The sequence below is a fragment of the Aegilops tauschii genome, chromosome 7 (assembly GCF_002575655.3).
Source record: "Aegilops tauschii subsp. strangulata cultivar AL8/78 chromosome 7, Aet v6.0, whole genome shotgun sequence".
In the NCBI taxonomy this organism is placed as follows: Eukaryota; Viridiplantae; Streptophyta; class Magnoliopsida; order Poales; family Poaceae; genus Aegilops; species Aegilops tauschii.
Genome location: NC_053041.3, coordinates 455,140,264 through 455,212,352, shown reverse-complemented (window position 1 = coordinate 455,212,352; position 72,089 = coordinate 455,140,264).

Sequence of the window (72,089 nt, the reverse complement as noted above, 5' to 3'; positions counted from 1 at the left end):
AGACCGAATCCAGAAAATGACCATCCAGGAGGACTAGCCGCCTGCCCACAATCATCAACCCTTTGAAGCGTAGCACAGGGAATTTTATGTCCCATCCACCACCCACTTGGTAGCCACTATCGATGATTTAACCGATACGCTAGATTATAATTCAGAAAACTCCGAATACATGGATGAGGATGGCGAAGCCATGACTAATGTCGATGTCGCCCCCCCTCCCCTCCCCACCGTCCGCTGGACGGCCACATCAACCTATGATATTTACATGGTGGAAACCCCCAAAGACGGCGACGACACTCCCAACCAGGACCTAGACAAGCCCGAAGATGATCCGCCCAAGCGCTGAAGACAGCGCCGTCGGTCAAAGCCACACAAGCAACATGAACTCAGCGGAGAACGGCACCACAAATAACACGGATGACCTCGCCGGAGCCGCAGCCAATGACCATCATTAGGATGATCCCGCGGACAGGAGGACCCATTCAACCCAGAAAACCCCGATGACTCCAAAGATAGCAACTACCTCCCGCTCTCTAAAGAGGAGGCCAGTCTTGGGGAGGACAATTTCATCATCCCCGAAGACCCGCTGGAGCTGGAACGGTTCAAGCGGAGGCTTCTAGCCACTGCCCGCAGCTTGAAGAAACAAAAGCGCAAAATCAAGGCCGAACAGGACACCCTCAATGATCGATGGACCAAAGTCCTAGCCGCTGAAGAAGGGTACGGCCACGAACAGCCAGTCAAAAGCTATCCCAAGCGAAAATTGCTGCCGCAGTTCGACGACGAGGCCGTAGAGCCAATACGTCCGACATACACATGTGCCGAACAGCCAGACTGCCCCCCCAGAGGGCAGGACACAGAAGTTCACAAGGTAGAACACCCTGCCGCACCACCTCACCGTCAGGGCAAGGATCAAGTGCGGCCGGCCTATGAATACAACCTCCGCCATGACCTAGACGTTCGAGGAGGCCGTACCAGGTCCATCTACGGACCCAGAGAAGATCCGCCCACTTACCGGGGAGGATATTACGACCGGCTAAACCGAAACGATAGAATCCAGGAGCAAGACCGGATTCGAAGGGCCGAAGACCTCCCACGTGATGTAGCCCAAGTTCGGGGTGCCAGACACCCCCTGTGCTTCACAGAGAGGGTAATGCAACACCAATTCCTGAAATGCTTAAAGCCTGTGAACATTGAATCATACGACGGAACCGCGGACCCGGCCATATGGATAAAGGATTTCCTCCTCCACATCCACATGGCACGTGGAGACGACCTCCACGCCATTAAATATTTGCCACTAAAGCTTAAAGGTCCAGCTCGACACTGGTTGAACAGCCTTCCCGAAGACTTCATAGGCTGCTAGGAAGAGCTTGAGGTCACTTTTCGAGCGAATTTTCAGGGCACCTATGTCCGGCCTTCAGACGCTGACTACCTAAATCGCATCACACAATAGCCCGGAGAATCTGCGCGACAGTTTTGGAACCGATTCCTGACCAAGAAGAACTAGATAGTCGATTGTCTAGATGTCGAAGCCTTGGCCGCCTTTAAGCATAGCGTCAGGGACAAATGGCTCATAAGGCAGCCAGGCCAGGACAAACCAAGAACCATGGCAGCCCTTACTTCTCTCATGACCCGCTTTTGCATGGGCAAAGACAGCTGTCCCGCTTGTAAAAACACCAACCCCGACATGCCCGGTACCTCTGAGGTTCAGGACGAAAATGGAAAGCCGCGACACAGCAAGAGTAAACATTGCCACAACGATGGCGAAGGTGAGGATACGACTGTAAATGCCAGATTCCGAAATCTGAAGTCCGAACCACGACAGAAGGCCCCTAAAGGCAATGGCGACGGCACATCCAGACTAGGCACAATCCTGGACAGGCCTTGCCAGATCCACGGCACGTCAGAGAAGCCCGCCAACCATTCCAACCATAACTGCTGGGTGATCAAGCAAGTCGACAAGCTCACATCTGAAGACTCGGGCAAAAGCCCACGCGGTGAGGACGACGACGAGCCCCGCGGGCCGAATGGTTGAGGCTACAAACCCTTCCCTTCTGAAGTCAAGATGGTTAACATGATCTATGCAAACCACATACCGAAGAAGGAGAGGAGGCGAGCGCTGTGAGACGTGTATTCTGTCGAGCAAGTAGCACCGAAGTTCAATCCATGGTCAGCCTGCCCAATCACTTTCGATCGCAGGGATCACCCGACAAGCATACGCCATGGAGGGTCTGCAGCCTTAGTACTCGACCCCATCATCGATGGATTCCACCTCACCAGAGTCCTAATGGACAGGGGTAGTAGCCTCAATCTGATATACGAAGACACGGTGAGGAAGATGGGGATCGATCCGTCAAGGATCAAACCCAGTAACACTACCTTCAAGGGAGTCATTCCGGGAGTGGAGGCCCACTGCACAGGCACTGTGATGCTTGAAGTAGTGTTCGGCTCTCCGGATAACTTCCGAAGTGAGAACTTGATCTTCGACATGGCACCTTTTCACAGCCGCTATCACGCCCTCCTCAGACGAACAATGTTCGCTAAATTTAATGATGTCCCACATTACGCGTACCTTAAGTTGAAGATGCCCGGTCCTTCGGGCGTCATAACTATCAATGGCAACAAAGAGCTCTCACTTTGAACCGAAGAGCACACTGCGGCCTTAGGGGCCGAAGACCAATTCGGCCCATACAGGTCCCGATGCCGACCCGCCGTAAAGGCCGGCGACAACAGTAAACGGGTTCGAACCCGCTCCCCATCATGGGAACCTGCATGCATTCGCCGCAAATAGGGACACACGCCCCATGGCACGCCCACATTCCTCGCGCTCCATGTGCCTCGTTAGCATAATTTCGCACTCAAAATACCATGGGCAGCCGTGAGGCATATATCAATACATCTGAGGCATATGTTCGGCTAACCCGAACCTCGGAGTTACTTTGTCTTCAATCGACCTGGGGATCAATTTCCCCCCCTCCCAAGCATAAAGCTTCATCAGCGGCATCCCCGCCCCTCAATGTTCAATGGAAGGTCCCAACCCACAGCTCTCAGAAGCAAAGGCGCAGATGTGCAGCAGAGCATAGTGAAGGCTTTGACTCATGCATCAAGGCCCTGCGTAAACCTTTACTCTGTAAAACTCTTTTTCTTTTAATAATGCCTTGGCAGTTTGAATTGTACGGTTAGACGTCCTGAGCTCACGAGAAATAATAAAAACACCCTTTATGGTGTTCGGATATCCACATCTTGCGATTTTCTATCTCCTTTCTGATTCTCCACTCGCTCTTCGAACACCCCGGCATGAAATTTATTCGTTTAACTAACTAAGAGTTCGATTTACACATCAGCTCCATATCATAAAGTCCGGCACCGCCTTCCGCTGGGTGTTCGGCGTCTCGGATATTGCACTATATGCATCAGTTCCGAACTATGTCTTGGGTCAATAGTTGGGTTGCCCGGCTCCTGTGCTTGCCCCTTATGTTCCGCACGTTCGGCTAAGAAGGCAAAGGGAGAACTCTTGCGATTGTACTTCTGGCTTGCTCGATCAACTACCTTAGGAGGAGAAAGCCGAAAACTGACCGTCATAGTAAGTGCGAACTGGTCAGCGACCCGACGACGAGGTTTGACTCCAAAAATCATTGGTGATTTCGTCGTGTCACACGAAGGGTTCGTGCCGTGGTTCAACACGATCACCTGTGGGGCCATCGGCCGGTTGTGGTTCGGCGAGGGGGATGGACACGTTGCACAAAGAGTGGAGGCCATAGAGCAGCACGACAGTGGTGACACAGGTGCTTTTTACCTAGGTTCGGGCCGCCGCGAGGCGTAAAACCCTACTCCTTCTTTGGTGGATTGGATGGAGGACCGCGTCGAACGCGCAACGCTCAAGCCCGGCAAGGTCGCCTCCGGGAGAGCGGCTACACGCATACGAGTGTACACGGGTCCGAATCCTTTGTAAGGTTGCCTCGACCATCCTTTTATAGGTCAAGGAGTTACCAACAGTCATTATCTAGTGATTAGGTAGCCACAGTGCTATCATATCTAACTCTACGGACATGACAAGGTGCATTAAATGCACCGCTTAGTGTCATGTCGCGGATGTAGCCCGGCAAGCCTTGCCGTGCCATTCAATCACCTTTTCGTCTGCCTACATGACATATCCCTAGGCTGGTGTCAATTAGGGGTGATCTTCTTCAGAAATGGCTGCCACGTGCCAAATGACAGCCATTTAATCACCTAGGGGCTCGACACCGCACCGATAAGTGACTTGCGTCGCGATGAGGTGGAGCACTGGAGTCTTGGCGGGGACATGGGTGGCCAGTGGCCCTGACAAACCTTGCCGGGGGAGTTTCGGCTTTGTCTTCGGGGAGGCCTTGTCCTGACCAGGCTCACCTGCCCAGCAAGGGAGGTTTTCCCTTAGTGAAATCTTGTTGTCTTGGCCTGTCTTGATTCGACCTTTGATCTCTCGAAGAGCTGTCTCTCCAATTTGGTCTTGTCTTGTCACTGTAACCTTGCCTTGGAGCATGTCACTACTAGGGAAAAGCCTACTAGTAGCATGGGTATTAGGTGTATCAGTAGCGCGGGATCCCGCGCTACTGATACGGCGCTACAGCTAACTTGTAGTAGTAGCGCGTGTTTACCCGCGCTACTGCTATACATGGGTAGCAGTAGCGAGTTTTACAGGAATGTGCTACTGCTAATAGCTATGAGAAGGGGGCAATAGTCCTCTTCCTTTATGAAGAATTGATCGATCTCAACCGGACTTAAGGTGAAGCAAGAAGGGGGCAATAATCCTCTTACTTTACTTTTTTTGCCCTTCTTCTCCCACGCCTCTGTCTCCGTCTCTGTCTCCTCTGACTTTTTATGGGGTGACATGTGCAGATCTGCCCTGATATCCAAATCTTGCAAGTCTTTTCTTGCCTTCGGGCCATCCTTGGTCTTATCTGGCATGTTCATCAGTGTCGCAAGCAAGCTCTCAAGGACATTCTTATAGATATGCATTTGATCAAGGCAATGAGGCATGTTGAGTTTGTGCCAGTACTCCAAGTCCCATAAAATAGACCACGTCTTCCATACCTTCAGCAGCGGCTCCGGCACCTATTTCATCATCTTTCCCGGTGCAGGGCACTATTCCCAGTTTTTCAACAGCTCATCGATTTTGGCGCCGCTCCGCTTACGTGGAGGTCCTCGATGCTCAGCCTCACCATTGAATAGATCTCCATGGTTTCTCCACGGGTCGTCCTTCTCGAGCCATCTTTGATGCCCCATGTACACGATTTCCCAGACCCGCCATATTTCATTGACGTTAGCTGCTGAGATGTTGTATCATCCATGCACCGCATGCATCCGCAATATCCATGGCACACCTGGCCTGCAACATATTCGTAACCGAGATAGTCGTGCACCATCGTGATCAGCACGACTCTCATATAGAAATACTCGCCTTTGCTGGCGTCCCATGTCTTGGCTGGTGTTTTCCATAATGTTTCCAACTCCTCTTGAAGTAGCCCCAGATACAGATTAATATTATTTCCCTGTTGTTTCGGCCCTTGAATCAGCATGCTCATGTGTATGTACTTTGACTTCATGCACAACCAGGGGGATGTTGTACATCCATACAAACATGGGCCATGTGATATGGTTGGTGTTCTAGTTGCCAAATGGATTCATGCCATCGATACACGCACCAAGCACGATGTTCCTTGCATCACATGCGAAATACCAATATTCGCCATTGAACGCTCTCCACTGGCTTCCATCCATGAAGTGTCTCAGCTTCAGATCATCTCCATCGTCGGGCCTTTTCCTCTCCGTGTGCCAACACATGAGCTTTGCTTCCTTGGGATCTACAAAATAACGTTGCAGACGGGGAGTGATCGGTAAGTACCATACAACTTTCTGGGGAGAATTTTTCCCGGCCTTCTTGTATCGAGAAGCATTGCACACTAGACAGTTGGTTTTTTCCGCGTGATCCTTTCGATAAATTATGCAATCGTTGATGCATGCATGGTATCTAATGTGCGGCAGAACAAGAGGGCACACGATCTTCTTGGCCTCGTCCACACTAGTAGGACATAGATTCCCCGCGAGAAGAACATCCTTTAGGTACTTGAGAAGCTCATCGAGGCTAGTGTCGGTCCATTTGGTTTTAGCCTTCGTCTTCAGAAGTTCGAGCGTGAAACTCAAGCTGCTCACCTCGGGATCAAAACCATCATACAATGGACTATTCGAGTCTACCACCAGTTGCTGCAGCTTGGCCTCCTCTCTGGAAGCAGCTCTGTCAGTACTCGTCTCCTTACGAAGCAGTTCTTGAACATGAGGGTCAAGCCTGATTGAACTTAGTACCGACGAAGTCTACAGCGTGGAGTCCATGTTTCCTCCGCCCGCCATGTCCGACCCCTTCTCCGCCACCATGTCCGGCCTCTTCTCCGCCGCCATGTCCGACCTCTTCCCCACCACCATGTCTGTCCCCTTCTCCGCCACCATTATCGGTCATCTCTTCTTCTTGCCCCATGTCATCATTGCCTACCCCGTCGGCGTCCTCATCATCATCATCCTCATCTTCAATTATCCATCGAGTATAGCCATCCATGAAACCAGTCATGAGCAGGTGTGCCATCACATGACCATCCTCATAGGGGTCAAGCCAAACTCCTCCTTTGCATCTTCGACACAGACATAAAATCTTTTTCCGGTTATTTTCTTTCATGTCCTGCACCGCCGACCATAACCACCTTTCCACCATCGTTCCACTGACCATCATGAACACCTTCATAGTAATAATAAACAAATTCATTATAAAAATGCATGCATGCATCAAAGTCATACAAAAATTTGGCATGACCTTCTCTAAAAATAGGACATATAGAGTTTGCCCGAAATTCGCCGAAACGGAAATAAATCGACATTTTGACAAAACATAGGCAACTCACAAGCACAATTCGGTGGCAACTCATGCCACACACACAATTTCCATCATATCGCCCGATTATGTCATATCGCACATATACACATATTTCCATTCTTGCAAAAGCACAATTTTTTAATCACCTATCTCAAGATCGAGCATGGTGTCGGTGTCGCCACACACCTATGGAATGATCAAAGTGGACAAAGCTTAATTACTTCTTGACAAGGCTAGATCTAGTTAGGAAGGTACATAGGTCACTTCACTAAATGCTAGATCTACCTAGCTAGTTTGGGAGGGAGATAAGTTCAACTAGTGGAGGGGGAAAGAAAAAGAGAAAGGAGATGCATTAATGGAGGTGGTGTGCTTAGCTAGGAGTAATAAAGAGAGAGAAAGAGAGGTAGAGAAGGAGAGTAATGTGGGGAGACGTAGTGAGGAAGAAGCAAAGTGAGGGAGAGAGGAGGTGGGAGTTAGGGGAAAGTGAAGGAAGAGAGGATGGGGGAGGGGCGGGGGAAGAAAAAGGTGGTGGTTCCGGTTTAGCAGTAGTGCTGGGTGTAAAATGCAATGCGGCTAAGAAGATAGCAGTAGCGCGCCCCTAGGGGAGGCGCTACTACTAAGTGGGGCCTGTCATGTGGCCAGGTTCAAACTTAGCAGTAGCGCCCTACACAAAAAATGCGCTACTACTATTACATTAGACTGGTGCGCGTCGGTCCTAAACAAACGGTTTTTAACCCCTTTCCGCGACGGCATTTGGAACCGTCGCCAAGTGAGTATGTGCGATAGGGTGTCCTTCCCACACGACCCAGAAATCGTCGGGGATAGGCCCTCCTGGGACCCAGCTTGGGGTTGTGTGCGATCGGGCGAGGCATCGAAATCCAATCATTTCCGTACGTATGTACATCCCACACGGTAATCCGAGAAAATCATTTCCGTAGGTATGTACACCCCACGCGGTAATCCGAGAAAATCATTTCCATAGGTATGTACATCCCACACGGTGAATCCCAGAAAAACATTTCCGTTCGTATGTATATCACACACAGTCAATCCAAGGAATACGTTTCCATTCTTATGTACATCCCACACAATCATTCCAGGGAAAACGTTTCCGTTCGGACGTACATCCCACACAGTTTTATGTGTATGCTCGTGTCTGAAAGGTGTAACTATCACACACAGTCTACCTTGGTTAACTGTTTGCTTTTATCAACTATATCACACAGGATTTGATGAAGAAAACTGTGTGGCATTGGGCTATCCATCGCAAGCGCTTTTACTGCTAGAACCGTTTGCAAAGATCCATGACACATTTAGCAGGTTTATTAGTTTACAATTAATAATTCCAGTATTACGCAAATTCACATTTCATATCGAACAGCTGTTTGCCAATTTCATACCAGGCACATAAATATATTATAACATCACAGTACGGTAGCTACATGAAAACAACACAGTACAACATATAGCTAGTTCAACTTCGTAAGAACAATATATTCATTTCCCTAATCGAGATCATACAGGCTCATCTTATCCACCTCTGCTTTCAGTTCATTAAGAACCCGTTTTGCACGGGCCAACTGGGAAAGTGCCTCCTCCTTCGCCAACACCATCTTAGCAAACTCTGATTTAAAAAAATTGAGCTCATTCTCCACCTTCAACTTTTTATCCCGCATCTTGAAATATGTTTCAGTGTTGACAAGACTTTCTCTAAGCCTACGCGTGTTCTCTTCCTCATACATGCTCTAGAGCTTCGTTAGGCACATCTTCAAAGACTGTGGCCACTCTTGATCAACCCACTCCAAGTAAGAACACGTCCGTTCATCATATAATTTTTAAAACTAGATCAGTAACAATTGTAGAGGAAATGGGTTTATAGCAACATAGAAAATCATCAATGCTTATTTTGAAAAACTGAAGAAACATGTTAATTATGACATATCTTCTCAAAAAGATCAATGTGCAAATGAAATAATTGGTACTGAGACAACAACCAAATTCTGGAACATCAGAAGCTATAATTAACTACAACGACGCTACAAGTTCTTACTCATGTACAATAAATAACAAATTGAACATTTTATGAGAAAGGTAAATATAACTGCAACAGCATAGCGACAGTGTTTGGATGACAACAAATTGATACTAATAGGTGTGTACATGCACAAATTTAGTAACATAGAACTAATAGCACTAAGGCCGTCCACTATCTATGCCAAAACTGGGGTAAAGACAACTGTTGCTACATCTCGCACAGGTGCCCTGCACTGGCGAGCCGATGCAGCGAAAAAAATCAGGGACCCAGACTCCAGAGCACGTAGTTGCTCCGATGCCCAGTTCCTTCGTGCCATAAAGATTTAGTATTTTACTGCTTGGCTGCTCGGATGTGTGGACCAAAGTTGGCTGCAAAAACTGCTAAAGCGGTGCCAAATAATTTTCTAATGGCACCGCTGATGAGATGGCAACAATTTAAGATACTAGGTACAAACTGTGACACTGTATTAGGATGCGTTTGGTTGAAGGTGTGGTATGAATGGGCTGGGACCATGACAGTGTCTGAATCACATCTAACAAATGATTTGTAACAATGAAAGAGGGTCTAACATTCTCTGCACATGCCAGAAACTTCCTCCCACTGTCCACAGAATCAAATGCAACTAGCTTCACGCATGGAGATTGATGGTGACAACGAGCAGATAGATCTTCAGCCACCCCGCTCCATTCGTTGCCACTGATGGTCTTAGGGATCTACAAGAGGAAGAAACGACTCAAATCGACCTCCGGGTAAAAATCCTTCATTCCAAGTCATAGCCCGAGAGACAGAAGAGAGGCATACCCGGGTGGTGAAGGAGTAGTCACCAGAGGAGGAACCGCTGGAGATGTCTTTGAAGAATACCATGGCGACCCCGGTGGTAGGATGAGAGACAGCGAGAGCGAGGAAGCGGCTATAGCTTAGCAAGGAAGGAAGGAAGGAGGAAACAGGGGAAATGTGACTTGTGGTCGGGGAGAAAATGGGGTGGGGAAGGGGGCGGGGGTAGATAGGCGGTAGGCCAAAATTTTGGAAATGTGGAGGGAAACTTTGCGTGCGGTGCCGCCGGACATTCACTTTGAACGATTGTGTGCATCGCAAACGATTCTTCTGCTTTACGCGCATGGGATGAGTTTGATAATACAAATTTTGATCTCAAGGCATGGGCACATTCACTTTGAACATGCGCGGTGTCGCCGGACCATTCACTTTGAACGATTGTGTGCATCGCAAATGATTCTTCTGCTTTACGCGCATGGGATGAGTTTGATAATTCAAATTTTGGTGGAAATTTCCTCGGGTACGTCATTGCATAATTTAACATTGCTTGCTAATTTGGGCACACAAAAGAGCGTACAGCAGACAAACCACATTTACTAAATCGACCAATTTTAATAATTACACAGAGCAAGGTGACCTAAACATTGCTCTAACAAAAGACTAGCATTAAAAACAAAGCGTAAGTACGCATAATTAAAAATCCGCCGCCGCGCCGGCCTATGCATCACCGGTGTGAGATGAGATTTTGATGACTTGTCCTGGTGACATGCCGCCGCTGGTGGACTCCGTGTCCCCCCTGCTGAAGTCCACCGCGTCCTTGTCCTCGTCCTCGGCGCTGCCCTCAAGGTTGTAGTACTCGTAGTAGTGGCTGCGCCAGAGCTCGCGTTGGTACTCCACCGCTGATTCCTCGACGGACAGACTCTTCTCTACCTCGACCTCGGCCACACGCAACTCCTCCTCCCGGCGCTCCTCGATCTCCGCCGCCTCCTGCATCTCCAGCTCCCGCTTAGTAACCTCATGAGGAAGCAGGTGCTCCATGGCCACCACCACCTTTTCAGACGTGGGTTGCATGCTGGAGTCTGAGGTGGCCTGGAATATCTTGGCGTGTGCATCCTCGATCTTGCCGTGGATGGCCTCGACTCGGGCCAGGGCGACATCAGTGGCACGGACGGCAGCTCGAGCGCTCTCGGCGTTTGCAGCTGCCCTGTCGGCTGCCGCAGACGCCCTCTCAGCGGAAGCGGCCGCGCTCAATGCGGATGCAGCGGCACTCTCGGCGTAGGCGGCCGCGCTCGGGGGGGACGCGGCCATCGTACGGGCCTTCACGAAGCATTTCCACGGCGTCATCTTTGCAAGAAGGGGGTGCGGGAATGGGGATCGGGATTCGTGGATTCGGGGGTTGCCGGCACTAGAGCAGACGAGCCGGCGAAGCTTAAGGAGGGAGACTTAAATAGACCCAGATATTTTCATCGCAAATAGTTCCTAGAAAACAACTGTGTGTGATGTTGTAGATATTTTTTATTAGCTGTGAAAGACGAATTTGGAATAAAGTGCCAACGGATGGTGTTTTAAATGAACGAGAAATTTTGTAGTACTAATACAACTGTCATGTCAAATTTTGGAAAGGGGTCATTTGACCTTCTAAGACATTTAAGTGATTTTCTAGCCATTTAATGACCGTAATTGAAATTTGAACTACATGTACATGCAACATCTAACCATAATGGTTTGAAAACTCATATTTCATGTACTTGTGTGCGATTTAATTCCATGTGCAGTAAATTGTAAGGAATTTTCAAACATATTGGTCTAACGGCTATGACACAATTAAGCATGGAGTGACATGGCATTTTAATTCAAAAAATAGAAAAATGATCAGAAACACATGAAACCTTGGTTGATGTAATGTCATGCCACCAAGATGATGTGGTAAAGAAATTGGCATGTTTGACGAACGTTTGGACACACACCCCTCACAAACCGGAGCAACTCGCTAGAAGGTTCGGGGTTCTGAGAGGGAACAATGCATGTTTGATGACGAACGGGAGATAGCTTCCTCTTACGGCCTTCAAAAATTTTCCTACGTTTAACGTGCACTAATACAATTGTCATGTGAAATTTTGGTAAATTTCAGGGGTCATTTGACCTTTTAAAGACATTTAAGTGATTTTCTAACCATTTAATGACTGTAATTCAAATTTGAACTACATCTACATGCAACAACTAACCATAACGGTTTGAAAAATCATATTTTTGTGTACTTGTGCGCGAGTTAATTCCATGTGCAGTAAATTAGAAGGAATTTTCAAACATATTGGTGTCAAGGCATGGGCACATGCATGGAGTGCATGCCATGGCATTTTAATTCCAAAAAATTAAAAAATTATCAGAAAAACATGAAACCTTGCTTGATTTAATGTCATGCCACCAAGATGATGTGGTAAAGAAATTGGCATGTTTGACGAAAGTTTGGACACACACCCCTCACAAACCGGAGCAACTCGCTTGAAGGTTCGTGGTTCCGAGAGGGAACAATGCATGTTTGATGACGAACGGGAGATAGCTTCCTCTTAGGCTTTCAAAAATTTTCTACGTCTAACGTGCACTACTACAACTATAATGTGAAATTTTGGAAAATTCTAGGGGTCATTTGACCTTTTAAAGACATTTAAGTGATCTTCTAACCATTTAATGACCGTAATTCAAATTTGAACTACATCTACATGCAACGCCTGACCAAATCGGTTGAAAAATCATATCTGTGTACTTGTGTGTGAGTTAATTCCATGTGCAATAAATTAGAAGGAATTTTCAAACATATTGGTCTCGCGACATGGACACATGCATACGTATGCATGGAGTGACATGGCATTTTAATTCAAAAAAATAGAAAAATGTTCAGAAACACATGAAACCTTTGTTGATGTAATGTCATGCCACCAAGATGATGTGGTAAAGAAATTGGCATGTTTGACGAACGTTTGGACACACGCCCCTCACAAACCGGAGCAACTCGCTAGAAGGTTCATTGTTTCGAGAGGGAACAATGCATGTTTGATGAAAAACGGGAGATAGCTTCCTCTTACGGCCTTCAAATTTTTTCCTACGTTTAACGTGCAACTGTCATGTGAAAATTTGGTAAATTTCAGGGGTCAATTGACCTTCTAAAGACATTTAAGTGATTTTCTAACCATTTAATGACCATAATTCAAATTTGAAACTACATCTACATGCAACGCCTAACCAAAACGGTTTGAAAAATCATATTTTTGTGTACTTGTGTGCGAATTAATTCCATGTGCAGTAAATTATAAGGAAATTTCAAACATATTGGTGTGAAGGCATGGGCACATGCATGGAGTGCATGCCATGGCATTTTAATTCCAAAAAATAAAAAAATGATCAAAAAACATGAAACATTGCTTGATTTAATGTCATGCCACCAAGATGACATGGTAAAAAATTGGCCTGTTTGACGAAAGTTTGGACACACACCCCTCACAAACCGGAGCAACTCACTAGAAGGTTCGTGGTTCCGAGAGGGAACGATGCATGTTTGCTGACGGACAGGAGATAGCTTCCTCTTACGACCTTCAATTTTTTTCCTATGTTTAACGTGCACTAATACAACTGTCACTTGAAAATTTGGAAATTTTCAGGGGTCATTTGACCTTTTAAATATATTTAAGTGATTTTCTAACCATTTAATGACTGTAATTCAAATTTGCACTACATCTACATGCAACGCCTAACAAAACGGTTTGAAAAATCATATTTTTTTTGTACTTGTGTGCGATTAAAAAATCATCGATTAAAAAATCATCAGACGATGTAAATATCTGGTGTTCAAAAAAGAAAATGTAAAGATCTAACAAGACAACCGGCCCCCACACGATTGGCACTCTATCTCGCGGCTCGAGGTTTGGTAGGTGATTGGAGGGGATCATTAATCAGACACGGTTCTGTATTGGAAACCGTCACCTATTATGTTCACACACAGATTTGTTGCGGGAATTGTGTGTAATTCAAACTACAGTACTCGTAAATTCTGGCAACCGGCGTGAGTACTGTCCCCATCGATCTAGATTCCGGCCGCCAATAAATACTACCTTGCTCATGTCATCCCACCTGCATTCTCATCTACATCCTCCCCTCGCTTGCTCTCTCTCTCTCTCTCTCAAATCTCTGCCATGGCGCCGCCGGTCTGCCCACGCGCCGACGAGGAGTCGCCGCCCCTCGAGGACGCTCACTCAATTAGCAGCGACGAGGACCCCTACGCGCCGCCTGACGAGGTTGCGCTGGACCCCCCAACTTTGGATTGGTTTTGGGGCCAGTACAATCTTTGTCTGTGGAAGTCGCTGCTGTCGGCTGAGAAAGCCAGGCAAGTGGCGTTCAAGAAGGAGATGGCGGAGGAGGAAGCCAGGTACCAGGCGGCCTGTGAAGCCCGTGATGCCGCCTGGAAAAACCAGGCGGCGGAGCTTTGGGGGCGGGCGCGTCGTCATGCCGAGGAGGTGTACGAACACGGGTACTTCGCGAGGAAGGTCATAGGCGCTGGGCGCCTTGTCGCTGCGTGGAGGTGGGCCGATAAGCTCCAGCGTGCCACCGACAAGGAGCTCCAGTGGGCGCCCAACGAAATGGCAAGATCGGCCGCGCGCGTCCGCCAGCAAGAGGCAGATCGGTACGTCAAGCGCTGCGAGGCGGAGGAGTCGGAGTACTGCCTCCGCATTGGGAAGAGGTCGCGCACCAGGGAGCTGCTGGCAAGGGGCTGCCAGAATACTGGCCCCAGGATGGATTATTAGTTTTAGTATTGCTCGTTTTCAATTTTATGCATTGTACCTAGTAGTTAAGTATCATCACGTATATGTGATGATATTACATATATATATTCTGTGATGATCTAATGAACAATTAATATATATATATATATTATGAATTCCATTTTCTATCTGTTTTTGTATACTAATTTGAATCTAGCTGTTATCATCCACATAAACAGAATGGAAAGCGTATATACACACATCGAAACAGAACATATAAGAATGGAAAACATAGTACACACATTGAAACAGAGCAATAAAGAGAGCAATACTATGATTCTTGTGAATACATAGCTACCCACATCGAAACAACTTTTCAAAATAAAACGAGTCCATGATACCATGACCAGCAGCCCTTGCCTAGGGTAGCTCTTGGCTCTGCCTGAACTCGTGCAGGCGTTCGTCCAAGCGGTCGACACACTCGCGGTACATCTGGAGCGCGATCTCAAGCTCCAGGTTGTCTATTTCATCGGAGATCACCAGCTCGAGGATGCGACGGCCATGTTCCTCTACTGCGCCCAGGTGGACACCTGGGCCAAGGAGGCGGTCGAGCCTACGGACCGGCGTGTTGGCATCCAGCGCGCCGCAGACAAGGCGAACAGTGGCACCCATGCGAACGGCGCGGCGGTTGTCCGGTGCAAGTACGGCGTGGCCGGCCTCTGGTGCAAGTACGACACTGAGGGCCTCTGCCCACTCCTGGCGAGGAATGGGGGTACTGACAGGATGTGTACCCAGCTGTAACGCCATGTCAACAGCAGGCAAGCGCCGCTTGATCCGCTCTTCCTGTGCGGTGCGCCGTGCCTCTCGCTCTACGGCGCTCCAACGGTCTCACCGTGCGATGAGCAGCAGCCTATCGGCGCGGACGCGCCTAGCTTGCTCTGCGGCACGCCATCGATCATGTTGTGTGGCGAGCTGCAGCCTGTCGGCGCTGACATGCCTATCTTGATCCGCGGCACTCGAGCGCCATGCGCCAAAGGTCTGCTCAACCCTCGCGATGACGCGCATCACGGCGTCGTCCATCGTGTTGCCGAGGAGCGCCTTGGCCTTGACGGGCCGTGGTGCCTTCTCATTTTCCTCGTCGGCGAGGTTGATGGCAGAGGCGACGCTTTGGTGGGTTGGCATGCTTGGAAAAGGCGGATGTGCTACAGGCTGCACTTGTCACCTCCATGCGTCGCGCGCCCCCTATACGCAATATAGTAGGGTGGCGGGAAACATGTGAGGAAATGGCGGGAAACGGTGGCGTGTTCATAAAACGCCATCAATTAATGGAAACTTACCATCGAGCAAGCACAAGAAGTAGATGATGATCAGATTAACACGGACCACACTAGGGAACCCGTTGGTGATGAATTCATCAATCCCAAACGGTTGAATAGTAGCAAGCATTTGCCCACAACACACACGGCCTATTCCATCACAAATCGGTCGGATGGATCAACTGTATGCCACGTATCGCACATTGTCAAAAAGTAATGCGGTAGACCTTCTTTAACATGTGTTAAAAAATAAAAAAATAAAAAACAAGGACCTCGAGGTTAAATTAGCTGAGAGAATGGGGCATTTCGGTCATTTGACCGAAATGACCCATCCCATCACCTAATTTAACATCGACACAACTTCCCATCCAGTCACCCATCTGATGGCTGCTCCAGCCTAAGCACACTTAACTTGATAGTTTTCTTACATGAGCTACTGGTGGAACAGCTAGTCCTTGCTGATAGGAATGCCTCTTCACATCCTTATGGTGTATCCGGATGACCGCCCGTCCCACAATGGCCAATAGATGTTGTGTAAACAGAGCATATCACATACGTCTTATTAGAAGCAATCGTCTGCGTTATTATCGGTCTTCGCACACATTTATGATTACAGACCTGTTTGCCGCGTATCACACACATCTTGTTATATTGAACCTTTTTGTTCTCTTGCCTAATCACAAACAGTTCATCCGAGTGAAACATATGTTGTACATCACACAGACCTTGATCGGGCTGACCGTTTCTTTTGTGTTGCCTAATCACACACAGTTCATCCCAGTGAACCATATGATGTATATCGCACACGCCTTCATCTGGCTGCCTGTTTCTTTTGTTCCTCCTCATTACAGACAGTTAATTGAGCTGAACCGTATGCCCTGCATCGCACACGCAACTAAAATCTGAACCGTGTTTGATGCACCCTCCATCGCAAACGTTTGCACCTTTTTTTACGGTTATTTTACACCACCGTTTGCGATTATGGCATCGCACACAGTTTCGTCGAAGGTTCTCTGATCGTAGTGTCGCGTTAGTAGCATCCTGCAGTAGTGTTAGCAGTAGCATGGTTATATGAGGCGCGCTACTGCTAAACCTAGCGTAGCGGGAATGGTGGGGCAATTTTAGTAGTAGCGTTGTTTTATCGCGCCGTGCTACTGCTAAGTCGATAGCAGTAGCGCCTTGTTATGACATGCGTTATGGCTAATTAGTAGTAGCGCCTCTTTTTATCCAGCACTACTGCTAAGGTTCTGTGTATAAGGTTTTCCCTAGTAGTGTGTGTACAGTCCGGGCAACATACACTAGGGTTTGTTGCACCGACAGGAGCCCCCGGGCCTGGCCCGAACATGCTGTCGGGCGTTGTCGGGGTGGGCCCTATCAGGTACACAGGCAGAGAGGTTGAGGTAGCTTATTCCTTGGGATTTTCCTTTTTTCTTCATTAACCTGTGTTGGAGTCAGTTTCCAGTTTTTCCGCACGTCGTGCGAGATGTTATGGGGGAGTTTGAAGCCACGATCTGCGAGCTACCCACGTCAATGTTCGCGGGGCCATAATTGCCATTCCACTACCTTCTCCGCTTCTTGCGTTTCTGCCACGTGTGCTGCATGCATTGCACATGGTTGGTGGCGGATGCGGAGCACGCGGGAATGAGTGCCCTGGCAGAAAGCCAGGCGCCGCGGATAGGCGTAGGAAGGCGGCCTTGATTCCGTGCACCATTGGTGACGCAGAGGGGACAGGTTGGCGAAGCGGGGCGGTTGCTCTCCGGTTGGGGAGCTAGCCCCCCAGTCGTGTTTTCCTATAAAAGGAAACGCGGGTGAGAGGCCTACTCCCACATCTTTCCTTCTTCTTCTTTCTTCTGGTATTCCCTCTCCATGATGGTGAGGGGGAGAGGGCGTAGTGGCACCCCAGTGGTGGCGACGAGGGCTTCTGCTCGACAGTGCCTCCCTCCTCCTGTTGGGGATGCGGTGGAGGAGCCCGTCGTGATAGGAGGCGGGAGAGGATGCGGACGTGGTCGATGTGGCGCTCGGGGTCGAGGAAGACGGGGCGGTGTTCTGATCGCACCTCCTCCAGCTGCTCAGGACCCGAACAAAGGACATGTCGGGGACTAGAGCCACTGGAGTTCATCGTCAAGTTGCGCGGGCCTCCACGCATTCGTCTTCGACTTCCCACTCCGTTCGCAAGAGTGATGGAGATCGAACAGCTGCCGGGGTTGAGGCTGCACATGAGGGGTTGCTGTAATGGCAACATGCGGGCGAACGTGGAGTTCCCTACACCTCACGTCATGCTTCTCCGGCGTGGCTGGAAGACCTTCACCCATGCCCACAGTTTGGCAGCAGGGCACGTCCTTCACTTCAAGTTAATGGACACCACCCTGCTCTCCATCAAGGTCTTCGGGAGCTCGGGTGCTCGCTTAGGGTGCTGCACGGAGAGCTCGACCGCTGATGAAAGCTCCTCCTCGAGCGATAGCGATGAGGAGGATAGTGACGGCAATGGCGACGACACCAGAGGGGAGGACGACGGCTCCGATTCCGGTTGAATGCCAGCCGCACCATCGCGGTCAGCGGGAGGCTGGTGGCACCACCATCTGCACCTGCATCTCCTCCCCGACAAGGCGAGTTGCCGAGGTTTTGGGTGTGTATAGTGTCTCCGGCTCCTCCAGCAGGACCCCGACAGGCTACCTCGTGGACTCCGACTTCGTTCGCACTGCCGCGTCCTGCTGGCCCTCGTGGCGGTGGCCAGGGCATCGCCTAGCCGCTCTCCCCGCCCATCACCTTCGTCTGCACCCACCCGATCTTGTAAGGCTGCTCCCGGCAGGTCCTGACGGGGTCAGGCTGGGCTTCTGCCCAGGCACTCCTTTTGTCCTCTTGGCCTCCCGTTGTAGTTCCTAGGAGGAGAGGGACAAGAAAGGGTTTACGGGGCACTTATCCTTTTTTCAATCAAAAATATGTAGGCACTTGGCAAACTTTAGTTTCAAGTATGTAATCTCTTCTATCCATGTTTGTACTCTATAAGCTTTGTACTCGTTTATCCGCATATTAATGAAAAAAGACGGTCTTGCCGAGTGTACTTGTGCATGTACTATATCCATGTAGAGGAGGAGTGCCTCTATACTTTTAAGTAAACAAGTTTTCTCCGGCAAGCTATCCTGCCGGCACCTTCTGTTTGTTGCCGCGGGGCTTGGCCTGCCAGGCTCAAAACTATGGAAAGGGACTAGCCCCTTGTCGGACCATCTCCGTCAAATGCCACTACAACCATCTCGACCAAAATCTGAATCGAGGGATGGGAGCACAAATGCTTCGAAGGTGATAAGGTTTTTCCATACACAAGCTTTCTTCTTACAGAGACATGTATGGATGAAAAGGAACTTATCTGTTTGGCTTGTCTCTGTTTCTTCTCTTCGGGACCGAGTCTGCGGCAAGAGCCCTGCAGTTTAGTGCAGAGGAAAACAAAGCTACATATGACCTTATCTACATGATCATGCTATGCTCATGTTATGCTATGCGTCTCCAAACGGACTGCGCCGGGTCTGGAGACTCGTACTACCCGGTAAGGGCCTTCCCACTTCAGCGTCAACTTGTTTGCACCCTTGGCGGACTGAACGCGCCTAAGGACAAGGTCGGCTTCCTCAAGGCTCTGGGAATGAACCTTGCGGCTGTGGTAGCGACGCAGGGCTTGCTGATAGCGTGTAGCACGCGTAGCATCCCGAAGACAGTTCTTCTCAAGGAGCATGACATCGTCACCCCGGTGCTGCTCTTGCTCTACATCATCGTAGGAAAATACTCTAGGCAACCCGTATATGAGTTCTATGGGGATCACTCCTTTTGCCCCATAGACTAGGGATAAGGGAGGCTGGCCGGTAGCTCGATTTGGTGTCGTACGGAGGGACCAAAGAACCACCAGCAGCTCATCAATCCAACGCCTGCCGCACTTCTGCAGTCTATCAAAAGTTCTTGTCTTGAGTCCTCATAGCACTTAAGCGTTCTCCCTCTGAGCTTGTCCGTTGCTTCAGGGATGGGCAACAAAGGCAAAATAGACCTTGCTTCCGAGGGCTTGAATGTATTGCATGAAGGCGCGACTTGTGAATTGGGTGCCGTTGTCAGTGATGGTTTGGGCAGGTACCTCGAAGCAGGACACCAATCCCTAACTTGATAGCTGACTATACGGTTACCTTCCTCACAAGCTCCACCTCCGGCCACTTTTTAAACTTGTCGATGGCGATGTACAAGAATTCAAAGCCCTCGGTGGCACGGGGTAAGGGGCCCAAGATGTCGAGCCCCCAGACCGAAAATGGCCATGACAAAGGAATCGTCTGGAGAGCTTGAGCAGGCTGATGGATATTCTTGGAGTGGAACTGGCAGGCTTCCCATTTGGTTACTAGCTCAATCGCATGTTGGAGGGCCGTGGGATAGTAGAAACCTTGGTGGAAAGCCTTTCCAACCAAGGCTCTTGATCCAATAAGGGAGCCGCACATGCCTCTGTGTATCTCTGCTAACAGTTCCTTCCCCTCTTCCCAACAAATGCACTTCAATTTCACACTATTGGGCCTCCTTCTGTATAGGGCGTTGTCGACGAACTGATACATACTGGCCCTCCGGGATACTCTTTCAGCTTCTTCTTGCTCTTCGGGAAGATCTCCTGTCTGGAGGTAATGGACGATGTTGAAGGAAATATGCCCTAGAGGCAATAATAAAGTTGTTATTTTATATTTCCTTATATCATGATAAATGCTTATTATTCATGCTAGAATTGTATTAACCGGAAACTTGATACATGTGTGGATACATAGACAAAACACAATGTCCCTAGTAAGCCTCTACTAGACTAGCTCGTTAATCAAAGATGGTTAAGTTTCCTAACCATAGACATGTGTTGTCATTTGATGAACGGGATCACATCATTAGGAGAATGATGTGATGGACAAGACCCGTCCGTTAGCTTAGCATATGGATCATTCAGTTTTATTGCTATTGCTTTCTTAAAGTCAAATACATATTCCTGCGACTATGAGATTATGCAACTCCCGGATACCGGAGGAATACCTTGTGTGCTATCAAACGTCACAACGTAACTGGGTGATTATAAAGATGCTCTACAGGTATCTCCGAAGGTGTTTGTTGGGTTGGCATAGATCGAGATTAGGATTTGTCACTCCGGGTATCGGAGAGGTATCTCTGGGCCCTCTCGGTAATACACATCATGATAAGCCTTGCAAGCAATGTGACTAATGAGTTAGTTGCGGGATGATGTATTACGGAACGAGTAAAGAGACTTTTCGGTAACGAGATTGAACAAGGTATGAAGATACCGACGATCAAATCTCGGGCAAGTAACATACCGATGACAAAGGGAATAACGTATGTTGTCATTACGGTATGACTGATAAAGATCTTCGTAGAATATGTGGGAACCAATATGAGCATCCAGGTTCCGCTGTTGGTTATTGACCGGAGGGGTGTCTCGGTCATGTCTGCATAGTTCTCGAACCCGTAGGGTCCGCACGCTTAACATTCGATGACAATTTTGTATTATATGAGTTATGTGATTTGGTGACTGAATGTTGTTCGGAGTCCCGGATGAGATCACGGACATGAAGAGATGTCTCGAAATGGTCGAGAAGTAAAGATTCATATATTGGACGATTATATTCGGACACCGGATGTGTTCCGGGGGTACCAGGTACATATCGGGTCACCGGAAGGGGTTCCGGGCATTCCCCCGGCAACTACATGGGCCTAACGGGCCAAGAAGGGGAGAGACCAGCCCCTAGGGGGCTGGTGCGCCCCATGTAGGCCAAAATAAGGGGGAAGGAAAGAGGGGAAGAGAGAAAGGAAGGGGAGTAATTTGGCCTCCCCCTTCCTTCTCTCCTCCCTCCCCCTTCCTTCTCTCCTCCCTCCTCCTTCCTTCCCCCTCCGGGTGAATATGGAAGGGGGGAGGCCGAACTGGGAGGCGCCCAAGTGGGATTCCTCCTACTTGGGGCGCCCACTTGGCTGCCTATCCTCCCTACAACCTATATATATATATATATATATATATATATATATATATATATATATATATATATATATATATATATATATATATATATATATATATATATATGAGGGGGGCACCGCTAGAACACACAACAATGATTGTTAGCCGTGTGCGGCACCCCCCTACCTCCACAGTTTACGCCTCCGGTCATATTGTCGTAGTGCTTAGGAGAAGCCCTGCGCGGATCACTTCACCATCAGCGTCACCACGCCGTCGTGCTGATGAAACTCTCCTTTGACTCTTTGCTAGATCAAGAGTTCAAGGGACGTCATCGAGCTGAACGTGTGCAGAACACAGAGGTGTCGTACGTTCCGTTCTTGATCGGTTGGAACGAGAAGAAGTTCGACTACGTCAACCGCATTGTCAAACGCTTCCGCTTTCGGTCTACGAGGGTACATGGACACACTCTCCCCCTCTCGTTGCAATGCATCTCCTAGATAGATCTTGCGTGAGCGTAGGAATTTTTTTGAAATTGCATGCTACGTTCCCCAACAGTGGCATCCGAGCCAGGTCTATGCGTAGATGATATGCGCGAGTAGAACACAAAGAGTTGTGGGCAGTGATCGTCATACTGCTTACCACTAATGTCTTATTTTGATTCAGCAGTATTGTTGGATGAAGCGGCCTGGACCAACCTTACATGACCACGTTCTTGAGGCAGGTTCCACCGAAAGACATGCAACTAGTTTTGCATAAAGGTGGCTGGCGGGCGTCTGTTTCTCCAACTTTAGTGGAATCAAATTTGACTATGACCGGTCCTTGTTGAAGGTTAAAACAACAAACTTGATAAATCACCGTTGTGGTTTTGATGCGTAGGTAAGAACGGTTCTTGATAGAAGCCCGTAGCAGCCACGTGAAACTTGCAACAACAAAGTAGAGGACGTATAACTTGTTTTTGCAGGGCATGTTGTGATGTGATATGGTCAAGACATGATGTCATATACGTTATTGTATGAGATTATCATGTTTTGTAAAAGTTATCGGCAACTGGCAGGAGCCTTATGGTTGTCGCTTTATTGTATGAAATGCAAAACGCCATGTAATTGCTTTACTTTATCACTATGCGTTAGCGATAGTTGTAGAATCAATAGTTGGCGAGATGACCACAACGCTACGATGGAGATCAAGGTGTCAAGCCAGTGATGATGGAGATCATGACGGTGCTTTGGAGATGGAGATCAAAGGCACAAGATGATGGCCATATCATGTCACATATTTTATTGCATGTGATGTTTATCTTTTATGCATCTTATTTTGCTTAGTGCGGCGGTAGCATTATAAGATGATCCCTCACTAAAATTTCAAGGTATAAGTGTTCTCCCTGAGTATGCACCGTTGCGACAGTTCGTCGTGCTGAGACACCACGTGATGATCGGGTGTGATAGGCTCTACGTTCACATACAACGGGTGCTGATACGTCTCCGTCGTATCTATAATTTTTTATTGTTCCATGCCAATATTATACAATTTCATATACTTTTGGCAACTTTTTTTTACTATTTTTGGGACTAACATATTGATCCAGTGCCCAGTGCCAGTTCCTGTTTGTTGCATGTTTTTTGTTTCGCAAAAAATCCATATCAAACGGAGTCCAAACGGGATAAAATCTGACAAAGATTTTTTTGGAATATATGTGAATTTTGGGAAGTGGAATCAACGCGAGATGATGCTCGGGGGGCCCACGAGGCAGGGGGCACGCCCCTGACCCTTGTGGCCACCCCATAAGGCGGTTGGTGCCCTTCTTTCGCCGCAAGAAATCCAATATCCGGATAGAAATCGTGTTCAAATTTCAGCCCAATCGGAGTTATGGATCTCCAGGAATATAAGAAACGGTGAAAGGGCAGAATCTGGAACGCAGAAACAAAGAGAGACAGAGAGACAGATCCAATCTCGGAGGGGCTCTCGCCCATCCCATGCCATGGAAGCCAAGGACCAGAGGGGAAACCCTTCTCCCATCTAGGGAGAAGGTCAAGGAAGAAGAAGAAGAAGGGGGGCTCTCTCCCCCTCTCTCCCGGTGGCGCCGGAACACCGCCGGGGCCATCATCATCACTGCAATCTACACCAACACCTCCGTCACCTTCACCAACATCTCCATCACCTTCCCCCATCTATCTACAGCGGTCCACTCTCCCGCAACCCGCTGTACCCTCTACTTGAACATGGTGCTTTATGCTTCATATTATTATCCAATGATGTGTTGCCATCCTATGATGTCTGAGTAGATTTTCGTTGTCCTATTGGTAATTGGTGAATTGCTATGATTGGTTTAATTTGCTTGTGGTTATGTTGCTGTCCTTTGGTGCCCATCATATGAGCGCGCGGGTGGAGCACACCATAGGGTTAGTTGTATGTTGATAGGACTATGTATTGGAGGGCAAGAGTGACAGAAGCTTCAACCTAGCATAGAAATTGATGCATACGGGATTGAAGGGGGACCAATATATCTTAATGCTATGGTTGGGTTTTACCTTAATGAACGTTAGTAGTTGCGGATGCTTGCTAATAGTTCCAATCATAAGTGCATAGAATTCCAAGTCAGGGATGACATGCTAGCAGTGGCCTCTCCCACATAAAACTTGCTATCGGTCTAGTAAAGTAATCAATTGCTTAGGGAAAATTTCGCAACTCCTACCACCACTTTTCCACACTTGCTATACTAACTTTATTGTGTCCTTATCTAAACAGCCCCTAGATTTTATTTACGTGCTCTTTATTATCTTGCAAACCTATCCAACAACACCTACAAAGTACTTCTAGTTTCATACTTGTTCTAGGTAAAGCGAACGTCAAGCATGCGTAGAGTTGTATCGGTGGTCGATGGAACTTGAGGGAATATTTGTTCTACCTATACCGATAGCAAGTTTTATGTGGGTTCGACACTCTAACTTATCGAAAGAGGCTACAATTGATCCCCTATACTTGTGGGTTATCAAGACCTTTTTCTGGCGCCGTTGCCGGGGAGTTATAGCGTGGGGTGAATATTCTCGTGTGTGCTTGTTTGCTTTATCACTAAGTAGTTTTTATTTTGTGCTCTTGTTTTCTATCTTTAGTTATGGGTAGAAAACGCAAAATACGAAAATAATTAGTTGTACCTACTACACCAATGGTTGAAGAACCACTCAAGATCTATCACACTCGTGAAGCTTTTTACTTGGATCATCTTCGATCCCTATATGCTCGTGCTGAAACCCCAACTAGCTTAGTTGAGGGCAAATATTTAGATGAGCATGCTTGTTATGTGCGACACCGCTTATCTCAAAAGGGAAACTTTTACTGGATCAAATTCACCGTTTGCAATGCTATGCTTGGAATTTATGTGAAATATATGATTTTACTTGTTGTTCTGAAGACCCTAAGAAACACCTTCCCTACCAATGTGACTTTAGTGATAATAGAATCATATCTTCGTATGCTAAGGGTGTTTATAATTACTATGATGTTCAACAAATTGAAGAATTTGTTGCTTTTAAGGGTGCTTATGAAATTGCTTCTTTGATTGGAAAGTATGATGCTACTCTTTACAAATCTGAAAATTTTGCCATACTTAAATATTTTTATGATAATTATGCTTCTAATCCTTATATTAAACCATATATTGAGGACTCCTTCGCTGTCCAAGAAGAGAATAATATTTTGCAGGAGTCTATGGAAGAAGAAATTAATGAAACTGTGAGCTCACTGGATGAAAAAGATGATGAGGAGAGCGAAGAACAAAAGGAGGAAGATCGGATTAGCTACCCGTGCCCACCTTCTAATGAGAGTAAACTCTCCAACTCATACATTATTTAATGTCCCTTCGTTCTTAGCGAAGGATGAATGCCATGATGATTGTTATGATCCCGTTGATTCTTTTGAAATATCCCTTTTTGATGATGCTTGTCATGCTTGTGGCCAAGATGCCAATATGAATTATGCTTATGGAGATGAACTTGCTATAGTTCCTTATGTTAAACATGAAATTGTTGCTATTGCACCCACGCATGATAGTCCTATTATCTTTTTGAATTCTCCCGACTACACTATATCGGAGAAGTTTGCCCTTATTAAGGATTATATTGATGGGTTGCATTTCACTACTACACATGATGATTTTGATAGATATAATATGCATGTGCTTGCTGCTCCTACTTGCAATTATTATGAGAGAGGAACTATATCTCCACCTCTCTGTGTTTCCAATATGATAAAATTGCAAGAAACTGTTTATACTATGCATTGGCCTTTACTATGTGTGCATGATTGTTCTTTTATGACATGCCGATGCATAGGAAGAGAGTTAGACTTCGTTGTTTCATGATATATATTACTTTGTGATCACTACTAAATCACAAATCATTGTTAATTAAAATTGGCTTTGATATACCTTGGGATCCGGGTGGATCCATTACTTGAGCACTATATGCCCAGCTTAATGGATTTAAAGAAAGCGCTGCCAGGGAGACAACCCGGAAGTTTTAGAGAGTCATTTATTTCTGTTATGTGCTTTTATAAAGTTTAGAAATAAAAATAATGTGCCAAGATTTTAATTTAGGATGTTTATATTGCTTGTTGGTTTGTGCGGTGCAAAACAGAAACTCTGGTTGTAGTGCGCGATTTTACATTTTTTACTGGAACGTCAGACGGTTCTGAAACTTTTTGCACTGTCTTTATATAAATTGTTTATTGTTCCTAATTATTTCAGAATTGTTGGAGTACCAGAAGTATGGTGAATGTTCATATTACTACAAACTGTCCTGTTTAAGACAAATTCTATTTTTGATGCATAGTTCGCTTGTTTTGATGAAACTATCGATTTCTATCAGTGGATTAAGCCATGGAAAAGTTATATTACAGTAGCTACAATTCAAAAACAAAATATGAATTAGTTTGCAACAGTACTTAGAGTAATGATTTGCTTTATTATACTAATGGATCTTACGGAGCTTTCTGTTGAGTTTTGTGTGGATGAAGTGTTCGAAGATCGACGATGTATCGATGTGAGGAGAAGTAGGAGAGGCAAGAGCTCAAGCATGGGGATTCCCAAGGCACCCCAAGTAAATATTCAAGGAGACTCAAGCGTCTAAGCTTGGGGATGCCCCGGAAGGCATCCCATCTTTCTTCAACAAGTATCGGTATGTTTTCGGATTCGTTTCGTTCATGTGATATGTGCAAATCTTGGAGCGTCTTTTGCATTTAGTTTTCACTTTTCTTTGATGCACCATGCTGGTATGAGATAGTCCTTGGTTGATTTATAGAACGCTCTTTGCACTTCACTTATATCTTTTGAGTATGGCTTTATAGAATGCTTCATGTGCTTCACCTATATCTTTTGAAGTTTGGATTGCCTATTTCTCTTCACATAGAAAACCGCCATTTGTAGAATGCTCTTTTGCTTCACTTATATTTGTTAAAGCATGGGCATATCTTTTTGTGGAAAGAATTAAACTCTCTTGCTTCACTTATATCTATTTAGAGAGATGTCAGGAACTGGTCATTCACATGGTTAGTCATAAAATCCTACATAAAACTTGTAGATCACTGAATATGATATGTTTGATTCCTTGCAATAGTGGGTAGTTGTGGATTGTAGAAATACTTGTATTGAAGTTTGTGATTCCCGTAGCATGCACGTATGGTGAACCGTTATGTGATGAAGTCGGAGCATGATTTATTTATTGATTGTCTTCCTTATGAGTGGCCGTCGGGGACGAGCAATGGTCTTTTCCTACCAATCTACCACCCTAGGAGCATGCGCATAGTACTTTGTTTCGATAGCCAATAGACTTTTGCAATAAGTATGTGAGTTCTTTATGACTAATGTTGAGTCCATGGATTATATGCACTCTCACCCTTCCATCATTGCTAGCTGTAAGTGCATCTAGTGCCACCCCTAGTTGGTTTTGGAGTATTGACGACAAACCTGGTTGAGGGACTAATGTGTTTGTGAGAATTGCAGGATAACACAGGTAGTAGTCCCTCATTAATTCGGTTTACCTACCGGAGATGACCCCTAAAAATGTATGAAGACATTGAAGACAATGGTGGTATGTGAAGATATTCACATTGAAGACTATGACATGAGAAGACATTGTGTGAAGACTATGGAGTGCGAAGACTTAGTTGTTTCGTTGTTTCCTTTTCTTCTTTGTTGAGTCGTAGGAACCACCGTACTGTTAAGTGGGGTCCCAGTGAACAAAGTCAGAGTGACTGAAGTGATGCTCAACCAAATCCTATGTCTTCGAGCGAAGACAATGAGAGCAAATCTTATCCAGAGCTCGATGAGTCAGCTTTACTTGTAGCCCAAGTCAAGTTGCCGTGTGTGTTTGAAATCTGACCGTTGGAACACGTGTCAGTTCCTTAGTGACCCAGGGTCATTTCAGACAAATCAGGTCGGGTTGCCTAGTGGCTATAAATAGCCCACCCCCTACACCATAAATTGGTGGCTGCTCAGAGTTAGTGCACGGCTTTGTCGTTTGAGAGCAACCCACCTCCGAAGCTTTTGAGAGAGAGAAATCCTTGCGAGGACAAAGCCCAAACACCCAGAGCCAAAGAGTGTTAGGCATCACTGAAGTCTTTCTGTCCGCATGACCTGAAGACTTGTTACACTTGAGGACTGTGAATCCAACAACCGGTTAGGCGTCGCATTCTGAGCATCCAAGAGTCATTGTGCATCGCCGGTGAACGAAGTCTGTGAAGGTTTGGAAGTCTACCTTGAAGGCTTACCAGAGTGATTGGGCGAGGACTGGGTGTCCTTAGCTCAAGGAGAATAAGGTGAAGACACGGTCTTCTGAGTTAAATCTCAGCCTCCCTAACCAGACGTACAGTTGTCACAGCAACTGAAACTGGTCCAACAAATCCTTGTCTTCACCAAGCGACTGGTTCTATCGTCTCCCTCTCTTTACTTATAGTTTGTCTTTGTGAAGTCATTGCCTGCTTGCACTACCTGTTTGACTTCACTGTGTGACTACTTTCGTTGTTTGACTGCATACTATCTTCCATCCTGATCTTTACTACCTAGCTGCTATTAGTCTTCGTGCTTTCACTTCATTGAATACTTCACTATGGCTTGCTTAGTGTAGTCTACCTTCCGCTGCATATCAATAGGTTCATTTCTATTGTTTGTCTTCGAAACTTTCATGTTTTGAAGAATTTCATAAAAATCGCCTATTCACCCCCCTCTAGTCGATAACTAGCACTTTCAATTGGTATCAGAGCCAGCTTCTCCCTTGTTTTGTGTGATTTGGTTTAACCACCTGGAGTTTTAGCTATGTCGACTGCAGGGGTAATCAAAGTCTCCGCTGCTTGCCCCGTCTTCGATGGAATTGAATATCCCTACTAGAAGAATAAGATGCGCATGCATCTTGAAGCCATTGATGTCGACCTCTGGTATGTCGTCAAGAATGGTGTTCCCAAGACTGGTGAAGGTGTCACCCCTGTTGATGTCAAGAAGTTCATTCAACTGGATTCTACTGCCAAGAACATCATCTGTGGTCATCTGACCAAAGGACAGTATGGCCATGTGAGTGCTCTGGAAACGTCGAAGCTAGTCTGGGACTGGCTCTCCAAGGTCAACAAAGGCGTCTCAACCCAGAGAGATCAAAGGATCATTGTTCTTCGCAACCTCTTCAACCGCTTCAAGAGAAACGACAATGAGAATATCCAGCTCACGTTTGATCGCCTCACTGACATCACAAATGAGCTTCATGCTCTCGGCGCCACTAAGATCACCAAGCATGGAATCATCAAGACACTGCTGAGATCACTTGACAGCTCGTTCGACACCCTTGCCCTGATGATACAAGAACGCCCTGATTTCAAGACACTCGATCCTTCTGACATACTTGAGAGGCTCAACACACATGAGTTCCAGCTATCTGAGAAAAGAGATATCTATGGTCCCAACTATGGCCGAACTCGTGCTTTGAAGGCAAAAGTTGTTTCCTCATCTGAAGAAGAATATGACTGCAGTTCTGGTGATCCTGAAGACATTGGAAAGGAGCTTGCTATGCTTGTGAAGTTCCAGAAGTTCACTAAGAAGAAGGGCTTCAGAAAGTCTTCACGATCCAGCTCAAGAAATGATGAAGCTTCCACTCATGACTACAAGAAGAGAACATGTCACAAGTGCAAGAAACCTGGACACTACATCTCTGAGTGTCCACAGTGGGACAATGAGAACAAGAAGAAGAAGAAGAGCAAGGAATATGATTCTGATGACAAGAAGAAGAAGAAATCCTCAAAGTCTTCTTCCAAGTCCTCATCCAAGTCTTCATCTCATAAGAAGAGCTCATCTGGCAAGGCTCGTGCTTTTGTTGGCAAGGAGATGGATTCAGAGGAGGAGTCTGCTTCTAAGGAGGCGGAGGTGGAGTCCGAGGAGGAGTCCCACCCTGGCGTTGCAAGTCTGGCTCTAGCTATAGCCTATGTTGCCAAGTCCATCTTCAACACTGAAGACAATGGCCCCGTCACCAATGCTGATCCTAATGACAAGGACGACTCTGCTCCCACCTACTGCTTCATGGCACGTGGTGCCAAGGTAAAATCACGCGATGCTTACTTTCAAACATCAAGTGAAGATGACTCTGATTGTGAATCCAAACCCAGCTACAAAACACTTGCTAAAATTGCAACTGAACAACAGAAAGCTATGGAACACACTCAAAAACTGTTAGACAAAAGCGATGACCTGTTGGACGCGGAGATGACCCAATCTCAGTCCTTAATTGAAGACATAAAAAATCTTCATGTTAAGTACCAGGAACTTGAAAGTCGTCATGAAATGCTCTCAACCACTCATGAAAAGCTTTCCTATGATTATCTTCAAAGGAAGCAAGAGCTTGAGAAATTGAGAGCGGCCCACGAAGATCTTCAAAAAGAGAATGAGTGACTTTGCGCTCAACAGATCAGTCCCGCTCATGAAGGATTTGAACCACCATGTCTAAAATGCCTTGAGCATGATAACGCTACTTCTGTTGCCGAATGTTCTACTGCTGCTACTGTTGCAATATGTTCAACTGTTGATGTGGTAACTAACCCCTCTACTGAGGATGCCACCACTATTGCTGATGAAAATGCTAGGTTGAAGACATTGCTTGAAACAGGGATGTACAAAAGCCTCAAAGGGCATCAGACACTGTGCGATGTCCTCAAAAAGCAGATTCTGAACCGAAACCCTAGGAAAGAGGGTGTTAGGTTCGAGAGGAAAATGAACGTTGATGGCTCCTACTGGAAGCCTGAGCAGTATCCCAAAACCACATGGGTTGCTGCAAAGGGACCTTCAGTGGATCCATCCACCTTATCTGGCTTCACTTGTGCTAACCCTATTATCATTGATGAATCCTTTGATGCAAACTATAAACTGTTTAAGAATCAGAATGGTGAAGTGTTTGCCAGGTATATAGGTACTAACTGCAGGAATGCGCCACCTATGAAGAAGATCTGGGTTCCCAAAAGTTGTCTTGAGAATCTTCCTGTGAATGTCATCATGACACCGCCTGGGAAGAAGAAAAATCCCAGACCAAAGGCTTCATATGGTCCAAAGGCTTCATACAGACAGAGGACTCACCTGAGTCACCCTAACGTCAATGTTTTGCAGGGAAATCGTACTCAAACTTATGAATATGAGCGTGTGTCTTCAGACCGCTATGTTCATAAAACAAAGAACTTTTCTGCTTATTCATATGAGTACTATTCACCTCCTGCAAGGCTATTTGCTAGGGCTTCAAAGCCGAAGTTCTCAGATGCTGCACTTAGACTCATTGCTTCTAAGCCACCCCTGAAGATGTGGGTGGTTAAGAAGAATTAACTTTCTTTTGCAGGGAAAGGTCTCCAGCCAGAAATCAAAGGCGTCTGATGCTATTGTTGGGGACCTAAAACATCTTGTAGGGTGCAAGATCAAATGCCCAAATGGTCTCACTATGTATTTTGTTCCTGAACCGTTTGCCAATCATCCTATCAGTCCTAATCTTGATCTGAGCTTTGATAATCCTCTTGCCCGTCAAATGTTTATGCTTCACAATACTCTTGGTGAAGCCTATCCCCCTAACTGTACTGTAGGGACAGTGGATGCACTAATCATATGACTCGTGATCGAAGTCTTCTCATGGACTCAACCTTAAGTCCATCTGACAAGAGTCACATCACATTTGCTGACACTGGTAAAAGCAAGGTATTGGGTCTAGGTAGAGTTGCAACCTCAAAGGATCAACACATGGATAAAGTGATGCTTGTTGAATCCCTTGGTTTCAACTTAATGTCTGTCTCAATGCTTTGTGACTTGAACATGATTGTGATATTTGGAAAATATCGTTGCCTTGTACTAATGGAATTTGACAAGTCTCTAGTCTTTGAAGGGTACCGGAAAGATGATCTGTACATGGTAGACTTTTTAGCAGGACCACAGCTTGCCGTATGTCTTCTAGCAAAAGCTTCAGAGTGCTGGCTCTGGCATCCAAGGCTAGGGCATGCTGGCATGAGGAACTTGCACACTCTCGCAAAGAAGAAGCATGTCATAGGCATCGAGGGTGTCAAGTTCAAGAAGGATCACTTGTGTGGTGCCTGCGAAGCTGGGAAGATGAGTAGGGCCAAGCATCCCTCGAAGACAATCATGACGACATCTCAACCCTTCGAGCGGCTACACATGGACTTATTTGGCCGTACTCACTACTCTACTCTCACTACTACTTCTTGTCTCTATGGCTTCATCATTGCTGATGATTATTCAAGATATACATGGGTGCACATAATTCTCTACAAGACTGAAGTGCAGGATGTGTTCAGACGCTTTGCCAACCGTGCCATGAACAACTATGGCGTCAAGATCAAGCATATCAGGAGTGACAACGGCACTGAGTTCAAGAACACTGGCCTCGACCTTTACTTGGATACATTGGGAATCACTCATGAGTTCTTCGCTCCGTACACACCTCAGCAGAATGGCATTGTGGAGCGCAAGAACAGAACACTCATTGAGATGGCTCGGACGATGCTCGATGAATACAAGACTCCAAGAAAGTTCTGGCCTGAAGCTATTGATACTGCATGCCATGTCATCAACCGTGTTTATCTTCACAAGCTTCTGAAGAAAACATCCTATGAACTCCTCACTGGTAAGAAGCCAAATTTCAATTACTTCAGAGTATTTGGTGCTAGGTGCTGGATCAAGGATCCACATCACACTTCAAAATTTGCACCAAAAGCACATGAAGGTTTTATGCTTGGTTACGGAAAGGATTCACACTCCTACAGAGTCTTCAACCTCTTTCACTATAAAGTGGTTGAAACTGTGGATGTGCGGTTCAATGAGACTAACGACTCGCAAAGAGAGCACCTGCCAAATGTGCTAGATGAAGTTCCACCTAGTGAATCCATCAAGCTTATGGGAACTGGAGAAATCATACCAAGTGAAGCACAACCTGAAGAGGAACTTATCATTTCTGCACCTAATCAACCTGAAGACAATGCTCAGCCTGAAGACAATCCTCAAAATGATGACAATGATCAGCAAGAGCAAAATCTTCGTCCGGTTCATCCTCGTGTTGCAAATGAAGTACAGATTGAGAAGATAATTGATAGCATCAATGCGCCTGGTCCACTCACTCGTTCAAGAGCAACACAGCTAGCAAATTTCTGTGGGCACTTTGCATTTGTCTCAATATCTGAACCCAAGAAAGTTGATGAAGCCTTCATGGAACCTGAATGGATTCAAGCTATGCAAGAAGAGCTTCAACAGTTCAAGCTGAACAATGTTTGGGAACTTGTCAAGCGTCCTGACCCCCGCAAGCACAACATAATAGGCACAAAATGGATATATCACAACAAGCAAGATGAGCATGGTCAAGTTGTTAGAAATAAGGCTCGTCTCGTCGCTCAAGGATACACTCAAGTTGAAGGGATTGACTTCGATGAAACATTTGCTCCTGTGGCTAGGCTTGAAGCTATTCGCATACTGCTGGCCTATGCAAATCATCACAACATCCTGTTGTATCAAATGGATGTGAAGAGTGCATTTCTCAACGGCAAGATTGAAGAAGAAGTGTATGTTGCACAACCTCCTGGCTTTGAAGATCCAAAACATCCTGATATGGTGTACAAGCTAAACAAGGCACTGTATGGCCTCAAACAAGCCCCTCGCGCTTGGTATGACACACTCAAAGACTTCCTGAAGAGCAAAGGCTTCAAACCTGGTTCCCTGGATCCCACACTCTTCATGAAGACATATGATGGTGAACAGTTTGTGTGCCAAATATATGTGGATAACATTATCTTCGGCTGCACCAACCAGAAATACAGTGATGAGTTTGGACACATGATGCAAGAGCAATATCAGATGTCCATGATGGGTGAGCTGAAGTTCTTCCTTGGTCTTCAAATTCGTCAGCAAAGCAATGGCATCTTCATATCTCAAGAGAAATATCTCAAAGATTGCCTGAAGAAGTTTGGAATGCAAGACTGCAAAGGTTATACGATGCCAATGCCAACCAAGAGTCATCTGGGTCCTGACGCCAATGGTAAAGAGTTCGATTAAAAGGTATACTGCTCCATGATTGGTTCTTTACTTTATTTATGTGCATCTAGGCCAGATATCATGCTTAGTGTTTGCATGTGTGCTCGATTCCAAGCAGCACCAAAGGAATCCCATCACTTAGCTGTGAAGCGAATTCTTCGATATTTGGCTTACACCCCAGCATTAGGACTATGGTATCCAAAGGGCTCAGAGTTTGATCTAGTTGGATTCTCGGATGCTGATTATGCTGGTGACAAGGTGGATCGCAATTCTACATCAGGCACATGCCACTTTCTGGGACGATCACTTGTCTGTTGGTCTTCAAAGAAGCAAAACTGTGTATCACTCTCCACTGTTGAATCAGAATACATTGCTGCTGGATCTTGCTGCGCTCAGCTTCTATGGATGAAGCAAACACTTAAGGATTATGGCATCCATCTGAAACAAGTTCCACTCTACTGCGACAATGAGAGCGCCATCAAGATTACCAACAACCCAGTTCAGCACTCGAAGACAAAGCACATTGAAATTCGTCATCACTTTCTCAGAGATCATATCATGAAGGAAGATATTGATATCATACACGTCAACACAGAAGGGCAATTGGCAGATATCTTCACAAAGCCCTTGGATGAGAAAAGGTTTTGCAAGTTGCGGTTTGAGCTAAATATCTTGGAATCCTCAAATGTCCTGTGATCAGGCACACATCCTAACACTTATGCATGTTGATGACTTAGATGTGCAACACACGAAGTAATGTATGTCTTCAATTCAATGAAGACTTACACTCTGAGTGTGAATACATTAATGCGGAATTTGACTTCGGAGCGCCACGATAATTGTGCGCCGTGTCTGGGTCTAATACTTCCTATACGGTGGGTAACGCCACCACCAAATTCTTCTTTTTGATGTGTTTTGCTCGTGGCGTTACATTTGCTATGTCTTCGCATTTGGTTTGTCTTCAATATCAACATGTCTTCATGTTTATCTTCACTATGTTGATTTGGTTATATTCCGATATATACATATATTAGTGTTCTGTCCTCTACAGCATTCACTTATAGCTATGTCTTCTCGTGTGAACCTTTTGAACTAAGTGAATGTGATCGGACCCTAACCTCTCTATGCTTCCTATCTCAAACTCTATCCATCCAAATCATATGCATTCTGTTGAAACTATCGAATGTCTTCTCTGTATCCTTGTCAGCAGAAGATACAGAGACAAACATTAAATCTGTTTTAAATGCTCAATTCTTATTGCCTGAAACCCGGAGAAACCGGAACGACCACCCGATAGTCCAGGCGTGCGTGGGAACATGGGACAACTCCCAATGTGTTGCATGTTCGCCACGTGTCCCTCAGATGTGAACCGCTAGGGGCACCTACGTAATTGTGATGTGCCGTCCATTTCCCTATAAATGCACATCCCATCGTGGTCAAAAATCCTTCTTCCACCTCTCCACCTCAACAAACCCTAGCGCCACCGCTAGCTCTCGATGACGCCGGCGACGAAGTGCTTAGCTGCCGCGACCTCACCGACGCCGTCTTCATGCCGGCCGCGGACATCGTCTTCTCCGCCGCCGCCGTAGGTGTCCTCCGTCGCCAAGTTAGGGCACGGAAGATCGAACTGCTCGGCCTCATCTTCGACTCCGTCTAGCAGTTCATCGTGTGGTAAATTAAAACTCTCTTTTTACAGTCTTTTTGATCCTATAGATTCATCCTTTCTACCAAAAGTGGTTTCTGCCTCCACAAATTTGGATCTATCATGTCTGCATCTCATACGATGCCTAGTATATTCACTTATGCTTCACACGTAGTTAGATTCCTCACTTGTACTTATTCTTGGATTCGTACAAATCTGGAACCAACTCTCAACATATAAGTGAATGTCTTCGCGCTATGATGTCAATGTCTTCTAAACTGATTTATCTTCAAAATCTTCTGAGAATGCATATGACCTCTTCCCCTTCCCTCGCATCCTAATGCTGTCACAGGTACATGTCCGTGGGAGAATCCCTTGGTTCTCATAGTCTGCATTCATTTGCAGAATTCTTACAGCATCATATCAACTCTCCCGAAGCCAGTTCCTGTCTGACCAGCAGACGGAAGCCTTTGACAGTTTTGAAGCCATTCAGTCTGAACTTCATGGCAACAGATAAGTCAGCAAGGAAGGGTGGCAGACAGCACCGTGGAAATACATCAAAGGATTTGCCACCAGACCTCTATGAGTTGTACAAGATAGATCTAGAAGAGGATTACAATCAGCGAAAAACCCGAATCCAATGGATTCGAAGATATTGGGCAGAACAATGGTACAGGTACAGGTTCGTGACCCAGGAATATGCGGAAAAGAATGCCATCAAGCAGCCCTGGGGAGACATCTTGTACAAAAATCTTCCACCCAGGTCCAGAGCTAAAGCCATTGAACAAGGCTTCTACCCTTGCATGGTCCGTGGACCACAGCCAGCTGATGCCGACCCATCTTAATTGCTATGGTGTCGTGATGACAATCTGTTCAAGCGCAACTTTCAGTTTGCCAAGAACTCAGCCAAAGAGAACAAGAAGTCATGGGGATTAGACTTCAACCCTGGTCCCTCTGCTCCTCGTGCCAATGGCACCCGCGAAGCTGAACCCAATCTTGTTGGGCCCTTCTACAACCTAGAAGGTCTCATCACTCATATTTTGGTTCAAGGGACAGCCGTGGATCAACCTGCAGATGACGCTGATTCTGACGAAGCGCCTGCTCCACCGAAGCCTAAGAAGCTGAAGAAGCCCAAGGCTTCGAAGCCTTCCTCTGCACCAAAAGCTTCGCGAGCAAAGCCTCTGGCCACTACTCCTCCTGCAGCAAGTGTGCAGTCAGAAGATCTCTCACGCATCTCCAAGTCTGAGAAGAAGAAAAAGAAGCCCATGCACACCACTGGTCCAGCTCTGACTCCTGCTGCCATTCTGAGGAATGAGAACAACGCCATTGATCTGTCGAGTGACGACGATCTTGCTGATGATGCTCTTGAGCTGCTGATAAAGAGCAAGCAAGAGGCGAAAATCTTCAATGCTCTTCCCCTCTTCGATGTGGACATTCTGAACAAGTTCATTGACGAGTGGTTTGATAGCCCAAATCTCAGCTTTGATGATCTTCAACTTCCTATTGGCCTCAGCGTCTCCTTCCATGGAGCCATTGCTCCTGAGCTGGCTCTTGCTCAGAAAATTGTTGAGCTGAAGCACAGGATTGACTATGAAAAGGCTCAGTTCAAGAAGCATGTGGCCAAGCTCAGCGTAACAGACGTCCAGAACTTCAAGGTCATGCTGCATGAGCTCAAGGAAGCGTTTCACAAGAAACGTGAAGAAGCCAAAGGTTCTCGAGAGCGAATGAAGCTTCTGGCTGCAAAGTGTGTTCAAGCTTACAATGAAGCTGAGAAGCGCAAGGCACTTGGGCGTCCTGGCATCGACCCCAAGATGGTTGCCAAGCAGAAGAAGCCTACTGTGGACCAAGCTGAACCATCCAGGCGGGAAGAACCTCGCATTGTCTTCCCAGCCAGTATGACAGGCGTGAAGCCTAAGGTCCCCACAATGGCTTCAGAGCTTCAGAAGACAAGAGCAGCTGAAGCCAAAGCCAGAAAGCGCAAGACCAAGAACACCACTGACGATGCTCCACCCACCAAGAAGCGCAAAACTAAGAAGAAAGATCGGGCTGCTCCAACAGAGCCCCTTGTCGTCGAGCCAATTTCTGTTGCTCGTCCTGCATCTGCACAACAAGAGTGTCGTTTGATAGTTCATGAGCCTGCTTCCCCAGAGGCTCCTGAAGCTGAAGACATTCCAGCTGTTGACCCCACCGCAGCTGAAGACATTGGTCATCAAGACAATGTTGAAGATGATGAAGTCCTTCCTCAGATCGAGCACAATGTGGTATCATCGCCTGTTCTCATGAACAGTGAACTCATCAGCATTGGTCGTCCTTTGACGCCAATTGCTCGGGATGACTCATGGGCTGATCATCCTCAAGAATCCCCCCGTGAAGAAGAAACACCAGTTACTCCCCCAACTCAAGTCACCACTCCGGTACTTGAAGATGAAGACTTTGTGGCCCAACCTACTCCATCTCCACAAGCGTCGCCAGCGTTCCGCATGCTTCGCAAAGGACCAAGGCCACAAGTCACTCTGTCAAGTGTTCCAGAAGGAGAAGAGCACCAATCAGTATCTCGCCAAGTATTTCCTGAAGCCTCTCCAACTGTGAACAACCCCGAGTCTGAAGCTAACGTGGCTAAAGATATTTCGGCTGCATCAGCCGATGACCAAGAAGAACCACGAGTTGAAGAAGAACGTGTTGCTACACCCCCAACCAATCCTGAAGTTGTTCTCGAGGAGAACGTGCCCGACCCTCCAGCTACTCGAGTGGAGGTTGATAACACTGAGGCGACCACCAACATCAACACTGAAGCCAATGACGTTGTCATGGCTAATGCTAATGTGGCGCCTGAAGTCAATGTGGTGCCTAAAGTGATAGCACCTGAAGCCAATGCTGCACCTGATGCAAATCTGCAGCCTGAAGTCACTGTTGTTGCCACTGCTCCTGTACCGCCTCCTAGGCCACATCCTATCGAGCAAGCATACAATTATGGTCAGCTGGTCACTGTCCTATGGCCTATTCTGGTTCCTCCGCCTGCTGCTGGTTTGATTACCATGTCGAGCACATGCCTCAGGTCCAGAAGCCTAAGCCAAGACTGCCCAGGTTTCCAGGTACTGCCACTTCACCAGGGTCCTTCAATGCAAATGGCTTCATTGCGCACAACACTTTCTTTGATAGTGCCAAGAACCCCTATTCCAAGCCAAGGATTTCATCAGATCGGTTCTGGACCTATCAGCAGCGCAGTTATTATTCTTGTGTTCTGTATGACCAAGGGCGCATCTTTCCCCATATGCATCTTGACTGTGAAGCCATTGCTGGATTGCCATGCCTTGAAGAAGCCCTTGATTGCTTCCGTGATGCTGGACTACTAAACTTTGTGACTGATAAGGAGCATTGGAATGAAGAGCTGCTGCTACAATTTTATGCTACCCTCCACATTCGCGGCTACAACAGGGATCCGAAGACTTGGGTCCTTGAGTGGATGACAGGCAATATCCATCATGAAGCCAAAGCTCTTGACATCATTGAGCTAACTGAGCTGCCCACTCCAGGAGAACTATATGAGCCTGGTTGTCAACTTCACCGCAATGCATTGGAGAGTATCTTCCATAAGCCAGAGCCCAACATGAGCCAAATGCTCAGCATGATGAAGCCTTTGCCACGCGACGCTGAATACCCAAGAGAGTTCTTTGTTGAAGACCTTGAGTATCTACCCTGCACCATCTATCATATCATCAGGCAAACTCTATGGCCTGTTAAAGGACATTCTTCAGCAGCGAAACTTGAAGGAGCAATGAAGACATTGGTCTTTTACATCTTCAATTGCATCAGCTTCAATGCTCAAGACTTCTTTATCAGGCAATTGGCTGCATCAGGCTCTGATCTCTTTGGTCTGAAATTCTACGCTCCATAGGTTATGCGCCTTATCAAGCTTCACTCAGCTGTCAACTATCAACCTTCTGCTCGCAACCATCTGATCTTTCTGCCTGAGGTTGATATGTCCGTTGAAGCCATATACCCAGAGCCTGCCAAGGAGCCTGTTTGTCTTCACAATGCTGATCACCAAAGCTTCACACAGCCCATTGAAGGAGTCCAGGCAGTCACTCGTGTTTATCCTTTGGCTGGCAATACACGCTTACCTCACCGTGATCAAACTGAAGCCACTGAAAGCACTATTGCTCAAAGGCCTCGGAAGCGATCTCGTGTTCTCAATGACCGAGAGCTTTTCGTTGCTCTACATCAGAAACAGGATAAGCATCACTACCGGCTGAAGCGACAGATGCAAAGTCTCTTGGTGGATGTCAATCGCATTCACTATCTTGCCACCAAGAATGACTTTGTCACTCATGAAACCTGTCGGAGGTCATGGAAGAGTTTGACGTTGCTTAGTGCTGAAGCAGATCTTCATTATATCAAATCATTATCATGCATGTCATTATCTTCATTATATCAAATCATGCATGATGAATTGTCTTCATAAGTTGAAGAGGATCTCCACAAGTACAACCTGCCATGTGCATTCGCATTCCAAAAGCAAATTACTTATATGCACATCTTCAGGGGGAGCCTTTTGCTACTTATGGAGACAATACCTTTATCCTTTACTATTTCACATACTTTTATCCCCGTTGAAAACTTCAACCAGTTTGTCATCAATCACCAAAAAGGGGGAGATTGTAAGTGCATCTAGTGCCACCCCTAGTTGGTTTTGGAGTATTGACGAGAAACTTGGTTGAGGGACTAATGTGTTTGTGAGAATTGCAGGATAACACAGGTAGTAGTCCCTCATTGATTCGGTTTACCTACCGGAGATGACCCCTAAAAATGTATGAAGACATTGAAGACAATGGTGGTATGTGAAGATATTCACATTGAAGACTATGACATGAGAAGACATTGTGTGAAGACTATGGAGCGCGAAGACTTAGTTGTTTCATTGTTTCCTTTTCTTCTTTGTTGATTCGTAGGAACCACCGTACTATTAAGTGGGTCCCAGTGAACAAAGTCAGAGTGACTGAAGTGATGCTCAACCAAATCCTACGTCTTCGAGCGAAGACAATGAGAGCAAATCTTATCCAGAGCTGGATGAGTCAGCTTTACTTGTAGCCCAAGTCAACTTGCCGCATGTGTTTGAAATCTGACCATTGGAACACGTGTCAGTTCCTTAGTGACCCAGGGTCATTTCGGATAAATCAGGTCGGGTTGCCTAGTGGCTATAAATAGCCCACCCCTACACCATAAATTGGTGGCTTCTCAGAGTTAGTGCACGGCATTTGTCGTTTGAGAGCAACCCACCTCCCAAGCTTTTGAGAGAGAGAAATCCTTGCGAGGACAAAGCCCAAACACCCAGAGCCAAAGAGTGTTAGGCATCACTGAAGTCTTTCTGTCTGCGTGACCTGAAGACTTGTTACACTTGAGGACTGTGAATCCTCCAGCCGGTTAGGCGTCGCGTTCTGAGCATCCAAGAGTCATTGTGCATCGCCGGTGAACGAAGTCTGTGAAGGTTTGGAAGTCTACCTTGAAGACTTACTAGAGTGATTGGACGAGGACTGGGTGTCCAGAGCTCAAGGGGAATAAGGTGAAGACACGGTCTTCTGAGTTAAATCTCAGCCTCCCTAACCAGACGTACAGTTGTCACAGCAACTGGAACTGGTCCAACAAATCCTTGTCTTTGCCAAGTGACTGGTTCTATCGTCTCCCTCTCTTTACTTACAGTTTGTCTTCGTGAAGTCATTGCCTGCTTGCACTACCTGTTTGACTTCACTGTGTGACTACTTTCATTGTTTGGCCTCATACTATCTTCCATCCTGATCTTTACTACCTAGCTGCTATTAGTCTTCGTGCTTTCACTTCATTGAATACTTGACTATGGCTTGCTTAGTGTAGTCTACCTTCCGCTGCATATCAATAGGTTCATTTCTATTGTTTGTCTTCGAAACTTTCATGTTTTGAAGACTTTCATAAAATCGCCTATTCACCCCCCCCCCCCTCTAGTCGATAACTAGCACTTTCACTAGCCTCTTCAGTACCGTGCATTGCCCTTCCTCACCTCGAGAGTTGGTGCAAACTTCACCGGTGCATCCAAACCCCGTGATATGATACGTTCTGTCACACATAAGCCTCCTTATATCTTCCTCAAAACAGCCACCATACCTACCTATCATGGCATTTCCATAGCCATTCTGAGATATATTGCCATGCAACTTCCATCATCATCATATACATGACTTGAGCATTCATCGCCATATTGCTTTGCATGATCGTAAGATAGCTAGCATGATATTTTCATGGCTTGTCCATTTTTTGATATCTTTTCTACCCTAGATCGTTGCACATCCCGGTACACCGCCGGGGGCATTCATATAGACTCATATCTTTGTTCTAGTATCGAGTGGTAATATTGAGTTGCAAGTAAATAAAAGTGTGATGATCATCATTATTAGAACATTGTCCCATGTGAGGTTATCAAAATAAAAGAGGCCAAATAAGCCCACCAAAAAAACAAAAAAATGATGAGAGAAAAAGAGAGAAGGGGAAACACTACTAGGGAAAACCCTAGTAGTAGCGCTTGAAATATGCATCGCAGTAGCGTTGGGTCCAGCGCTACCACTAAGGCGCTACAGCTAACTAGTAGCAGTACCGCTGGTAAGGGACCGCTACTGCTATACCTATTTAGCAGTAGCGCTTTCCTCTGGACAGCGCTACTGCTACTTGTAAGTAGCAGTAGCGCTTGTTCTAAAAAGCGATGCTGCTAAATTTTCTTGTATTTTCAAAAATACTGCTTATTTTCATTGTGTGGTTTTATATACAGTACTTTCATCATATGATTTTATGAGCATGATTACTTATTATATATAACAGTGGGTGAAATGAATGTGGAGTAGATTCAAGTGGAGGCAACATGTGGTGCATGTCGAAAGTACTACTCTAATCCAAACTTGATCTAGTTTGGATTAGTAGTACTTTCGATGTGCACCACATGTTGGCTTCACTTGAATCTAATCCAGGTTCATTTCACCCACTGTTATATATAATAAGTAATCTATAACAACTTAGCATCATGCATCATTGATCATAATAATAAATAACTCATCATTAGTATCATAATAACAAGTCATACTCATCATCATCGATCATACAACTTCTACTCGATACCACATCATCATCATAGTCACCTAACCAATCCTACTTAGTTGTTCTTAGCACATGATCATGAGTATTATTAGTAACTAGGACCTACTACCTTCTCTTAGGTAAAATAGCATAAAACAAGATAGGCCCTGGCTCTCCATTATGGAGAATGGAGATTATCCTGTCTTCAATTCTTGTCTTTCGCACAATGTTGCTTCCAAGTACCTCCTTACGACTGTCCATACATTTTTTCCATTCTTTGATTTTCATGTCTCCACTTCTTTTAGAAATCCGATATGGACAGGTGAGATTCGTACAATGACCTGCCCGTATGTTCAAAACATCAAGGCGACCATTCTGATACATTAGATGAGGCACACAATCATTTGGGATTTCCTGTTGAAAAACATAGTAATAACTTCATAGTTAGCAATGTAGTTAAGTTTTAAAAGAATTTATGCAAAAGATGCACGGATGTCGTAATACTAAAAAAATCTTACCATGGAATCTCCATGGATGTTACCGTAGTTCAACACGTGCACTAGTGGCATGTATTGACCATAATGTGGAGGAGTTTTATAATAGATATTGTAATTCTCAAGATCAGTACAAAATGCGACCAGATGATTTTTCTCCTGATAAGTTAACTCAGAGCCATCGGTGTAGTATGTTCTGTCTACCATGTTCTGCACATTGTTTGAACAATGAAAATAAGCTGTCAATGGAAATAAGCTGTCAACTATTTTGAAATGAACAATATAAATTAGCTAATAACTATGTTGGAGAAACTCACATAGCGGTAGAATTGGAAGCGTATCAACAAGGACCCAAATGTCCATATTGTCTTGGTCGATGTCAGGATCACCAAGATCCATGGTGACAAGCATACCCTCATAAAAATCATACATCTTGCAAAGTGCTTTCCAATTTTTGCAACCAAAATGGGTTACGCTCTCAGAATTATACAGATTTACTTCAAAATCCATATCATGATGGGTCCTTAGGTGAATTTTCTTTGTTTCCATACTTTCATGGTCTTCAAAACCCATCCTCTCCAAGACATAGCGTCTTGCATGGCATGGGATAAGCTAGTCGAATTGTAAAAGATTAAAATTACACATTGAAATAGTTGAAGTGGTGCTTAATTATGAAAAAACACTTGTCGTCATTGTGTACCGTTTCAACATCAAAGGTCTCCTCGAGCTTAATGCTGAAGCGCCGATCTTCATCCAGGTGAGGCCTGTCGCACAGACCTCGGTTGTCGTGGCACCAGTCGCACTCCCCCGGGAGACTTTCGTCGTCCGAGTACGACATTTCCTATGTTCATAATTCAAATTTTAAACTTGTACAATTCAATATATGTACTATAAAAATTAAATTAGATCATTATTATTCATCATAGGTTGACTATCGGTCTGCTGAGTCTATATGGTGGGGACTCTCCCTCACTGATTCCTCTCTGACATTTGCGACCGTCGGTGATGGTCGTTACTCCTCCTTCCCCTAGTGCATAACAAAGGTCTAGCACAAGGAGAAGAAGGAGAAACGACCCCCACGACAACACTCGGGATTCTTCGTCCTCTCTCATATATGGTGGATACACTCCCTCATAGATTTTCGACCGTCGGTGATGGTCGTTATTCCTCCTTCCCCTAGTGCATAACAAAGGTCTAGCACAAGGAGAAGAAGGAAAAACGACCCCCACGATAACAGTCGGGCTTCTTCGTCCTCTCTCATATATGGTGGATACACTGCCTCACTAATTTTTCGACCTTCGGTGATGGAGCCTCGACAGAATTAAAGTCAACCTGAAATGTTGTTTAATTATTTTTCGAGAAAATCCAGGCCACTCGATATTTCCTACATATTCTAGCATAAGTCATGCCAGAATTCACGGAAAAATCCGGCATGACCTTTCCTAAAAAAGGACATATCGAGCGCCTGAAATTTGCCGGAACGAAAATTAATCAACACTCCGGCAAAACATAGGCCACTATAGGAGGTGTAACCTGCAAACATGGCCGGCCACTTGGGCAAGCACATATCCTATTTGAGCAACACAAGATATACATGTTTATATCTACATCATATGAGCATTCAAACTTGATGGAGTAGTTTTCCAATTTGAGTATTCAATAAGCAAAACCAAATCGTAAAATAAATTAGTATTCAAATTAGCATTCATTCAATAAGCAAAACTAAACCATCTCTTTCGTCCGTACATCGTCGAATATTATCACTAATAGATCTCGAATAGTATCATACATATAACATCACTAATAAAGATAAAACCGTAGCAAACGACGGGTATCGGCGCGGGCGGTGGACACCCAAAGAGAAGGAACCATCACAGGATCATAGCTCCAGTGAGATCCCTGAAGAACCTCCCAGGTATTGGAGAACCTGCCCTCCAATGCAACCATGTAGCGACGGACGTGCTCGTCCTCCTCGCTGACACGGTGACGTACCATCTCCGCGGGGTCCTCAAGCCTCCGCACCATCACTGGCCCACCCGACCGCCACCAAAGAAGGTTCGGGTCAACGACGGGCTGGCTCCTCACCAAGCTGCGCCCCCCGGAAGGTAGCACCTCCCAGTACCAGCTCGGCGGAGCCCAGTCCCGGACATGGCTCCTCGCCAAGCCCAGGCATCCTCCGCCGAGTCAACGACGAGCATGCGGGATAGGCATTGTCGACGTCGATGCGAGAATAATTGCTTTAACTAAAAAAATAACAACAAATGTGACACGTAAAACACCTAAATTCTATTAACTACACCTAATTAAAAACCTACATTTTGAACATGATTCGATCATAACTAGGGTTCATACTACATTATTCTAAGATTAAACACCTAAAATACCTAAATTAAATTAACAACATGGGGTGGCTGGTCTCACCTCGATCGAGGTCGGAGGGGGTCGATGACGGGGACGACGGCGGGGATGATGCAGGGGCTCCTTGATTTCCGCAAAAACAAAATATAAACAAAAACATTATTATCGTAATCTTAGGACTTAGTGAAACTCCATAAGCTACATTTAATTATTCTATTCAAATTTACTTATAATTTCCTATTATTTTTAAATTTACTTATTCAAATTTTCTAGAAATTTCCTATTCTATTCAAAAGACCTACATTACTTATTTCTTCAATTTCATATTTTATTCTATTCAATTTACTTATTCAAAGTTTCTAAAAAATTTCCTATTCTATTCAAAAGACCTACATTTACTTATTCTTTTCAAATTACTTATTCAAATTTTCTAAAAACAAAATATACTAAAAACCTACATTTACTAAAAACAAAACCTACATCTAACAAAAACTAAAACCTATTTACAGAAAGGGGGAGGAGGAGGTGGGAGGAGGCCAGGAGGAGGAGGAAGGAGGAGGAGGAGGGAGGAGGAGGGGAAGGAGGAGAGGTAGGAGGAGGGAGGAGGAGGAGTGGGAGGAGGGAGGAGGAGGAGGAGGGGGCCGCCAAAGAGGGAGGAGGAGGACCGGAGGGGGCCGCCGGCGGAGAGGGAGGAGAGAGGAGGGTCGTGGGAAGAGGGAGAGAGAGGAGGGCGGCGAGAGGAGGAGGAGGGATGGAGGGAGGGGAGGGAGGTGAGAGGAGGAAGGAGATACCTTGGGGGAGTCGGCGGCGACGGTGGCGACGGCAGGCGGCGGCGGCGACGACATGCGGCGAGTGAGTGTGTGAGGGAGAGTGAGGGACGCACGCGGTGGATAAGGTAAGGATAGTCGCAGCGCTTTTTAGGAAACAACGCTACTGCCACTTAGCAGTAGCGCTCGTCAGAGGACAGCGCTACTGCTATTGTACAATAGCGGTAGCGCTTTTTAATTACGAGCGCTACTACTATACCTACACTGCCATGCAACCGTTGGCAACTATAGGAGGAGCGCTTTTTATAACACAAGCGCTACTGCTACATGAATAGTAGTAGCGCTCCTCAGTTACAAGCGCTACTGTTACTTAGTAGCAGCGCTTTCTTATAAAAAGCGCTACTACTAAGCTCCTGTGTATAAGCATTTCCCTAGTAGTGCAATGTTACTATCCTTTTACCACACTTGTGTTTCAGAATAGCACCATGTTCTTCATATAGAGAGTCTCTTGAGTTATCACTTTCATATACTAGTGGGAATTTTCATTATAGAACTTGGCTTGTATATTCCGATGATGGGCTTCCTCAAATGCCCGAGGTCTTCGTGAGCAAGCAAGTTGGATGCACACCCACTTAGTTTCTAGTTTGAGCTTTCATACACTTATAGCTCTTAGTGCATCTGTTGCATGGCAATCCCTACTCCTTGCATTGACATCAATTGATGGGCATCTCCATAGCCCATTGATTAGTCGCGTCGATGTCAGACTTTCTTCCTTTTTGTCTTCTCCATACAACCTCCACCATCATATTCTATTCCACCTATAGCGCTATATCCATGGCTCACACTCATGTATTGCGTGAAAGTTGAAAAGGTTTGAGAACATCAAAAGTATGAAACAATTGCTTGGCTTGTCATCGGGGTTGTGCATGATTTGAATATTTTGTGTGGTGAAGATGGAGCATACCCAGACTATATGATTTTGTAGGGATAAACTTTCTTTGGCCATCTTATTTAGAAAAGACATGATTGCATTATTAGTATGCTTGAAGTATTATTGTCTTAATGTCAAATGATGGACTATTGCTTTGAATCACTCGTGTCTTAATATTCATGCCATGATTAGATTACATGATCAAGATTATGCTAGGTAGCATTCCACATCAAAAACAAATTCAGTTACCTACTCGAGGACGAGCAGGAATTAAGCTTGGGATGCTGATACGTCTCTATCATATCTATAATTTTTTATTGTTCCATGCCAATATTATACAACTTTCATATACTTTTGGCAACTTTTTATACTATTTTTGGGACTAACATATTGATCCAGTGCCCAGTGCCAGTTCCTATTTGTTGCATGTTTTTTGTTTCACAGAAAATCCATATCAAACGGAGTCCAAACGGGATAAAAACTGACGGAGAGTTTTTTGGAATATATGTGAATTTTGGGAAGTGGAATCAACGTGAGACGATGCTCGAGGGGCCCACGAGGCAGGGGCGCGACCAAGGGGGGTGGGCGCGCCCCTGACCCTCGTGGCCACCTCGTAAGGCAGTTGGTGCCCTTCTTTCGCCGCAAGAAAGCCAATATCTGGATAGAAATCGTGTTCAAATTTCAGCCCAATCGGAGTTACGGATCTCCGGGAATATAAGAAACGGTGAAAGGGCAGAATCTGGAACGCAGAAACGGAGAGAAACAGAGAGAAACAGAGAGACAGATTCAATCTCAGAGGGGCTCTCGCCCCTCCCATGCCATGGAAGCCAAGGACCAGAGGGGTAACCCTTCTCCCATCTAGGGAGAAGGTCAAGGAAGAATAAGAAGAAGGGGGCTCTCTCCCCCTCTCTCCCGGTGGCGCCGGAACGCCGTCGGGGCCATCATCATCACCACAATCTACACCAACACCTCCGTCATCTTCACCAACATCTCCATCACCTTCCCCCATCTATCTACAGCAGTCCACTGTCCCGCAACCCGCTGTACCCTCTACTTGAACATGGTGCTTTATGCTTCATATTATTATCCAATGATGTGTTGGCATCCTATGATGTCTGAGTAGATTTTTGTTGTCCTATCGGTAATTGGTGAATTGCTATGATGGGTTTAATTTGCTTGTGGTTATGTTGTTGTTCTTTGGTGCCCATCATATGAGCGCGCGCGTGGATCACACCATAGGGTTAGTTGTATGTTGATAGGATTATGTATTGGAGGGCAAGAGTGACAGAAGCTTCAACCTAGCATAGAAATTGATGCATACGGGATTGAAGGGGGACCAATATATCTTAATGCTATGGTTGGGTTTTACCTTAATGAACGTTAGTAGTTGCGGATGCTTGCTAATAGTTCCAATCATAAGTGCATAGAATTCCAAGTCAGGGATTACATGCTAGCAGTGGCCTTTCCCACATAAAACTTGCTATCGGTCTAGTAAAGTAGTCAATTGCTTAGGGACAATTTCGCAAGTCCTACCACCACTTTTCCACACTCGCTATACTAACTTTATTGTGCCCTTATCTAAACAGCCCCTAGATTTTATTTGCATGCTCTTTATTATCTTGCAAACCTATCCAACAACACCTACAAAGTACTTCTAGTTTCATACTTGTTCTAGGTAAAGCGAACGTCAAGCGTGCGTAGAGTTGTATCGGTGGTTGATAGAACTTGAGTGAATATTTGTTCTACCATTAGCTCCTCGTTGGGTTCAACACTCTTACTTATCGAAAGAGGCTACAATTGATCCCCTATACTTGTGGGTTATCAGGTGCATGGCAGTTTTGCACATGCGGAATACACGGGTTAAACTTGACGAGCCTAGGATGTATAGACATGGCCTTGGACACTGGAGACCGAAAGGTCGAACATGAATCATATAGTAGATATGATCAACATAGAGATGTTGACCATTGAAGACTTCTCCATCTCACGCGATGATCGGACATGGTTTAGTTTATTTGGATCACGTGATCATTTAGATGACTCGAGGGATGTCTATCTAAGTGGGAGTTCTTAAGTAATATGATTAATTGAACTTAATTTATCATGAACTTCGTCCTGATAGTTTTTGCACATCTATGTTGTAGATCAATGGCTCGCGTTGTGGCGCCCCTATGTTTTTTGATATGTTCCTAGAGAAAACTAAGTTGAAAGATGATAGTAGTGATGATGCGGACTGGATCCGTGATCTGAAGATTATCCTCGTTGCTGCATAGAAGAATTATGTCCTTGATGCACAGCAAGGTGACAGACCTGTTGCAGGAGCAGATGCAGACGTTAAGAACGTTTGACAGGCTCGGTATGATGACTACTTGATAGTTTAGTGCACCATGCTTTACGGCTTAGAAATGGGACTTCAAAAATGTTTTGAACGCCACAGAGCATATAAGATGTTCCAAGAGTTGCAATTGGTATTTCAGACTCATGCCCATGTCGAGAGGTATGAGTCCTCTGACAAGTACTTTGCCTACAAGATGGAGGAGAATGGCTCAGCCAGTGAGCATGTGCTCAGAATGTCTAGGTAGTACAATCACTTGAATCAAGTGGGAGTTAATCTTCTAGATAAGATAGTGATTGACAGAGTTCTCTAGTCACTATCACCAAGCTACTAGAACTTTGTGATGAACTATAATATGCAAGGGATGACGAAAACGATTCCCGGGCTCTTCGCGATGCTGAAATCGGTGAAGGTAGAAATCAACAAAAAGCATCAAGTGTTGATGGTTGACAATACCACTAGTTTCAAGAAAAAGGGCAAAGCAAAAGAAAGGGAACTTCAAGAAGAATGACAAGCAAGTTGCCACTCCCGTAAAGAAGCCCAAAGTTGGACCTAAGCCTGAAACTGAGTGCTTCTACTTCAAAGGGAATGATCACTAGAAGAGGAACTACCCCAGATACTTGGCGGATAAGAAGGATGACAAAGTGAACAAAGGTATATTTGATATACATGTTATTGATGTGTACTTTACTAGTGTTCATAGTAACCCCAGGGTATTTGATACCGGTTCAGTTGCTAAGATTAGTAACTCAAAAACAGGAGTTGCAAAATGGACTAGTTAAGGGTGAGGTGATAATGTGTGTTGGAAGTGATTCCAAGGTTGATAAGATCACCATCGCACACTCCCTCTACCTTCGGGATTAGTGATGAACCTAAAATAAATGTTATTTGGTGTTTGCGTTAAGCATGAATATGATTATATCATGTTTATTGCAATACGGTTATTCATTTAAGTCAGAGAATAATTGTTGTTCTGTTTACATGAGTAAAACCTTCTGTAGTCATACACTCAAGGTGAATGGTTTATTGAATCTCAATCGTAGTGATACACATATTCATAATATTCATGCCAAAAGATGCAAAGTTGATAATGATTGTGCAACATATTTGTGGCACTGCCGTTTAGGTCATATTGGTGTAAAGCGCCTGAAGAAACTCCATACGGATGGATTTTTGGAATCACTTGATTATGAATCATTTGATACTTGTGAACCATGCCTCATGGGCAAGATGACTAAAACTCCATTCTCCGGAACAATGGAGCGTGCCACTGACTTATTGGAAATAATACATACCGATGTATGCGGTCCGATGAGTGTTGAGGCTCGCGGCGAGTATGGTTATTTTCTGACCTTCACAGATGATTTGAGCAGACATGGGTAAATCTACTTAATGAAACACAAGTCTGAAACATTTGAAAAGTTCAAAGAATTTCATAGTGAAGTGGAGAATCATCGTACAAGAAAATAAAGTTTCTACGATCTGATCGCGGAGGCGAATATTTGAGTTACGAGTTTGGCCTTCATTTAAAAAAATGTGGAATAGTTTCACAACTCACGCCACCTGGAACACCACAGCGTAATGGTGTGTCCGAATGTCGTAATCGTACTTTATTAGATATGGTGCGATCTATGATGTCTCTTACCGATTTACCAATATCATTTTGGGGTTATGCATTAAGAGACAGCTGCATTCACTTTAAATAGGGCACCGTCTAAATCCATTGAGACAACACCGTGTGAACTGTGGTTTGGCAAGAAACCCAAGCTATCATTTCTTAAAGTTTGGGGTTACGATGCTTATGTGAAAAAGCTTCAGCCTGATAAGGTCAAACCCAAATCGGATAAGTGTGTCTTCATAGGATACTCAAAAGAAACTATTGGGTACACCTTCTATCACAGATCCAAAGGCAAGATCTTTGTTGCTAAGAATGGATCCTTTCTAGAGAAGGAGTTTCTCTCGAAAGAAGTGAGTGGGAGGAAAGTAGAACTTGATGAGGTAATTGTACCTTCTCTCGAATTGGAAAGTAACTCATCACAGAAAACCGTTCCCGTGATGCCTACACCAACTAGAGAGGAAGCTAATGATAACTATCATGAAACTTCAGATCAAGTTGCTACTGAACCTCATAGGTCAACCAAAGCACGCTCAGCACCAGAGTGGTATGGTAATCCTGTTCTAGAAGTCATGTTACTAGACCATGACGAACCTACAAACTATGAGGAAGCGATGATGCGCCCAGATTCCGATAAATGGCTTGAGGCCATGAAATCTGAGATAGGATGCATGTATGAGAACAAAGTGTGGACTTTGGTTGACTTGCCCGATGATCGGCAAGCCATAGAGAATAAACGGATCTTCAAGAAGAAGACTGACGCTGATGGTAATGTTACTGTCTACAAAGCTCGACTTGTCGCGAAAGGTTTTTGACAAGTTCAAGGAGTTGACTACGATGAGACCTTCTCACCCATAGCGATGCGTAAGTCTGTCCAAATCAAGTTAGCAATTGCCGCATTCTATGATTATGAAATCTGGCAAATGGACGTCAAAAAATGCATTCCTTAATGGATTTCCTAAAGAAGAGTTGTATATGATGCAACCAGAAGGTTTTGTCGATCCTAAAGGTGCTAACAAAGTGTGTAAGCTCCAGCGATCCACCTATGGACTGGTGCAAGCATCTGTGAGTTGGAATATACACTTTGATAGGTGATCAAAGCATATGGTTTATACAGGCTTACGGTGAAGCCTATATTTACAAGAAAGTAAGTGGGAGCTCTATAGCATTTCTAATATTATATGTGGATGACATATTGTTGATCGGAAATGATGTAGAATTTCTGGATAGCATAAAAGGATACTTGAATAAAAGTTTTTCATTGAAAGACCTCGGTGAAGCTACTTATATATTGGCATCAAGATCTATAGGGATAGATGAGACGCTTAATAGGACTTTCACAAAGCACATACCTTGACAAGGTTTTGAAGAAGTTCAAAATGGATCAGTCAAAGAAAGGGTTCTTTCCTCTGTTGCAAGGTGTGAAGTTGAGTAAGACTCAAAGCCCAACCACGACAAAAGATGGAGAGAGAATGAAAGTCATTCCCTATGCCACAGCCATAGGTTCTATAAAGTATGCAATGATGTGTACCAGACATATTGTGTACCTTGCCATGAGTTTGGCAAGGGGGTACAACAGTGATCCAGGAGTAGATCACTGGACAGCGGTTAAAATTATCCTTAGTTACCTTAGGGGACTAAGGAAATATTTCTCGGTTATGGAGGTGACAAAGAGTTCATCGTAAAGGGTTACGTCGATGCAAGCTTTGACACTGATCCGGATGAATCTGAGTCTCAATCTGGACACATATTGAAAGTGGGAGCAATTAGCTAAAGTAGCCCCGTGCAAAGCATTGAAGACATAGAAATTTGCAAAATACATACGAATTTGAATGTGGCAGACCTGTTGACTAAACCTCTCTCACAAGCAAATCATGATCACACGTTAGTACTCTTTGGGCATTAATCACATGGCGATGTGAACTAGATTATTGACTCTAGTAAACTCTTTGGGTGTTGGTCACATGGCGATGTGAACTATTGGTGTTAAATCACATGGCGATGTGAACTAGATTATTAACTCTAGTGCAAGTGGGAGACTGAAGGAAATATGCCCTAGAGGCAATAATAAATTTGTTATTTTATATTTACTTATATCATGATAAATGTTTATTATTCAAGCTAGAAATGTATTAACCGAAAACTTGATACATGTGTGGATACATAGACAAAACACAGTGTCCCTAGTAAGCCTCCACTAGACTAGCTCGTTAATCAAAGATGGTTAAGTTTCCGGACCATAGACATGAGTTGTCAATTGATGAACGGGATAACATCATTAGGAGAATGATGTGATGGACAAGACCCATCCGTTAGCTTAGCATATTGATCGTTCAGTTTTATTGATATTGCGTTCTTCATGTCAAATACATATTCCTTTGACAATGAGATTATGAAACTCCCGGATACCAGAGGAATACCTTGTGTGCTATCAAACGTCACAACGTAACTGGGTGATTATAAATATGCTCTACCAGTATCTCTGAAGGTGTTTGTTGCGTTGACATAGATCAAGATTAGGATTTGTCACTTCGAGTATCGGAGAGGTATATCTGGGCCCTCTCGGTAATACACATCATGATAAGCCTTGCAAGCAATGTGACAAATGAGTTAGTTACGGGATGATGTATTACGGAACGAGTAAAGAGACTTGCAAGTAAAGAGATGTGGTACCCCGGCTCAGAGAAACCGGAACGCCCCGTATTCCAGCCCAGAGATCGAGGATAAGTCTTCTGGAATACGGCACTGCTTAGCATAGAACAAAGCAACTTTCTATTATTACATGAATATGAATACAAGGTCTCCGATATTACAATGAATAACATTGGCACGGCGACACTACGCCATCCTCAGTTGCTCTATGCAAGCAGCAGAACAACTCGAAGCAGCGGAAAACTTCTAGCAACGGAACAACGACGATGATGGTGAACTCCACTCCCCAGGGACTCTGGCTGGAATGCCTATCCTAGCTCGCACGAACGGAAACCACAACAAACAATCAAGCAATCACGACATGACCTGCAAACTGTCATGATATGCCAGGTCAGTACATTGAATGTACTTGCAAGCTCACAATAACCAGAAGCATTCAAGACAAACAACAGCATGGCAATTACAGGTTAATCAGGAATTATCATGAGATCATCAGGATAACATGGCATGAACAACATGAACAGATACAGCTAGAACAATATGAGCATGGCATGAACATATAAATCAGACGATACTAGCATGCAACATGACGACACTATATGCACCACTTATTCTGCTCGAGTTACCTCATAACCATCACATGCATCACTTACCAACCTCGGACATCACACGATCATCTCAGGATCAAATCAAGCCTGGTATAAACAATACCGTAGTAATCATTAAATGACCACAAGGAGCTTGATCTTTACCCATGATTCTCGCATCACATCACGAATATCCAACAACTCGGTATCCTCGATACCACGGTGATCATTCACGGATCACAAACGGAACCACTCTGGGCTCAACGGGTTACCTCGTAACCAAACGGTGATCATTCACGGATCACATAACCAACTTATCTCATCATCAAACCGGGGTTGTTATTAAGCACATCAATAATATTACTGTTGACCCGTAGTGTGACCAACTACGAACTGGGCCCTTATCTGCAGGCGCGGCTATCGATAGATTTAATATACACTCTGCAGAGGTAGCGCACTGTACCCACACCACGGAACCCATGGCCTCACACTCCCATTCGGGTGGACCAACGGCGTTCCGACAAAACCGTCCTACTGCCATGACACTCTCCCGGCCACTCCGACAAACTCCCCTTTGGGCTAAGTCCTGGGTGGCCCCGTGTCTACCAAAGACACCCAACGGCCACCGTTGTGGCAAAACATTAAACGGTCCCAAACGGGGACATGTGCACATAACCAAACTCGAGCTCACAAGGCTTATGCCGTCCTACCTGGCCAAGGTAGCGCCCGCGCATAACCTTCCCTCGTTGGAGGAACCGGCGAGAGGCACAACAATAGACCCAATTAGGACCTTCCCATAAAGGTAAATGTGGTTGCACTGGTCAGCTCGATATGGTGGCACCATGACTCAGCCAACAGTTGTTCAAGTTCAATTTAATCTGGTTAAACTTGAATGCAATATGCTGAGCCATGATAAAATAACATGTTGCAATTACAATGCATGAGCATGATATCAACATAATAATGAGGGTACAGCATAACTATCAACCATATCAACAATGAATCATATCCAACTGAGCATGGCATAATGACGAGTATGAATATCACAAGTGCAACACTACTCATAATATAACATGACCACTAGCATCAACAAAAAATACCATGCATGAACACATCAATAACATTACCGAGTAAACACTTAACCAACTAACAGCAATGGAACAATGCATATTAACGGTACTCGGTAACCGACGTTAGTCATGCACTGAAGAACATGACCAACCCAACATGTACTACTATCAAGCATGACCAATATGAAAGTAATACAATCAGGAAGAACATGGTAACAGAGTGCAAGAAAACATAGCAAGACGGTAACCACCGATCCATAAGCATAACCGAAATACTGACAGTAGTAGCAGAACCAACATACAGTTATTAAAGATTCATGTTGAAAACCAATGCTACTTCATGGCTATCATGCAAATGGTGGTTGTGGCTTGCTTGGGAAAGAAGAATGCACCGGGGAGAAGTGCGGAATGATCGTGGAACAAATCGCCGGAAAAGTTTCTCTCCCGAATGGGGCTGATTAACGGCAAGGGAAAAATGGTCATTTTCACAGTGTCAAACCATAGTGAAAATGAAACCAATAGAACGGGCTCGACGAAACAAAGAAGTGGGCTGTGGATTCACCTGATTTGGAGCTACGGTTAAAAAGATACGATTGTTTGACTGCTAGGGACCTATCTGTAATGAAATCATCACAAACAAGCCCTCAGCCGGAAAAACAGAAAGCGCCTTCCCAGTAAATACGTTTTCCAGAAGAGAAAGCGTATTTTGGAACGAGGAAGAACCAGAATGCGCTTTCGATAAGTGAAGGCGTTCTCCCGGGAGGCGTCTCCACTTATCCAGTGTGGCGGTGGTGGGGCCGGCCTCTGGGCCGATGACGGGGGGGACCCGCTGGCAGGGGAGAGAGGGCGTGGGCATCGTCGTCTACCTCCTCACGTTCGCCCGCGATGCAGAGGGAGGAGCTCAACGCCAGCGGCCGTTCTGGCGCCACAGGCCACCTCCGGCAGCGCTCTGGACACCGGGATGATCAGGGAGACACCACGCTTCTCATGGGCTACAGCCCGGACTCCGGGGAGCGCTCGGTCGAGAGGGAAGGCAGCCGCGATGGATGGCGGCCTCGGGCAGAGGTGGAACTCGGGGATACGGAGCTTTGGCGACGAGGTGAAAGGTTGGGGAGGTGCTCCAGTAGTGGTGTGGTCTTCTGGTGGTGGTTAGACGAGGGGGAAACGCGCGGCTTGCTCAAATTTGAGCAGTGGCCGGCGGCAGCCATGGTGCCGATGGGGGTCGAGGAGAGACTCTCGAGCTCGGTGAGAGGCTGGGGATGTCTAGAGGAGGCAGGAGAGGAGGCTGATGAGCTCGGGAGGCCGCAGGGATGGCTATATATAGCCGGGCACGGGTGGCCGAGCTCGGGTGTTGCCGCGGGGATCCGGCCAATGCTCTGGCGACGGCCAGCGAGCATGGGCTGGTACGAGAAGGCGATGAGGGAGGTGCGGGCGAGCTATAGAGGTGCACAGGGACGAGCAGAGCTCGAGGACAAGAGGTGGAAGATGCCGCAGCGCAAACAGAGCCGGTCGGCTACAGCTCGCCCGTGGTCGTGCGGCGACAAGCGCTGACGGAGGGGCTTATGGAGGGGGAGATGGCTCCAGGAGGACGGCGACGACGTGGGCTAGCTATTGGACATGCTCACGAGCGCGAAGATGATGAGAGGGGGAGGGGCCCGAGCAAGAAGCCATCCAGCTCGCGTCCATGGCATGCCAGAGAGGTGGTGACCGCGTGAGCTGGCGAGGAGAAGGTGCCAAAGGTTTGCAAACATTGTCTAGTGGTAAGTCTTTCCAGGGTAGGTTTCAACTGCGGTGGTAGCTCGATGAAAAGCTCTATGGTTAAATGGTAATCAACCTCTGAAGTTTACTGCAGTAAACTTGAACGTGTACTGGTGATCCATAGGAACTTGATTGGAAGCAATGGAGTTGTCTGGCATGATTAGCTTAGGAGGGACTATAATCTTGGAGAGTTTGAGGAGATTTGGATCAAGATTTAATGTAGTTGCTTAACAACCACATAAATTGGTCCAGAAGCAAGATGTGGATGATGCACTCATATGGTGAGGCCACTTGAGCTGAAATTTGGCAAGGATTAGTGATTTGGCCATACTAAGATGCTGTAAAGATTTCATACCAATTGGATAAGCCAAAATGGTATTTGCTTCACAAACATCCTCACTGACCAGAATCTATAAATAATTTTGGAGAAATATTGGCTTGATTAAATTGTGCCAAATTTGGTGGAGAGATATTATTTGGGTAGGATAACAATCTGGTATTTTCTCAGAATTAATGAAGCAATATAAAATGCACTTGCTTCACAACCTAAAAATATTGCCAGAATCAAAGATTTGGTCCCGTGCTCACATAGATGATTGGATGGGGATGAAATTTGGAGGAGTGTCATAATATGAGCACATGAAGGAGTGTGCAAATTTTAACTTATTTGGATGCTCCTAGATAGCACTTCCTTCACAATGTCTTCTGTCTGACAGAAAGTTTGAAAAATTGCTGAGGAAGATAGGCTTGGCAAATAAAGTGATTCAATTATTTGGACATAAGAGAATACCCAAAAGGTTTGGGAACCAACAAGGAAATCTAGGTGGCACTTCCTTCACAGAAAGCCACACTGGACAGAAATGAAGAATAATTTTTGGAGAATTATTCTTGGGATAGGACAGGAAAGTTTGGGCATATTTAAACATATGACCCAAATGAATTATGAGAATTAATTGAGATTTTTGGGAGTGACAGAAATATTGGTTGCTTCACAACCTAGGGCAGACAGGGTTTGGTCCAGGAGTGAAGTGACAAGATCTTGGCAAGGTTTTAAGAATGATGAGCCACTTGGGAGAGGGAATGAGGATGATTTCCCAGGTGGCAAGGCCACAAAACCACTTCAAAAGAAAAACAAAGCAAAATCCAAATAAATTAAAAGAAAAAGAAAAGGGCCAAAATACAGGCTGTTACAACTCTTACCCCCTTAAAGAAATCTCGTTCTCGAGATTTCGTTGCTCAGGGAACAAGTATGACTTGAGGACACCGTTTCCAACTCGGGTATCCTTTTTCCTTTATTTATTGTCCCCCCAAGAATTTCAAATGATCAACTTACCTTACTCTGGGGTGCCTTGCTTCACCTTTCCCCAAATTCTGACGGGTCTTTTCCCATATACCAATTCCTTTTTACTGACGTTGATTCTCCATACCTGTGGTGATATCCAATGGATCTGAGCATAAATTTTCTTTTGGTCATGAAAACCTTTTTACTTCTGTCATGGGGTTGCTTCAAATAAATGCAGGACTTCTGGCTTCAATAAATGCTGAGAGTTAATCATGGCCATTTTCTGATGGGATCTGACTGCTCATAGGTGGTACTAATTTATTTTGATTTATTCCTTTTGCTCGAGCATGAGATATGTACCAAAGATTCGACTGCCTTTTGTCGTGAGCAATATAACGGGGTATGGAGTGATAGCTGTGTGATACCTCAAATATTTACATCTTGAGACTGGCCTGACAGGAGGCTGGCGGACAATTGCTTTTTCCTGACAGACTGACTGTGTACTTGATTCCGTCGGTGAGTATACCGGGTTTGAGCTGATTGTTTAGCTTTTGATTTTCTCATTTTGTCAGTATACCCATTTGGATTTTTTTCACACTAACCATTCCAAGCGGGTCAGCGGGATATGAAATTCTTGTAAAACAGAGTAGGCCTCTGAGAGTATGCCTCTGTGGATCCATATGGAATTACGGCCTCCAACTGATTTGGGTATCCGGACCCTGATGGTCGTGCAAAAATCATCATACCTTTGCTGTCGGTCTCACCCTTTAACGGTCATGATTTTCTTTGTTAGGATACCTTACTGAAATAACTTGGCCAAACCTGTCCTTGATTCTTTGTATGACCAGGGACGTGATTAGTGCAATATTTTTGACATTATTCCTTGTGCCTGTTTTCTGACCTGGGTCTGTACACATATGACATATACCGGGGTTTGTAGCTGTACGAAGATCATTGCTGGGGACAATCGCACAAGAAGGTGACAAGGTTTTAGGACATCTCCTTATCAGTCAGGGGAATAATGACCTTGATAACCATTGTCAAGACTATTGATCATGTGATGTCATCCCCAGGTCTTGCCGATTCTTGTAATTCATGAGATGTGTCTCTGCTTATTTCTTTTGTCTGACTCGTGAGGTGGTGGGATCCGTACTTTCCTTAGGTATATCTGCTGGATCCTTGCCGCATCTCGTATGAGTGACTGATATGGCTGGGGATGCATGCTTACCATATATAAGAACCATATGCGACCAAACACTGGCTTCTTGAAGAAGACACATGCCCTGGCTGATTTGTGCTTCCGACAAAAATGTTGCGAGTCTAATTCTTGAGCGGTACTACCATACATTGGCAACTCATCATATATCCTCTGACGACGGTACATAGTGTTGTACTGACGGGGCTGGGTCGCTTACGAGAGAAGCCATCCGAGTAGCTTGCAGAGGAAGACTTGTTAACTTCCGCTCAAATCTTTTGTCTGGGTATCATGCAGAAGAAGGCTCTATAGTTTACACACGAAACTTGGTCTGATTATTGTGCTGGAGAAGCTAGAGTTCCGTACTTGAGAAGCTTCTCCTCGGGTTTGCTTGTTGACAAAAATTCATTTTCGCCTGTCAGGAGCTTTTACCGAGGTATCTTGCTGAGAAAGACCGAGTATCTTGGACCGAAAATTGTTCACATATCATGCTAAGAAAAATTGGGGAGCCTTGCATCATAAATTTCTTCCGATAACGTGTGGAAGAAGGCTAAGTTTCTTACATCCAAAGCTTCATACTAATATGTAGACTGAAATCTACACACATGCCCATAATATCTTGTGGCTGATTATTTGCATGAGAAAATTTGTTTGACTGTCTTCCTTGAGCATATCACATTCTAACTTTATTTCAGATGATAACATATTTGAAGCATCATGGATTGCCGAGCCAAAATTTTGTATATGATCCATACCTTTGACTGAAAATATACTGTTGATCTTGTACCTGACTTGCTTTGCTGCTGGCTTGATCATTACTGCTATGAGGATTTTGGTACTGATGTAGACTTGAGTTATCAGTATTGTTGTGAGGAGTGCACACTAATGCAAAATTGATTATCAGCCTAAAAAATCAGATATTCCCCATTTCACTACAGTCGGCTGAGAATTCCATTTTGTTTAGCTGAGTTTCCAAATATTTGAACTCCTTATTACTTCTTCGAGTCCGGTGTCAGTTGATGAGCGACTCTTTATAGGGGGGAAATAATGTAACACCGGGGGCCAAAATGAAAGAAGCAAAAGAAAACTCGACTAAACAAAGGCACACAACAATCAATCAATTTACACACAATCAATATCACATAGTACTGCTAGTTACACAATATGCATGCCTACTTAAGCACACAAATCTCGCGGGATCTCTAGTTCTACGATCTAGCATGCTGTGACGATGTGCACGAGGATGATTAAATGTGTGGAAGAATTGGTGTAAACAGCGCTACACCAAGTGCTAGCTTCGCCAAGTAGCAACCTGGACTAGCTCGGAGGCGAGGACGAACTCGGTAATCATGTAGTGGGACGCGAAGGTTGCAACCGCATTATTATCAAGTGGACGGAAAAAGATCCGTACTCGTCCAAGAAATAGGATAGCGGGGAAAAACTGAGGCTGCTGACATTGCCCTTTCTTGATAACTAAGAACATTAAGGGTTGCCATCATGACAAAATGAAAGAGCGATTCGGGATAGAAGCATGTCCATCACCGAAACGATAGGCGGGGCTGAAAGGAGGATATCAGCGAGATACCTGAGCACTATTTTTGCAAACAGTGTCGGGATCACTTGGCATCACTCTGCTGGGACAAAAATGACACCAAACACCGAAGAACGAGCAAGAAAAGAAAACTGGAGAAATGCAAAGGCTGAGCTGTAGTGGGTCCGAACCAATGCCAGCTACACTCACCAGATAAATCGTCGGTAGCAAAATAATAAGGCTATATGCATGCTATGCAACAAACAAATGCAGCAACCAAATGTAATCAACAAGCCGGACTTTAAACTACTGATTTCTACCAGTTTCTACCACTCGCGCTAATTAGGGCATCCTACAGCCAGACCTGCTCTGATACCAAGCCTGTGGCACCCCGGCTCAGAGAAACCGGAACGCCCCGTATTCCAGCCCAGAGATCAAGGAGAAGTCTTTTGGAATATGGCACTACTTAGCATAGAACAAACCAGCTTTCTATTATTACACGAATATGAATACAAGGTCTCCGATATTACAATGAATAACATCGGCACGGCGACACTACGCCATCCTTAGTTGCTCTATGCAAGGAGCAGAACATATCGAAGCAGTGGAACAACGACGACGATGGTGAACTCCACTCCGCAGGGACTCTGGCTGGAACGCTTATCCTAGCTCGCACGAACGGAAACCACGACAAACAATCAAGCAATCACGGCATGACCTGCAAACTGGCATGACACACCAGGTCAGTACATTGAATGTACTTGCAAGCTCACAATAACCAGAAGCACTCAAGACAAACAACAGCATGGCAATTACAGGTTAATCAGGAATTATCATGAGATCATCAGGATAACATGGCATGAACAACATGAACATGATATAGCTAGAACAATATGAGCATGGCATGAACATATAAATCGGACGATACTAGCATGCAACATGATGACACTATATGCACCACTTATTCTGCTCGAGTTACCTCATAACCATCACATGCATCACTTACCAACCTCGGACATCACACGATCATCTCAGGATCAAATCAAGCCTGGTATAAACAATACCGTAGTAATCATTAAATGACCACAAGGAGCTTGATCTTTACCCATGATTCTCGCTTCACATCACGAATATCCAACAACTCGGTATCCTCGATACCACGGTGATCATTCACGGATCACAAATGGAACCACTCTGGGCTCAACGGGTTACCTCGTAACCAAACGGTGATCATTCACGGATCACATAACCAACTTATCTCATCATCGAACCGGGGTTGTTATTAAGCACATCATTATTATTACTGTTGACCCATAGTGTGACCAACTACGAACTGGGCCCTTATCCGCGGGCGCGGCTATCGATAGATTTAATATACACTCTGCAGAGGTAGCGCACTATACCCACACCACGGAACCATGGCCTCGCACTCCCATTCGGGTGGACCAACGGCGTTCCGACAAAACCGTCCTACTGCCATGACACTCTCCGGCCACTCCGACAAACTCCGCTTTGGGCTAAGTCCTGGGTGGCCCCGTGTCTACCAAAGACACCCAACGGCCACCGTCGTGGCATAACAATAAACGGTCCCAAACGGGGACATGTGCACATAACCAATCTCGGGCTCACAAGGCTTATGTTGTCCTACGTGGCCAAGGTAGCGCCCACGCATAACCTTCCCTCATTGGAGGCACCGGTGAGAGGCACAACAATAGACCCGGTTAGGACCTTCCCATAAAGGTAAATGTGGTTGCACTGATCAGCTCGATATGGTGGCACCATGACTCAGCCAACAGTTGTTCAAGTTCAATTTAATCCGGTTAAACTTGAATGCAATATGGTGAGCCATGATAAAATAACATGTTGCAATTACAATGCATGAGCATGATATCAACATAATCATGAGGGTACAGCATAACTATCAACCATATCAACAATGAACCATATCCAACTGAGCATGGCATAATGACGAGTATGAATATCACACGTGCAACACTACTCATAATATAACATGACCACTAGCATCAACAATAAATACCATGCATGAACACATCAATAACATTACCGAGTAAACACTTAACCAACTAACAGCAAAGGAACAACGCATATTAACGGTACTCGGTAACCGACGTTAGTCATGCACTGAAGAACATGACCAACCCAACATGTACTACTATCAAGCATGACCAATATGAAAGTAATACTATCAGGAAGAACATGATAACAGAGTGCAAGAAAACGTAGCAAGACGGTATCCACCGATCCATAAGCATAACCGAAATACTGACAGCAGTAGCAGAACCAACATATACAGTTATTAAAGATTCAAGTTGAAAACCAATGCTATTGCATGGCTATCATGCAAATCATGGTTGTGGCTTGCCTGGGAAAGAAGAATGCACCGGGGAGAAGTGTGGAATGATCGTGGAACAAATCGTCAGAAAAGTTTCTCTCCCGAAGGGGGCTGATTAACGGCAAGGGCAAAATGGTCATTTTCACAGTGTCAAACCATAGTGAAAACGAAACCAACAGAACGGGCTCGACAAAACAAAGAAGTGGGCTTTGGATCACCTGATTTGGAGCTACGGTTAAAAAGATACGATTGTTTGACTACCAGGGACCTATCTGTAATGAAATCATCACAAACAAGCCCTCAGCCGGAAAAACAGAAAGCGCCTTCCCAGTAAATACGTTTTCTAGAAGAGAAAGCATATTTTGGAACGAGGAAGAAGCAGAATGCGCTTTCGATAAGTGAAGGCGTCCTCCCATGAGTGCGTCTCCACTTATCCAGTGTGGCGGTGGCGGGGCCCCTTTGGGTCGATGACGGGGGGGACCCGCTGTCGGTGTCAAAACCGGCGGATCTCGGGTAGGGGGTCTCGAACTATGCATCTAAGGCGGATGGTAACAGGAGGCGGGGGACACAATGTTTACCCAGGTTCGGGCCCTCTCGATTGAGCTAATACCCTACTTCCTGCTTGATTGATCTTGATGATATGAGTATTACAAGAGTTGATCTACCACGAGATCGTAGAGGCTAAACCCTAGAAGCTAGTCTATGATTATGATTGTTGTTGTCCTACGGACTAAACCCTCTGGTTTATATAGACACCGGAGGGGGCTAGGGTTACACAGAGTCGGTTACAAGGGAGGAGATCTACATATCCGAATTGCCAAGCTTGCCTTCCACGCAAAGGAGAGTCCCACCCGGACACGGGACGAAGTCTTCAATCTTGTATCTTCATAGTCCAATAGTCCGGCCAAAGTATATAGTCCAGCTGTCCGAGGACCCCCTAATCCAGGACTCCCTCAATAGCTCCTGAACCAGACTTCAATGACGATGAGTCCGGCGCGTAGATTGTCTTCGGCATTGCAAGGCGGGTTCTTCTCCAAATTCTAAGTACCTGTCGAGTAGTGTCCGGCTTCCCATGAATGTTGCACTCCTTGGCTTCTACGCCTAATAATGGCTATCCTCCACATGTCGAGTGAATGCGAGAAGTCGGGGCATTTTTACACTTGCCACCCTAACCATGTTAGTAAATCGTCTATTTAAAGAGACGGGGATCCTCAGATCCATATCACACCATCCTCCCACAGCGAGTATCCATCGGAGCACCCCCGGAAAAGTCCATCCCATCATGGCCGGCCATCGCAGCTCCTCCTCTCGCTCCCGTAGCCCTAAGCCAAGCAATTGGAAGAAGTGTTCCATCCCCCACAGCCAATTAGTAGAGTTACAGACCCAGGGGTTTCTCCCTCCAGCGTATATGGTCCCCGTTCGAGCTGGACTAGCCACTTACAATGGTGGGGAGCAAGCGGAGAGCCTTCCTAACCCATCCATGGGGGAGCGGGTATGCCTTGTCCCTTACTTACTAAGGGGGCTTGGATTTCCCATCCATCCGTTCCTCCGCGGGCTCCTGGAGTTCTACGGCCTCCAGCTGCATAACTTTACTCCCGCCTCCATATTACACATCGCTGGCTACGTCACCCTTTGCGAGCTATTTTTGGGCTGCGAAGCTCATTTCGAGCTATGGAAGAGGCTATTCTGCCTCGTACCCCATACACAGGAGGGGTCAATATATCAAGTGGGCGGAGCCGAGATATGGCATATCGCCGGGACCGGATACCTGTCAGGTACTCCGAAGAAGACATCCGAAGACTGGCCTTCGGAGTGGTTTTATATGGAGGATGTCCCCCTTCCGGACCCTATTCAGATGGGCCTTCCTGAGTTCGACAATGCCCCTTTGAAGAAACACCGCAGCTGGCGCCCTCGGAGCCCCCAGGAGGAAGATAACGGAGAAGTCCTTTACCTGATGGGCCGGATAAAACGCTGGCCAAATCAGGATTGACAATAATCGAGGTTATGTCAATATGTATAATGTGGGGGGTGCAGCCACTTCAATATCGGGGACAACCCATGTGGCACTTCAATGGAGAAGACGATGCCACCCGCTGCGGTCGTAAGGGACCGGACTCCGTCACTGCTCTAGCGAAAATAATGTCCGATTTATATAAAGGAGAGGAAGAGGAGTTCATCCGAATTAACCCACGGGATGGATTCTCCATGTACAACCCCCCAAACTGGGTGAGCTGCTACTTTTTACTCCGAACCTTCCCGCATTCTTCGTCATAAGTATTTACCTTGCTATTTCATAGTAGGAACTGGGAAAAGCTATGAGGGAGGTCCACAGCCCGCCTCCACAACCAGAGGACCCTGACCGGGCCCTCGACCCCGGACTCGAAGAAGATCCGGACACATTTGTGGAGCTCATCGACAGGATGTTCTATCAATTAAGCTGCGACGGTGCCTTGGTGGCCATCATAGCCGATTATCCTGGACTACTCCTTGCATCGCATGTAAGTAAAACCGGAGTCCCAACTTCCGAGAAGGATCCCTTTTTTTGCACTTCACCTACCGCACACATATGGTGTCTTACAGGGAAGGTCCTTGGGACGCCATGCCGAACCCGCAGTGACTCACCAACAAGGGGCACCAAAAGCGGGTAGGCTTAAAAGGAAGGCGGTCAGGACTGAGACCCCATCGCAGAGGTATGAAAAAGAACCCCGCTTTGTGGTTGTTGTCTTTTAAAATATAATAACGTTCGTGTTTCCTAGCAGGAAAACGCTCGCCGGACCATATCCGGAGAGCCTGCTGGCCACGCCTCCACCAGCCGGGCTCCAAAGCCGGACTTAGAGGCAGACGCTAACGTGGGGCCAACACCGGATGTTACTCCTACAGAGGATGCGGATAGGCTGTCCGCTACGAATTCCGAAGTGGAGAGTGCCATGAATCACAGGCGTCGCCGGGCCGTACTCCGCGACGCTTGTTTCTCTCAAGAGGCATTCGATGCCTTCAACTCAGGAGACGCGTACATCCGAGCTGCTCAAAATGGTCTTGCCAGAACCACGGACCAGTATGTAAAGGATATACGGGTAAGAAAATCTAATAATTATGTATATCAGTAGCCCCTGAGACTTGAAACAGTTGGCACAACTGATTTAAGGATCGTTGTTTTCGTAGGTTCTTACGGAGAAGAACACCCAGTTGTCTCGAGAGCTGGAGGATTGCAAAGCCCAGCTACGGGCCGCAGTTGCCGCAATGAAGGAGTCCGAGAAGGCCCCATCTGGTAACACTTGTTTCTATCGAAAAGAATGACATGTACCAGTTAGTATTCGGCATGCATGCAAATCTAACAATAGATTCTGCAGATGACCCCAGAGTGAATCCGGAGGTCGTACGAGGGGATGAGCAACATGCTCAACGACAGCTAAAGGCTGGCGAGCGCATGCTTACGCAGGTTAGGCGGGAGAAAAATGATCTCCAAGATGCCAATACTCGGCTGGGCGTTGAACTGAAAGATGTTCGAGCCCAGCTTGCTGACTCCGTAAAGGAGAATAAGAGGCTTCGACGCGGCATTTTTAGTAAGTGCTTGAACGAAATTTTATAGAGTTCGGCGAAGAAACCGGCTAACAGAGTTATATCTGTAGGTATGCTGACGGGTCGTCCCGTGGAGGAGATGCCCGGGTCTGCGGGTGATCTTCTACCAGAGCTCTCACAACTGCACGAACAAGTACGACAGGTGATGCAGGGCATTGCCCAAGCCTTGTGGCCATCCGCCTCCCTGCCAGGAGGCATGGGGGAGCTTGTAGAGATGCTCAAGGGAGCACGGCAGCGCTTCCGATTATGGAAGATACCAGCCTGCTGACAAGGTGCAAGGGAAGCCTGGGCCATGGTGAAGACGCGATATACCAAGGCTGACCCGAACCACATGTCCGCGGTCGGACCTGTGGGGTCTGATGGGAAAGAGATCCCCGTCAGTTTGGTGTATGACCAGGTGAAATTAGCCGCAAAGTATTCCCAACAGGATTGTAGGCTAGACAGCCTGTTGGATGGTATAGAAGAAGAATTTAGTCAGTCTAAGTGACTGTGTACTTCAAGTGACACATATTGTCCCTAGCCGGATTGTAAATCATTTGTCATGGCGGACCTTTTCGCTTCGACCTCTGGACCCGACAGTCCAGAGTGTATCTGAATACCCGCTCAGTTATGTAAAAACCGGGGTATGCATGGAAACCAGACGTAGGGGTCATAAGTGCTTGAACAGACAAGTACCCAACTAGCTATGTTATATTACATGGATAGTAAGAAACATCTTCCAGGGAGAATAGTTTCGTTAAGGGTTCCTTTCCCTGGGTACGCATGCATTAATGTGCATGTCCGAACTGCGAAAAGAGACGCAGGATATAAACATCTGGGTGCATGTATTACAATAAATAAAAGTCATCTTTTGTTCACCAACCGAATATTCCCTTAAGAACGCTAGCTTTCGGCTTCACCCAGTCTGAGGTACACATCCGGCTGACCCGGCAGTAACAATCGCAGAGGTGCTCCCCTTATGCCCTAGCCGAATTAACAGGAACGTAGGGCATAAAAACAAGAGCCAGGCAACCCAGCTTGGCCAAAAATTAAGTCATATCGATGCATATAATGGCGAAGAAAAGGTACATGTGGAAAAGTAACACATGTGCGGGGGGGCATAAAGCCCGGAACATAATTATATTAAGCTTTTGTATAAGAAGCCCCCAGGTATAATGAGCACGCCTAGCGCGTCAAGATTGTGTAGTCAAGACACATTTTAACCTTTTAAGGCTGTGAAGAAAAAGGGAAGAAAGAAAGAAAGAAAAGACAGATAACGGATATATATAAAAAATGATGGAGGTAAGGAGATGAACACATAGTCCGGCACAAGGCGTAGAACCTTCGGAGTCTGGCTGCGTTCCATGGGTTTGGCTCGAGTCGATTGTCCGATGCATCCCGCAGATGGTACGCTCCACCGGTCAGAACTTGGTCAATAACGAAGGGACCTTCCCATTTGGGCTTGAGCTTGTTCTTTTTCTTCTCCGGTAGGCGTAGAACGAGTTCGCCAACGTTATAAGTTTTGGCCCGTACTTCTCTGCTTTTATACCGTCGAGCCTGTTGCTGATAGAATGTGGAGCGGGCTTTTGCCACGTCACGCTCCTCCTCCAGGGCGTCCAAACTGTCCTGCCGATCAAGCTCGGCTTCTTTCTCTTCGTAAATGCGCACTCGAGGTGAATCATGAATTATGTCGCAGGGCAGTACCGCCTCTGTGCCGTACACCATAAAGAACGGTGTGTATCCGGTAGTGCGATTCGGCGTGGTCCGTAGCCCCCATAGTACGGAGTCGAGCTCCTCAACCTAGTGCGTATCTGATTCCTTCAAGGATCGCACTAATCTGGGTTTAATGCCGCTCATGATAAGACCATTTGCTCGCTCAACTTGACCGTTAGTTTGCGGGTGATAGACAGAGGCATAATCGAGCTTAATGCCCATGTTGCTACACCAAGTTTTTACCTCGTCGGCTGTAAAGTTCGATCTGTTATCAGTGATGATGCTGTGGGGGACGCCGTAACGGTGTACAACCCTGGATATGAAGTCTATCACTGGTCCGCACTCGGCCATTTCAACTGGTTTGGCTTCTATCCATTTGGTGAATTTATCCACCGTGACCAATAGGTATTTTTTCTTATGGCTTCCCCCTTTAAGGGGTCCGACCATATCAAGCCCCCAGACCGCAAAGGGCCAAGTAATGGGGATTGTTTGGAGAGCGGTAGGTGGCATATGGCTTTGGTTTGCAAAAAGCTGGCAACTGACGCAACGTTGAATGAGGTCCTGTGCGTCTGCTCGGGCCGTCAGCCAGTAAAAACCTGTGCGGAAGGCCTTGCTTACAAGGGCCCGAGCTGCGGCGTGGTGGCCGCCAAGTCCAGCATGAATTTCTGCCAAAAGTTGTCGTCCTTCCTCTTCGGAGATGCACCTTTGAAGTACTCCGGTAGCGCTTTTCTTATAAAGCTCTCCCTCGTGGACCTTGTAGGCTTTAGACCGCCGCACAATGCAACGTGCCTCGTTTGGGTCCTCAGGGAGTTCTTGCCTAGTTAGGTAGGCCAAGAAGGGTTTTGTCCACGGGGCGATGACAGCCATAATCACGTGGGCCGAAGGCGTTATTTCGGTGGCAGAGCCTCCGATTACGTCAGAGTGTTCGGTATCTGGTGTTGTGGCCAGGTCCGGACTGTTGTTGCCGGTCTCTCCTTCCCATACCACGCATGGCTTAAACAGCCTTTCCAAGAAGATATTAGGTGGGACAGGGTCGCGCTTACCGCCGATGCGGGCGAGGATATCCGCCGCTTGATTGTTTTCTCGGACCACATGGTGGAATTCAAGCCCCTCGAACCAAGCTGACATTTTGAGGACGGCGTTGCGGTAAGCCGCCATTTTTTGGTCCTTGGCGTCAAAGTCTCCATTTATTTGAGATATTGCGAGGTTAGAATCCCCACGCACCTCTAGGCGTTGAATGCCTGTGGAGACTGCCATCCGGAGACCATGCAATAGGGCCTCATATTCTGCTGCATTGTTGGAGTCTCTGTATAATATTTGGAGTATGTATTGGACTGTATCTCTGGTGGGGGATGTCAGGACGACGCCTGCCCCCAGACCAACCAGCATCTTAGAGCCGTCAAAGTGCATGATCCAATTGGAGTACGCGCCGTACTCTTTAGGGAGTTCGGCTTCTGTCCATTCGGCGACGAAATCAGCCAGTACTTGTGACTTAATGGCTCACCGTGGTTTGTATGTTATGCAGAACGGGAGGAGCTCAATAGCCCATTTAGCAATCCGGCCCGTGGCATCATGGTTATTTATTATGTCGTTGAGTGGTACTTCAGAGGCCACCGTAATTGAACACTCTTGAAAGTAGTGTCGTAATTTCCGGGATCCCATGAAGACCGCGTACACTATCTTTTGATAATGTGGGTACCGTGATTTGCATGGAGTGAGGACAGTGGATACATAGTATACGGGCTTTTGAAGCGGGAACTTATGTCTGTCCGTCTCTCGTTCGACGACGAGCACTGCGCTTACAACTTGGTGTGTTGCCGCTATATATAACAGCATTGGTTCACCGACATTTGGCGTGGCCAAGATTGGGTTGGTGGCCAAAACGGCTTTTATTTCTTCCAATCCGGCTGTGGCCGCATCCGTCCACTCAAAGTGTTCGGTGCGTCGGAGAAGGCAATAAAGGGGTAGTGCCTTTTCTCCTAATCGGGAGATAAAGCGGCTTAAGGCAGCCACGCATCCAGTTAATTTCTGGTTTTGCTTGAGGTCTATTGGGATAGCCAACTGTGACAGAGCTCGGATTTTGGCCGGATTTGCTTCAATTCCTCTACTCGAGATGATGAAGCCCAAGAGCTTTCCGGCGGGCACGCCAAAAACGTATTTTTCCGAATTGAGCTTGATGTCATATGTTCGGAGATTGTCGAACATGAGCCTCAAGTCGTCTATTAAGGATTCGACGTGTCTGGTTTTAATGACCACGTCGTCTACGTATGCCTCTAGTGTTTTGCCAATTTGTGTTTCCAGGCATGTCTGAATCATGCGTTGATAGGTTGCACCGGCGTTTTTGAGCCCGAAAGGCATGGTGTTAAAACAGAAGGGGCCATATGGAGTGATAAATGGTTGCGGCTTGATCGGACTCCGCCATCTTAATTTGATGGTATCCGGAGTATGCGTCGAGGAAACACAATGAGTCATGTCCTGCGGTAGCGTCGATAATTTGATCTATGCGGGGGAGGGGGAAGGGATCGTTGGGGCAAGCCTTGTTAAGGTCCTTGAAATCGACACATAGGCACCAAATCCGGATGTTTTATTTCTCTAATGAATCCGGCCTCAAGTAACTTGGCTAGCCAATCCGGATGTTTTGATCCGGATTGCCCCAAGCCTTCTTTGGTACACATGTCGATTTGGTAGCGTCGATAATTTGATCTATGATTTGTCCTTCTTTGGTACCATCGCCAGGTTTGCTAGCCAATCCGGATGTTTTATTTCTCTAATGAATCCGGCCTCAAGTAACTTGGCTAGCTCTTCTCCCATGGCTTGTCGCTTAGGCTCAGAGAAACACCGAAGAGTCTGCTTGACCGGCTTGAACCCCT